The following is a 72,089-nucleotide window of genomic DNA, read 5'->3' as shown; positions in this document are numbered from 1 at the left end:
GCGTACTGAGATAGTCTGTGTAACTGTGATAAACACTGTGTCCCTGTGGCCTGGTGGTTAACGCAATTGTCTAGTACGCAGGAGATCCCAGGTTCGAAAGCACTTTCTCTTGGCGCCGCTGAGGCACGAAGTCCTGATGCAGCTGTCATCATGATTTCGTTACCTCTCTTTGCCTTTCTCGACCTTCCACCTTCAATTTACATAATATGTGACACGGATGCGGTTTCCTTGTGGTGTCTGTTTTTTCAGAGGAACAGGCACCACGCATTCATATAAAAGACCTGTCTCGTTCTGTAATATACGTAAACGATTTGACGGGTAGGATGAGCAGCAATGTGCGACTGTTCTCTGACGACACTTTAGTGTACGGAAAAGTGTTATCTTTGAGTGATTGCAGGAGGATATAAGATGAGATAGACGGAATAGCTATTTGGTGAGATCAATGGCAGCTTTCTGTAAATGGATAAAAATATGAGTTAATAAGGATGAGTAGGAAAAACGATCCTTTAATGTTCTAACAAAGCACTGGTGACACAGTCTCGTCGATTGAATATATTGCCAATGCGACAAGAAATGAGCAAGTAAGTTCGTTAATGGCGAAAGCGAGTGGTCGACTTCTGTTTACTGGGAGAATTCTTGGAAAATGCAGCTCATCTATAAAGGAGACCGCATATAGAACACTGGTGCGACCAATTCTTTAGTACTGTTCGAGTGTTTGTGTTCTCTGCCCGGTCGGATTAGAGGAAGACATCGAAGCAATTCAGAGGCGTGCGGTAGATTTGTTACCGGTAGGTTCGATCAGTACACGGGTATTAAGGAACAACTTCGTGAACTCAAATGGGAACCCCTGGAAGGAAGACGAAATCCTTTTCGCGAAATATTATTGACAAAATTTATGTAATGGGTATTTTTGTCTTGACTGCAATAGGATTCTACTGCTATCTACATAGAATCCGCCTAAGGACCACGCAGAAAGGATGAAAGCACTCGTATGGAGACATATAGATAGCCGGTTTTCGTTCACTCTATATGTAGATGTAGTCGTGGATACAGAAAAAGAACGACTCGGACAAGGTTGAGGACAACTGAAACCACCGGTCTGCAGCGAGCAGCAAGTTTCATTATGGAATAGGTTGACAGATTCTGGGTGAGATATACCGGCAGTCGCTCCAGCCAAATGCTAGGATGGCCCCTTCCCCGTACTTTCGTAATACGAGGATGGCTTCATCTCTAATGACCACGCTGATGACGAGATGTTTCATTTTTCTTATATATGTGAGTTGATGAACAAATTCATGTTCATAAATTTTTTGAGATTCAATTAAAACTTTTTTACGCATAAAATTACTTTATAGATTACAGTTTCACGTGTGATAAAACCACTCAAAAGTTTAAATGATCAAAATGCAATGAACGAAATAGAAATGAAAAAAATAGGCGAAGTACGATTTTATGACGTGGAGTTTCGTAATTCTGTTACATAACGTATTATAGCGTTGTTTGATGTTAAGAATGTTCCAATGCAACTTTCAGAAAATATAATTTCGAAATAACTTACATGTCACATACCATCCAACGTGTAAGGAAGCAGCATACTCACGCCTTATACAATTCACATCAGTCTTTCCATTGTGTGCCATCCTAGTCCACTGTAACTAGCTCTGACCTCATAAATATTGCGCAATACTTTAAAATGAAGTAAGTAACCTGAAACGTTTCTAGCATGTCAGGAGTAATACAAAATCAATATGTGTTGGATATCAGTTCAATAACTTTAACCATTTTCGAAATTTGGATGTTTTTCTGTAAAAATCATTGGCACAACAGGAAAGAGCTAGAAACTTAAAAATTTATATTTAAATTCCTTTTGCATAATAATTTAGTAGAAACAGTATTCTGGATCTCAAAAATTAAAATTGAAATTCATGATTTTCTGATTTTTGTCTTAGAAATTAAGGAAGCAAGATAGATTAAGTAGGCGAATAAATAAAGCTAGGATGTTTAAATTTAAGTAGAAGGGAGATCCGCTATAATAATAGAAATGTGAGAAGTTTCAACAGAATAACTATAAAACTATAGCTATAGTGTATCTCCAAAGAGCAAGTTCAGAGCTCGTCTATTGCGTGTAGTGTAATTAAATTAATTCTCTCGCCCAAAGTATTTGACTTAGCCACGTCACACTTTTATTATGATTACTCACTTGTGTGCTGATTGCAGAATTAAATTGAAAGCTTCATCGGCCATCAGCAAAGGAAGCAATGATTTATTCGATAACTTAAAGTGGTGCTTTACTAGCCCAACGGCTAGTCGGGAGAGCAGATTTGATCAGGCGTTCCCTTAGCCGTCCGCACCGCAGCTTTATTATGTAAGAACGCTGCGCGAGAAAAGGCCCCAGTTCTCTCCAGACGCTGATTAGCGCACCACCTGTGCCGGGAGTCGCGTCGCGTCGGTATCATTGCTATGAACAGCCTCGGATGCCGTAATAAGTTACTAGGGATACGCGTAACCATGAAATCGTTTTCGAGTGAAGTGTTACTTCTGGGATGACTTTAATGACCTATCTTCAGTTTGCGTATGTCGTACTTTCACGTGCCACCGCGGGACAGACATTCTACCATTATTTAGCGTGGCATTTGATGAACATTATCATCAAATTATGGCGAACATTCACTTAGACATTTAATTTGAACTGTTATAGTGGCATCAGCGCATTAGAGTCTGAACTGCTCTGGTAGTTGGATTGTGTGGATTCTTTTTGGTCTGTGACTTTCAGAATATAGTGAACATCTTAGAGAGAATGGGTTTTGATTGTGAATCCCAGACAATCTCCTAATTCCTCAGAGCTATAAGCTGTAGCTATAAATGTATTTCTCAGATGAAGTGGACACTAGGAATTCTAATTACAGGCTTCACGTTTTGCTAATCACTTTCTGGTTGCCAATATTGTAGTTAGAGAGCCAGTGCTGAGAACGGCAAACAGCATAAATACAAAACATTTATTCTATTATTCCACCTGCCGCCCCACATATGTTGCTAATCTGCCGGGAAGCTAAAACTGAGTAAAAGTGAAAGTGATTTTTAAATATTCAGATTCGGAAGTGAAATGCGAAATGCAACTGAGCAATGGAACAGTGATAGACAGTGTTACGTGTGCATGTGGACGACGCAATTGGATTAACAACGCATCTGGATTGACGGAGCTGGCGCTGAGTCTAGCTGCACTTCTGCATTCGCGAGAAGTCAGTCTCGCCACACCGCAGTCATCCGTCGGAGCGACGAGCCCACAACACAGCAGTTGTCGAGGTGCCGTCTGCAGTTCAACGCGCTGCGTCACATCAGTAATCCTGGTACGCCGCGCCGGCAACGCCATACGTCGTGCAGAAGGAACTAAGTTAAGTGAAAAGCTGTTAAAACTTTTACTAACCTGCACTAAAAGACTGTCGGCGTTGGAACCGCAAAAAGAAACAGAAGTTAAACCTAAATCAGGACCTATGTCTGTTGAAGGAACTGTAAATCCAGACAACAGTTCAAGTGTAAATATGCATGAAAATAGTAATGTTAAAGTGAAATCCGAACTAGTGTCTCCTGACCGTAGTGTGAAAAAGGGCAACGATTCAATTGTAGATACCCCTGTAGTAAAGCAGAAATCAGAAAGTGTTAAGTTATTGGATGATAGTTTCTCTGATGAATTAAAAATGAAACAGTCATCAGAGATGGTAGAGTTTAAAAAGGAGAAGTTAGATATGACTGATCAATCAGAAGTTTCGTTTAGTTTTGATGATGCTGGTGTTGGAGCTAGTTTTTCGTCACCTGAGTGTGATAAAAAGCCAGCTAGTGAGCAACCCAAATTGATTTGAATGTAATATTACAAGCAATAGCTGCCAGTAATGCAAAAATGTCAGCGAGTAATGCTAGAATGACAGCTGAGTTAACATATGATATAATTGCGGTAAATAACAGGATTGTGGCCAGCCAAACCAATTTTAATAAACGTTTTGAGGCAATGGATAATAAATTAGAATCCAATAAAGCTGAATTAAAAACTTCCTTCAAGACTGGCTGCAATATGTAGAAAGAGGATCTGGACAGTTTAAATTATAAAATTGATTACAACCATGAGGATATTAAGAAAAAGGTTGCTCATCAGTTATCTGAGATGTATAAAACAGTAAAATCCGAAGTTGCTGAGGTTCGCAAAGACTTCCAAATGGAAGATGCGAAGCTGGAGCACAAGTTAACAGAAAACATCGAGGCGGAATCTGAACTGTGCTCAAATAGGTTTAAAGATGTAAATATAAAAGTAAACATATGTCAAGCAGAAGTAGACGCAATCAAAACTGATGCTACTCATATTGTGCAAAGAGTAGATAATGTTGAAATGAGAGTAGAAAATATTAGTACTAACATTGCTAACATTGAGAGTAAAGTAGCTTCAGTAACTTCTGGTAATGGTAGTAAGCAACAAGTTGTAGCTGCAAACGCCGCTTTTATCGGGTGTCGGCAGTTCTTGCGGTTCGATCCAGATAAAAATATCCACCCGCTAGATTTCTGGAACGATTTTGAAGATGTGATTCCACCAACTTGGTCTGAACGAGAGAAAATCTCATTTGTTAGAAGCCATTTAGCGGGTGACGCCATGCGTTGGTCAGCTGATGATATGTTGAAGTGTAAAACATTAGCGGAATTTAAAACAGCTTTCATTAATAAGTATTTGTCTAGCAATAAGCAAAATGAAGTGTTGAGAGAATTTTGGAGTGGAAAACGCTTCAATGCAGGCAAGGAATCTATTAAAGAGTTTGCCAGGTCATGGATCTCACGTTTGTCACATTTGGCTGAAAAGCTAAAACCTGAAATGATAATACTAGGTCTTGAAGCCAAACTGCCATGGTATTGGCAAACTAGAATTATATCTGCCCCTAGATACAATCTGGATCGTTTCATTGAATATTTGGAACGTGTAGAGCGTGTGGCTGCCAATGAGGAGCAAACACGTAATAACAGAAATGCTAATAACTCTAGTAGTAATTTTAAGAACGAGCAGAATGGCAATGTAAACATCAGAACAGTAGGTGTTCGCCATCCTAAGAAAGGTAGGAATTGGAGAAATAATTACCAGAACCAACAATGGCATCCAAATGATAGTAATTTTGTTCCTCACAAAAATGTGCAAGTAAACAACAGTGTTGAAAGCAATGCTGTGCCAATTAACTATAATGCAAATAAAGGTAACAGTAGTAGGCAGAGGCTGGAAAAGTAGTTCCCGTCTATGAGGATACTGGCGCTCACCAGGCGGTTGCTTTTCCTAAGCCAGTAATTACAGTAATTAGTATGACATATCAGAATACTCAAACTGAGGATTCGGATGATGGGTCGGTAGCATCCAATGATACTGCAGAAATATTAAACCACTCACAGTATTTGATAGATACCGTGTTAGAGACGCTTTCTAAGTGGGAAGAGAAAGAGAAGGCGCAGCAGTGTAACGGTAGAGAAGAGCTACAAAATACTGAATTGTCAAGTGAAGAAGCAGAAGAAATTCATGCTTATATTAACGATGAGGATGATGTGCTCTTATCTAAAGTGCCTGTCCAGGATGTTGATACTGTACTAATAGATTTAGGACAGGAGGTAAGTGAGAATGTAGGGGATAGCCTGTTGTGGGTCGATAAACCCAGTAGCTGTGATCAGTTGTCACTTGAGAAGGAACCCGACGATAACAGTGAAAGTGGTTTAGCTGTAACTAGTGTTATGCCCGGTCTGGAGGCGCAGAATCGCTCAGACTACAGTAATTTGGGTCATGTTCAGTAAACTAAATGTAATGAAGTCGTGCGGTGTTTCGATTTGAAATTAATAGACCGACTGGAAAAGGCACCTGAAAATGTAGTTCAGGAAGCGCCTACACACTTTGACCTATATGTAAAGAAGACAGATGTCGATCACTTTAGTTGGTGACAAATCCAAAAGGAACTATTGGATGAGTTTGAGGAACCACCTGTACAACCTAGAATAAGCCACCCCATAATAATAGAGAATATGTTGGGTATCAATGTACGTTGTCTCTTAGACAGTGGAAGTGAGGTGAGTGCGATATCTCAGTCCTTCTTTAACGCATTACCTAGTAAAGACATGCTTACCGTAATGAGGGTATCAGGACTAAGAATAATTGGTGCTACTGGCAAGGTGTCAAAAACGGTAAAGCAAGAAGCTTTACTGCCCTTTGATATTAATGGTAATTTAATTGATCATCCATGCTTAATTGTAAACAATCTCAGTATTGAGGTTTTAATTGGCATAGATTTCTTGTCGAAATATCAGAGTGTTGTTGACTTTGAAAGAAGCCAGTTAAAATTGGTCTTGCCGATAACCGGAGTAATTACGGTACCTTTTATTGATAAACATGTAGCAACTAATGATGAAACTTGGGAGCTGCCTATACGAGTTCTGAAAAATAGGAGATATTGGGACGAAGGTGTTAATCTTAGTAAAAGTGAGCTAAACACAGAAGAAAAAGAAGCAATTATTTTGGACAAAATAGAAGCTAAATTGCAGGAAATCGATAAAATTTCAGCTAATCAGAAGGAAGAACTGAGACAGGTTTTAAAAAGGCATCATAATGTATTTTCAAATCGACCTGGCGTGGTCAATGGTTATGAATGTCAATTAAAGGTGAAACCTGGCCAAGTGTTTTTCAGGAAGCCATACCAAATACATGTAGCTAGGAAGGAGGCGGTTCGAAAGGAGATACAGAGAATGCTAGAGTGGGGTATGATTGAAAAAGCGGTCAGTGAGTACAATAATCCTCTGGTTGTTGTACGAAAAAGAGACGGGAGAGTCAGATTGGTCTTGGACGCTCGTTGGTTGAATGAAATAGTGGTTAGGGAAAGTGATAGACCGCAGAACATGGACGAGTTATTGCAAAAGTTCCGGGGAGTAAAATTCTTAGCCTCTATGGACATCACGTGTGGATATTGGAATTTGCCACTGGCGGAAAGTTCAAGGAAGTACACAGCTTTCTTGTACGATGGAGTTTGTTACCAATACCGTGTGGTACCTTTCGGGCTTAATATCTCTGTTTGTGCCTTCGTACGTGTGATGTGCCATGTTTTAGGACCAGCCTTAAGTAACAAAATAACAGTCTACGTAGATGATCTGTTAATAGCAACTCCTACCTGGGAAGAACACATAGATTTATTAGAGGAAGTGTTAGAGGCTATTGAGAGAGGTGGCATGAAACCAAAGATTGAAAAGACAGAGTGCGTTAAAGAGGAAATAGGTTTCTTGGGATATATGATAAGTGGAAAAGGTATTCTGTCTGACCTAGGCAAGCTAGCAGTCATTGAAAAATCTGAGGCTCCCAGAAACAAGAAGCAGTTGAGATCGATGTTCGGCCTTTTCGGCTTCTATAGGCGTTTTGTTAGTGATCAGGCTCTTAATGCACCCTGTCTTCACCTCCTACTGAAAAAGAATACCCCTTGGGTTTGGACAGCAGAATGCCAACAGGCGTTCGAGGTGCTTAAACAATCTTTAATTAATAGTCCTATTTTACATCATCCTGATTTTAAAAAACCATTCTGTATGTCTGTTGATGCTAGTAGCTATGGTATAGCTGTGGAGATATTCCAAGTAGAAATAGATAACGAACAAGAAGTGCACAAGACTATAGCTTTCGCAAGTCGATCTTTACAGGCAGCAGAGAGAAATTATGGCATCTCAGAACTAGAAGCATTGGCAATTGTATTTGGGGTACAGAAATTTGAGCAGTATCTATTAGGTCACAAGATAATTGTTTACAGCAACCATAAGGCGTTGACCTTTTTAAAGACCTGTAAGTTGAGGAATGCTCGTTTGGTAAGATGGTCATTGTATCTCCAGCAGTTTGAGCTTGAGGTTAGATATATTCAAGGAAAAGACAATCTGGTAGCTGATGGGTTATCTAGAAGTGCGGAGCTATGTGATGACGCGGGAATTATAGCAGCTGACCTAAGTCAAGTACGAATGTTTGCATTGCACGAAGTAAAGGAAGAAAGTGCATTAAAGAGGGTGATTAAGAACTTGAGACGTGAGCGGAATGCAGATGACAAGCTGAAATTAGTGAAGAGCTGTTTAGGAAATGCGAACTATCCTAAGGTTTCGCAATACTATTGTCTGCATAAAGGTATTCTGTTTAGAAGGAAAAATGTAGGAGTTTCAGAGTGGAAGCTATGCTTTCCCTCACAACATGTAGACTTACTAATCGACTATGTACACCTGAGGTATGGGCACTACGGTGCAAAGAAGTGCATTGCCAAATTAAAAGAGAAGGTTGTGTTTGACAACATGTACCACCGTGTTGCCAAGCGTCTAGCATCTTGTGTAGTGTGCCAGAAAGTCCGTGCTGCTAACACCAGAATAGAAGGGGATATGCATTCAGTAGAGCCAACTGAAACCCTAGAATTACTGGCTTGTGATTTGTTTGGCCCTCTTCCTGCTTCGAGAGGTGGGTGCACCCATGTTTTTGTTGTTGTGGATGGATTTAGTAAATATGTTAAGCTATACCCAATTAAAAGAGCAAATGCAAAAAAGTTGGTAGAAAAGCTAGAAAAAGATTTCGTCGTGAACGTTGGCGTTCCGAAGATTTTGCTGTCAGACAATCGGCCTCAATTTACTTCTGATAGACTTTAAGAATGTCTGGATAAGGCCGGAGTGAAACATCTGAAAATATCTGCATGTTTCCCCCAAGGAAATATGAGTGAACGTATTATGAGAGAATTGAATAGGCTTTGCAGGACTTATTGTGCTCGGAAACACTCAAGTTGGGCAGAGCACATGAAGTATTTTGAGAACGTAATTAACAACTTAAGGCATGATGCAACTGGTTTTGCGCCTTGCGAATTGATGTTTGGCCAAGAACCACACAATGTAATTGCAGATAAGGTAGAATTCCCTATTCTAATGCAAATATCCACAGACGAAAAGAAGTTAAGGGCTAGGGCAAATATTAGGAAAAGAACATTAGAAAGAAAGAAGCGTCATGACGCAAAAGCTGTACCCATCAGTTTTGAAATAGGTCAGTTAGTCCTTGTCAAAACCACGGAAGAATCAAAGAAAATAAATGCAGAAACAAAGAAATTCATGTTCGTATACCAAGGACCTTTCAGGATCATAGGAAAACCACATGGCAATGCATATAGGCTAGAGTACCCTAAAGCTGTCGGCACACGGACCGTGCATCCGAACGTTGAGCGTTGAGCGTGCAGAGTTTCTGACGTCATAGCGTGGAACAGCACGCTCGGGAGTCTTTCCGAACGTGCAGAGCAATATTTGGCATGTCAGATATTCTGAGCGTGCGTCTGAGCGTTGACCAATGAGATGGCACAACGCCACCCACGTCACAACCACGACGTCTGCCTTCAGTACAGAGTTGTGAGGCTCCATATTGGCGTTCATTTCAAGCCTGTATGTATATATTCCGTTTGTGAGCACCAGTAAATTGAGAATCACTGGAAAACCCGTTGTTAATTGTGTGATTCGTTCCAATAAAATAATGAGAAACATCATATTCGTGGCAAAAGAATTATTGTAACTTGCGTATTGTGAGAGTAGGCTATTTGAAGGCAGCGACACACTGAAGATCCACCCAAAATGCATGGTTCTTCGTACAATTTGTTATAATTAAATTTCAATTAATAACAATTATCTACGATTAACGTTTTTAGCAAGAGGTAAAACAATATTTTCAGAATACCATCAGCAATTGTTAGTTTAGCGTAATGAGTAGCGTCTCTGTCTGATAACAAGCCTTTGTAGGGGCAGTGGTTCGCGACCCAATTTTTTTTCCTAACATTCGCGTTTTTATTTCGTTCTGATACTTTATTATTAGTTTAATGTAAGTATATGCTATAATATTTGATGTTGTGTAAATATAAGTTCACCTTTTTTTGAGGAGTGACTTGGTTCGATTGGCTTAATTACAGGACAGCTTGCGCTATTTGTATAAAGATATTTTGCTCCTTTCTCTTTTACGCTTCGTAATTCACATATTGCAAAGATTCTGCTACTGGGTAGGAACGGTGATCAAGTAAGACTGATCGTGGGATTTTACTAAAATGTGGGAATGATGAAATAATGTTTATCTTATGCGGAGAAGTATTCCAAATTTGTACCGCACTGTTTGTAATGGAACTTTTATAGGTCTGTGTCCTTATTGATTGGACATGCTACTTTCCTTTTCGTGGACGATGGAGAAAATGTGCGTTTTAATAGAGCTAACGCGGGAATTTTAAGCGCGCCCGTTGAGTGAACAGTGTGATTACGAACTAGAAACATCCCTCAACTAGTGCGTTGCGATGGCGTATACCACGTTGGGGCCCACGTACCGTATGCACAAGTCGCATCGTTTCTGAGCGTTCAGCGGCACGTTGAACTCGGCACGCTCAACGTTAACGTTCGACAGCACGGTCCGTGTGCCGACGGCTTTAGAGTAAAAAGCTCTTCGGTCTCAGGAACGTGATCGACCTAAAGAAGTTCATAGGTAGTGAATGAATTCTGTAGGGAGGAGGTTGTTCTGTAACCTCTACACTGTGTGGCAGCTGTGCAGTCTCAGCTGTGTGAGATCTTCTTTTCTTTTCAGGTCTCATTCATTCTTCATCTTTCCTATCCACCAAAATTTCGGCTCTTACTCTCAAATACTAAAATCTTCCGGTATGACTATCAAGCCAGCATTAAGCTAATGAATTCTGTAGGGAGGTGGTTGTTCTGTAACCTCTGCTCAGTGTGGCAGCTGTGCAGTCCCAGCTGGGTGAGATCTTCTTTCCCATTTCAGGTCTCACTCTATCTTCATCTTTCCTCCTTCTTTGCAATACAAAAATTTTCCGTGATGGCTACCAAGCCATCAGTTCTGTAACCATTCTATCCACCGATTAGTGAAGAAAATACCTAATGTGACAAAGCTAACAGTGACATAAACAACAGAGAAGTATGATGTAATTAAGATACAAAGGTATTTGAGTAACAAGTATGTATAGAACCCTGGTAATATTATAAGTACAAAGTTGTTGTTTTATTGGAAATGGTCCACCAACAGTAATTTAAAAAGATATACAAATTCGTGTACAAGCATGATCTGAAGTGGCAGTGAAACCTATTGTATGCTGTAGAGCTAACTAATTAGTAGTAAAAGAGATTGCTTAGTGTTATGAAAAATATGCAGATAAGTTGTAAGAATGAACTCATCTTGTGTAGCAAGGAATGGCAGTGTAATAGAATTGAACAGTGTTTGTGGTTGAGACGTGAAGGACACGTCCTTGAAATATTTATAAGGTTAGAGCTGGCCGTTATATGGTGTAGTGTGTGACAGGACACACCTACACGTATTGAGGTTATGAGTTGGAGGCGTGAATGCGACCATAGGTACCCATATGTTAGATGAGACAGAGCAGCTCATGGTGTCCTATAGGTTTAAGGAATTTAGCATTTCGCTCGGCCATAATTAGTTAATGCACTTAAGTGGTAGGTCGAGAGAGACTACCTGTGGTTTAAGCATCCGATCGAGTGGAAATGGTTTGCCACGTGAGCAAACTGATCAGTTGCAATACACTATAGATATGAAATAAATGTGCTATTCTATGCTTTAAATTTTAATGGAGTGAGTATTAATTAAGTTCGTACACTAGCAAAGTAAGTAAGTACATAATTGCAGATGTGGAACTGACACAGCAGCAGAAGACCAATAAGTGGATTTAGTAGTCAACTAAAAGTAGTGTGTTTTGAACACTCAGAACTGTACTATTACCACGAGTTACTGACATGTACAAAAAAGCTGAGAAGACAACTACTAATCAGATATACTCATACTATCTCTAAGAATAAGGTAATCGAAGATGAGTCATCTAAGTAAATAAAATACAAATGTATCAAGAATGTACCGAGAATTGGTTCAGTGTTCTGGCCCAGAAATAATAAATTGAGATTAAATAGGATTCATGATTGTATGCCTTGAGCATAAATTTTCTCTAGTATGTGACTAACGGCGTTTTGAGCCATTTGTTCACCGATTTTATGACACTTAAGTAACCGCAAGAGTAAAATTGAAAAAGTTCTGTTAACTTTGTTCCAGTAACATATTGAAAGATAAAATGTATATATCCCCATTTCATTGTGACCCGCCCTTAGATATTAAGTGAACAGAGCCTGAGGCACTCTTTTTGTTTGTTCTACAGGACAAACCAGATAATGACAGCCTGGTAGCTGCGTGAAACCGTGGAGTGACTTGGACACAACTCACAGTGACCCCTCCCCTTTCCCCATGTAATTTAGAGTGAACATGAAGGACGCACACCATAGCAACTTCCCCTCCTCTACCCTTGTGAATGGAAGTGTAGAACGCCAGCCAAAGCGGCTACAACCACGTGTGTAAAAATGAAACTGTCATGATTTGTGAAATTTTCTTTCAGGTTTAGAAAAGACTGCTAAGATATAATTATCTGTTTATGTATCATGAATAACTGTGTTGTTCTCTTTGAATTTGTGTATGTAAAAATATTTACAGACAATTTAATGGATTTAAGATTTTCATAATTTTGCATATTTTTATGTGTTTGTCTAAGGCAATATGTATGCCAAAGTGTTTCATTGGTTTTGCTTAAATTTTGATTGATAATGTTGCTTAAGAGGCAGTGAACATGCCAGCAATTTAAATAATTGAAGTAGGTAATAAGTTTTCATTTAATATTTCTATATGTTTACATTTGAATTTTAATTTTCATAGGGAGTTAAGCTGTACTCTTGCTTCCCTTTTTATAATTAACTTTTTTTCATTTACACTCAAAAAATTAAGTAGAGGGTGATGTAGGGAAGCAGCATACTCACGCCTTATAAAATTCACATCAGTCTTTCCATTGTGTGCCATCCTAGTCCGCTGTAACTAGCTCTGGCGTCATAAATATTGCGCAATACTTTAAAATGAAGTAAATAACCTGAAACGTTTCTAGCATGTCAGGAGTAATACAAAATCAATATGTGTTGGATATCAGTTCAATAACTTTAACCATTTTCGAAATTTGGATGTTTTTCTGCAAAAATCATTGGCACAACAGAAAAGAGCTAGAAACTCAAAAATTTACATTTAAATTCCTTTTGTATAATAATTTAGTAGAAACAGTATTCTGGATCTCACAAATTAAAATTGAAATTCATGATTTTATGGTTTTTGTCTTAGATTAAGTAGGCGAATAAATAAAGCTAGGATGTTTAAATTTAAGTAGAAGGGAGATCCGCTATAATCATAGAAATGTGAGAAGTTTCAACAGAATAACTATAAAACTATAGCTATAGCGTATCTCCAAAGAGCAAGTTCAGAGCTCGTCTACTGCGTGTAGTGTAATTAAATTAATTCTCTCGCCCAAAGTATTTGACTTAGCCACGTCAGATTTTTATTATGATTACTCACTTGTGTGCTGATTGCAGAATTAAATTGAAAGCTTCATCGGCCATCAGCAAAGGATGCAATGATTTATTCGATAACTTAAAGTGGTGCTTTACTAGCTCAACGGCTAGTCGGGAGAGCAGATTTGATCAGGCGTTCCCTTAGCCGTTCGCACTGCGGCTTTATATGTAAGAACGCTGCGCGAGAAAAGGCCCCAGTTCTCTCCAGACGCTGATTAGCGCACCACCTGTACCGGGAGTCGCGTCGCGTCGGTATCATTGCTATAAACAGCCTCGGATGCCGTAATAAGTTACTTGGGATACGCGTAACCATGAAATCGTTTTCGAGTGAAGTGTTAATTCTGGGATGACTTTAATGATCTATCTTCAGTTTGCGTATGTCGTATTTTCTCGTGCCGCCGCGGGACAGACATTCTACCATTATTTACCGTGGCGTTTGATGAACATTATCATCCAACTATGGCGAGCATTCACTTAAACATTTAATTTGAACAGTTATAGTGGCATCAGCGCATTAGAGTCTGAACTGCTCTGGTTGTTGGATTGTGTGGATTCTTTTTGGTCTGTGACTTTCAGAATATAGTGAACATTTTAGAGAGAATGGTTTTTGATTGTGAATCCCAGACAATCTCCTAATTCCTCGAAGCTATAAGCTGTAGCTATAAATGTATTTCTCAGATGAAGTGGACACTAGGAATTCTAATTACAGGCTTCACGTTTTGCTAATCACTTTCTGGTTGCCAATATTGTAGTTAGAGAGCCAGTGTTGAGAACGGCAAACAGCATAAATACAAAACATTTTTCCTATTATTCCACCCACCGCCCCACAAACGTTCCCCTCTATGCCAAGTATTGTTCGCGTGATGCCTGGCACCAGCTGAATGAGGATTCGCTGACAACATACAATCACAAATTCGCATCAAACATCCCTGCACTAGCATCTTATACCCTCTCTCATCGATCCTGTCACCTAATAAAAATGTAAGCTGCCAAAAGCCCAACTGGAATCATGTCTGTAACTACCATGATGAAGATTGTCTGCAAAAGAAGCCGAAACATTGGTAGTATCCTATAATTATGACGCGGTCACTCACCCAGGAGGATTTTATTGCTATCGGAAAAACAGTATCAATCAAGCCCAGGAAACCTCAGAAATAACAAAGAAAATTTATTTTCTGCAAACTCATTTGGACCTTTTGTCATCCACCTTCTCTGGATTTTGCACGAAGAAAACTTCTACAATAAATATGAAATTCTTTTCTTTGCTTACCGTATGTTCCATCTAGGAAACTGGAGTCAGATAATGTTGCTTAATATAATACGTTTGAAATGTGTCATTTCTGCAGCGTAGTTTCATTTCGTACTTGCTAAAGTTGCAACAGGACGTCTGAATTCGGCCTATATTTTCTGAGGAAACAAGGACGCTGATAAATGGACAGTGAGAAATTTTATCGTTTCGGGAGAATACTGTCTTGTTCTTTTGATGCACACTTTGTTTGCAGATAGATGGGAATTGCTGGCGTGCTTAATGCTCATGAAGAGTTACAGCTCAGCTCGTTCAGATCTATTGGACGCTGGTTGCCATATTGCAAAACTTAATTCTTCCTCTAGGAAAGCTCGCTCCAGAAGCTAGAAGAGGGGTAGATAAAATACAGAACGCAGGAGGGGTAAGTTCACCACAGGGTACTTGCATAGTAGCCAGCTGCTGGCTTCCACAGACATGCATGCCTCAGTAACGTGCCGCGGCTTTCGCCAGTGAGAGGTTTTCCAAAACGTTAGTCGGAAAATTATGAAACGAGCTACGTGACTCCCTTTTGAAGAACAGGGAGGACGAAATTCCCACCAGACCACCTGTTTGTATGGATTTCGTGTTTTCTCCCAAAACCACAAAGACAAGTGCTGAGATGGTCCCTTTGGAAAATACATGGCCGATCTCCTCCCCCGTTCTTCTGCATTCGACCTTCATCTCCACGTCTAATAATGTCATCGCTGTGTTATATATCAATTTCACTTCCTCTTCGCTGAACTATGTACGATTATGAGTAGTTTAGTGTCGGAAAAACTGTGTGGAATTTTGTAAGCATTTCCTAAGTTTTGTAACTATTCGTTGAATATTATTTTGTTTTAATTCATTTCCGCATTTTTATGTGGTGTGTTGAGAAATAAAAGTTTGCCATCTTATATATAAGAATTCAGCCTCAGTATGTTTGTGGTCGGTAAACTCGAAGTATTGCGTCGATCGACTTGAAATTTTGACACAAAATTACATTCGAATACGTGCGTGTTTGTATGTACCTACTTTGTAAATTATACGTAGGTATGTAATACATAATGGAGAAACATTGTTACCAAATATCTCGAAATGCACTTTATCAACCCGCTTAAAATTCTTGCGCTCCAGTGTAATGAAGGTCCGAAGGTATACAGGCTACACAATTTTAATTTTCCAACGATACTGTAGTGAACATTTAGATATATACCGGGTGAGTAACTATTGCCACCTAGAGTAACTCCGAAAGTGTGGTAGTAGCTGAAATGTTTGTGGGCAAATGTAGCATGGGACAACGGGGGCCATAATATGATGTTGGTTTTTTGCTGCTAGGTGGGGTCACGTCAGAGATATGATGGTCAACTTTTTTTTTTAATGGGATGTTATAGTTTGATAATTATTTTCTGATAGCGGCTATGGAGACGAATTCCAATGATGTGTAACAGTAAGTTCTTTGAAGGTCAAAAAGGTGGCATGAATGTCCATTTACAGAAGGTGTTCGAAGTGATGACCATTGGCATCAATGCAGTACTGCATTCTTATCATGAATTGAGTGGTATTCCTTATCACCTCGACTCTTATCGAAGCACATGCTCTGACCATTCTCTCTCGTGTATCGTGCAAATAGTAAATATTCGCCGAATACGGCGCAGCCATCTAACGTACCATTGACATGCGAACACCATTCGACGGTTTCGCAGTACAACACTAATAGGAATGGTAAGAGTAGTATCGTCGAATCAAGCGAATGTGAATGATGCATTCCTTCGAAGAACAAGTCGATGTGCTTCTCATTTATGGAGAATGCCAACGAAATTCAGTGAGAGCTAGAGACTTATACGCTGAAAGATATCCTCAACGTACTCACTCAACACGCCGTACATGTAAATACGTGTACACTAAATTGAGAATAACTGGATCTTTAACGCATCGGAAACATATCCGGCAAAGGAAAGATACTTACGAGGAAACGGAAATTGATACTCTTGCCATTGTGGTTCGATATCCTTGTTGGTTCGCTTCAGATCGCAAGGGAACCCGGCATGAGCCGAAGTAGTGTTGTTCGTGTTCTACATCACCATAAATATCATCCTTACCATATCAGTTTCCACCAAGAATTAACTGGTACGAATTGTATGCGTCGCACTGAATTCTGACGATGGGCTCAACTTTAGATTCAGAGGGATGAAACATTTATTAATTTGATTTTATTTACTGACGAGGCTACATTCACGAACCACGCAAATGTTAATTTGCGTAACATGCATTATTGGGCAACTGAAAATTCATGCTGGCTGCGGCAAGTTGCACACCGAAAACCGTGGTCGGTAAACTTATGGTGTGGGATTCTGGAGGACAGAATTTTAAGCCCCTATTTCATCGAAGGAAATCTTAATGGTAGGCAGTACACCACTTCCTGCAAGAAGCATTAGATCTGTTATTGGAAGATATACGTTCAGGAACAAGGAACAGAATGTGGTATCAACACGACAGGTGTCCGGCACATTTTTCGTTGATGGCTAGAAATGAGTTGAAGCGACAATTCCCAAATAGTTGGATTGCACGTGGCGATGTGTCGTGGCCGCCCCTGGATTTTTTCTTGTGGGGATTCGTAAAAGACATTGTTTATAAAGACATTCCAACTACATCTGAAGATACGTGAGAGGGAATTGTCAGAGCATGTGCTTCAGTAAGTGCCGATGTGATCAGGAATACCACTCAATCTATGATAGGAAGACTGCAGCAATGACACCAATGGTCATCACTTGGAACACCTTCTGTAAATGGACGTTCTTGCCACCTTCGTGACCTTCGTTGGCCTTCAAAGACGGTACAGTTACACATCATTTGAATTCGTCTCGATAGCCGTTATCAGAAAATAAGTACCAAATTATAGCATCCCATTAAAATAAGTTGACTGTCTCTGAAGCGACTCCACTTAGCAACTGAAAACCAACGTCATATTATGGCCCATGTCATCCCATGCAACTTTTGTTCCACAAATTTTCCAGCTCCTATCATACTTTCGGAGTTATTCTTGGTGGTAATAGATAGTGACTCACCTTGTATAGAATATATATGTTTTTCAAACATCAGCGTACAGGTTTCTAGTAAAACGGCCTTTAAAAGAGAACTTATTCTACCGTAAAATATGCGGATTTGCTTTATTTTTCGCAGAAGATTTACACAGAAACGGGATAGTTTTATTTCTGGCTTAACGGATTGTGATCAGAATACTACCACTGAAAATTAATTAGTAGTAAGAATAAACATTGCTCAAAGTTAGAGAGAAGGGGGAAACGAGGAGGTGGAGATCTCTTCTGAACAGCAAGTTGCAAGGCATCCCAGATACGCTCAGTAATGTTCATGTCTTGGGAGTTTGGTGGCCAGCAGATGTGTTTAAAGTCAGAGGAGTGTTCCTGGACCCACTTTGTAGCAATTCTGGACGTGTGGGGTGTCGCACTGTCCTACTGGAATTGCCCAAGTCTGTCGGAATGCACAATGGACATGAATGGATGCAGGTGATCAGACATGATGCTTACGTACGTGTTACCTGTCAGAGTCGTATCTGGACGTATCAGGGGTCCAATATCACTCCAACTGCATACGCCCCACACCATTATAAAGCCGTAACTTGAACAGTCCCACGCCTACATGCAGGGTCCATGAATTCATGATACCCGTAAACGTCCATTCACTCGTTCCATATTTAAATGAGATTCGTCCGACGAGGCAACATGTTTCCAGTCACCAACAGTCCATTGTCGGTGTTGACAGGCCGAGACGAGGCTAAAGCTTTGTGTCGTGCAGTCATAAAGGGTACACAGTGGGCCTTCGGATTCGAAAGCCCATATCGATGATGTTTCGTTAAATGGTTCCCACGCTGACCCTTGTTTCTGGCCCAGCGTTGAAATCTGCAGCAGTCAGCAAAAGGGTTACACTTCTGTCACGTTGAACGATACTCTTCAGTCGTCGTTGGTCCCGTTCTTGCAGGATCTTTCGCCGGCCGCAGCGATGTGGGAGATTTGATATTTTAGCGGATTCCTGATACTCACGGTACACTCGTGAAGTGGTCGTACGGGAAAATCCCCACTTCATCGCTACCTCGGAGATGCTGTGTTCCATCGCTTGTGGTTGTTCAAACTCACTTAAATCTTGATAACTTGCCATTGTAGCAGCAGTATCCTATCTAACAACTGCGCCGGACACTATCTTATATAGGCGTTGCCGACCGAAGCGTCGTATTCCGCTTGTTTACATATCTCTGTATTTCATTACGCATACATATACCAGTTTCTTTGGCGCTTAAGCATATATCAATTAGAAACTTGTGCTCGCTCTCGCTCTCTCTTCTTTTCCATTTAACCAGACTGAGCCACAGCAATGTGTGGGCAGGTACAGCTAGTTTATGAATAATAACTAAGATTTTCTTTGTCGTTCACTTGGATGGTTTCTTGCTCGTGTCAGTTAGCAGTTTGATACAATGAAGTATTTTCACTGTGTAGCAACAGCCTATGTTTCCGGTGTGACAGGAAGTATGTACAGTCAAGTGGTGATTTGTTCGTAATTTCACATACAGTTTCTAATAGGGTGTATCTTTCCGCTTACTGTGGAACACTTTGGTGTTTTTTGTAACAACCATGATCTGCACGCACTTTAAGAAAGAACAGTGCAGATGTGATGGTGAAGTATGTAATTATAATAATGATAATTCCATATGGTTTGAAACCTGTAGGACACCTTTTGAGGTGACGCCACTTAGATTCTGTTTCCATGTCCTCGATTATTTATTCAAGCAAAGGATAATGTTCCAGTGTCTCCCAAAATAGATGTCACCAGGAGTACAGAGTACAGAACACTCTAAACTCGTATGAACAAAATTATTCAAAGAGTTATAGGTTGCTGGGTATTTACATATTATATCGTAGTTGTATTTCAGAATGTCAGTTTTCTGACAAATTAGTTTCAACATTCAGAAAATTTAGCTATTGCTTCAAGTATACTGATAATTTCTCCGGCAACAGACCTGTGGGTCAGTAGTAATTTGCAACTGTGACAAAAGTGTAACAAACTGTGTTCACAATGCAGACATGCTAGGCGTCAAAGCCTGTATTGTCTGTCTGTGGGTGACTGCTTTACTGACGAGAAACCCTCAAGATCAGACGTTTGCTATGCTTTCGTTTTACATGAAACAGAAATGAAAGAAGATATACTTTAAAACGTTTATTTATAAATTATGAGTAAAAAAAGTAAGTCTATACATCATGGTACAGCTCACTCCCATGATGTGCAAGGATAACAAAATAAATTAAGTTTGTAAAAATTCTTCAATACACAGTATGGTTTCAATGTTCAAAATCACTTTCTCTGCTTGAAAGCACGTCTATACATGTAATCACGAAACAGTGTCACAGGAAACCAGAACGGAATGTAGGTACTGGCAATGTACAAAGAACGCATAAATATATTAAATGTTGCAAACGAAATTATTTTCCGAGATAACGACAATGTGGCCAAAGAAGTCCTGTTTTGGTGAATGTAGGAAAATTGGAGGAAATTCAATTCCTTAAACTAGAGCGCAAACGGGTATGAGAAGGCAGCGCTCGTTGTTACTGCATAAAACAGTACACTGTGTCAGCTGAAGCAGCAGTTGTTAACAGTACCACATTGTCACAGAATTTACAATGAATCACTTGCTCGTCAGGATTAAGCCGTTCCATTTCGGTGTTTTCAGTTGTCGTCGATATACATGTTGTGCAGCTATCGAAACTTCACGAAATTTTGTTGTTCTCAGGATGGATTTTATTACTAATTACTGGAGATTCTTCCCATAATAATCAGGTTCTTAACCTGTTTCACACATGGATATCACACGACAGTAGTGTGTTTCAATTTTTTCCTTTAAGGATCGTTTTTGTGAATTTTGTGTGTACTAGACGTTTAAAGATAACAAAAGAAGAAAAATTTGTATTGAAATTATATTTTGAAGACAATGGTGTGTAATGGCATGTGAAAAGATACTGCTAAGAGCTAACAACTCTTAAGGTGTAATATCGCTGATATTCGCTGTCCTAATGTGAACATTAATGTGTGATGTACTTCGTCTGGATGCATCCAGTCGAATGTTGCACGTGGCGAGAGGTCTAGAAGGTGTAGTTTGGTGTATGCCGTGTGCGTGACGTTAAGGCCGAATGGTGTCGAGTATCCAGGTGAGGAAGGAGGAGACGCGGGTGTAGACGCCAGGGTAGCCCTTCATGCCGCACTCGCGGGGGCCGAACGAGACGACGCCGACGAGGATACCCCTAGGTGGCCGGCCTTGGAAGGCCATGAGCGGGCCGCCGCTGTCGCCGGTGCAGGAGTCCTTGCCTTCTTTGCCGCCGGCGCACATCTGCGACGCCACGATGCGCCGGTTCCAGCGCGAGTACCGCTGTTGGCACGTCTGCTCGTCCACCACCGGCACCCCGACGTACAGCTTCACTGGGCTGACGTCACCTGTACACACAAAACACGCTCTTGTTAACCAAAGCAGGGGCTTACAATAAATTCCTCTGCGACAAAAAACGTATTTTGACAAATCAGCCCGATTCTAGAAAGTAAGGCTCGTGCAAAGGAACCATTGATGAAGAGCAACCGCCAGATCCATATTTCTAGATGTCTGAGAACCGTTTGACGCAGTGCCACACTGCAGAGTAATGAAAAACGTCAGAGTATACAGAATATGTTATGAGATATGAGAGTGGCTCAAAGACGTCGTGGACAAAGCTGTTCGTTAAAGACAAGGTTACCGTCAGGAGTGCCCCAGGGAAATGCGACACGACCGACCTATGTGAGCAGCAAGCTGCAACTGTTCGCTGATGATGCTCTACAGTAAGGGAAAGTGTCGCCATCGAATGACAGTAGGATGATACAGGATAATTTAGACATTTATAATTGGTGTGATGAATGGGGACTTACTCGAAATGTTAAAAATGTGAAGTAACGCAGAAGAGTAGGAAGGAAAGTCCTGTTATTTTTGAATGAATGATGTGCTTTTTGATGCAATCATCTCACTTAAATACATAGGCGTAATGTCGCAATGGAATAAAAGACGGAGGAGGAGGAGGAGGAGGAGGAGGAGAAGATTAGCCTATAACGTCCCATCGATAACGAGGTCATTAGAGATGGAGCACAAGCTCGGATTAGGGAAGGATGGGGAAGGAAATCGGCCGTGCCGTTTCAAAGGAACCATCCTGGCATTTGCCTGAAGTGATTTAGGGAAACCACGGAAAACTTAAATCAGAATAGCTATGCGCGGGTTTGAGTCGTCGTCGTCGCGATTGAATATGAAACGGAATGAGCACATAAGGACTGTAGTAAGGAAAGATAATGGTCAGCAGTTTGCTGGAACAATTCTACGGAATAGTAATAAGAGAACTGCCATTTGTGGCAGACTTCCGTGCGATTCTACTGCCATAAACTTAATTTTCGTGTAACGACTGAACAGAAGTTAAGAGAAATCAGTGCTCATACACAGGTCTTTTTCATCGCTCCCTTTGCGAGTGTAGCACAAAAGGGAATGAATACGATTGGTACAAGATATCCTCCGCCATGCACCGTATGGTGGCTTGTGGAGTATGTTTGCAGATGTCGATGTATGTGTGATGTACCAAACTAAATCTGTGACAAGACTGAAGTTTTCTTGGTGGAGAGGACGCAGACATCTAGACATTTAGATATAACTTCAGACGTGCCAAGGTAAGTGAGCTGGGACTGTTATATTAAACTAATGATCTGGTGACAGTGTTAGTAGTAACCTAAGAGTTTTGGGTATCCAATGAAATATTTCTAGGTAAGATCACCACACACAAGGCTTTTCTAACGAAGTAGTTGCCTGAAAGGTTATCAGGCGTTGCATCAGATAGTGTTGTAGAAACTGCACAATATTTATACGAAGCGATACCTGACGAAGAGGAGCTGCTGCCTTGAAAAAAATCAGTCCGATGCAGTGCCCGACAACAATTCAAGCACCCTTGCATATTCCAGACAAGATTTCAGTGTAGTGCAAATATTAGCACCTTGCTTTAAATGTGCAGAAATACAAAATTGTGTAACAGAGGAAGTGCAAAATGTTGTTATCCTTTTGAAAGAACGTCAGTGGGTGAGTGGCGTACTTTGGTTCGTTGGCAGGGTGATGGGAAAGTAGTCAGTCAGTGTAGAAAAGGGATTAGGTATGAATATTTCATGCACCCATTCCTAGAACATTTGTTGAAGTATGTGAGACCAACAGCAAATGTTGAACGCACACAAAGGAGGTCAGCATGAAATGTGACAGATCTGCTTGGCCTACGAAAGTGTGTGTTGGAAATGCTGAAAATCTTCTACTGGCAGATGCGTGAAGATTAGAAACTATCCCCACAAAGTACACTAACATAGTTTCAAGAGCCAGTACTAAGTGAGGGATCCGGAAATCTGCTTCAGCCTCCTACCTATCAATCCTGTAGGCATGCCAAAGACACGCTTACATTAATTACAATGTGTATAAAAGGATGTAAGCAGTCATGCTTTCTGTGTCCCAAAAGTGAATAGAGAGGAAAGAAACATCAGTCGGTGATATATTAAAATGTAAAGTTTTTAGCATATTGATTTGTTTGGACTCCTGAACTAAACACACATTATCTTGTCCGTTTGGATGCATTAAGAACACCTCTCCTCATGAACTGTGATTGCATAAAACATTTGTGGAGGCATTTAGCAAAAGCCTTAAGCCACAAAGTAATGAGAATAATCAAAACATTGCACGTGTTACTTCACTTTTGTCAAATACAGCCTTGGATAGACAAGCTAGTTTCTGCAGTACAATCATGTCTTAGAGTGGAAGTTTTACAGTATTAAATAAATGCAACCAAACCACTGCATTTTTGTTTCTGACTAAGTATGCACAAAGCTTGACATGATAGGTTTTACCATCCCCCAGATATTTCAGTGGCATTGCCCGACTTATATGAAGAAATTCCAGGAAATAATATGTACATGCAACTATTCTTATATACCCAGAATCTACGAGTCACATGAAAAGTAGTTACCTAACTGTAAACACGACAAGAGAGTAAATGCAAGCAACTAGGTTTAAAGAGAAATACAGGAAACCTTTGGGCGAAAATAGGCTATTCATAGCGAAGCATGTAAGTTACCAGATAGCTTCACATTCTTTATGAAACTGCTTTGTTATGACAAACGTTCTCCCAGGCTTTTGTTTTACTATCCAAGTCATTTTGTATGCAGTGCAAACATCTAATCGCACTGTCGGCCAGACATTATAAAATGAAAATGATGGATTAATGTAAGCTGAAATAAATGAATTAAATAATTCATTTATTTCAGCTTAATGAATGAATTAAATAATTCATTTATTTCAGCTTACATTAATCCATCATTTTCATTTTATAATGTCTAGCCGATAGTGCAATTAGATGTTTGCACTGCATACAAAATTTGCGAAGGCTATACATGAGTCAGCAGAGTAGAGGTTTGATTCCCACTACGGCCAAGGATTTTCCTGATAATAGGATTAGAACAGAGTTTTTTTTTTGTTTTTTTTTGTTTTAGAGCGCAAAACTGCTATGGTCATTAGCGCCCGGTCTGTGACTTAGGAAACAGTAAAAAACGAAAATGGAAACTAGCAGCAATGGGAACGAAACTCAAAAAATTGGAGAAACTAAAAGCAGAAGGAAAGCTTAAAAATACACTACAGAAAGGGGTTGGTTGTCCCCAAAAAAAGCTTCAAATGACTGACGTCATCTCACTGGCACTAATAAACTCGAGAACGCGATCGGCCGAGCGCGTGTCATCTGCTAAAATGGACGATATATCAGGCGACAGCTGTAGACGGGCGCGTAACAGAGTAAAATAGGGGCACTGAATTAAAAGGTGTCTTACCGTCTACAGCAGTGGGGACAGAGTGGGGGAGGATCGCCGCTTAAAAGATGTCGATGGCTAAAAAGACCGTGCCCTATCCGGAGTCTAGTTAAAAGTACCTCCTCCCGACGACGCGTTCGGGAGGAAGAGGTCCAAGCACAGGGAAGAGGTTTCACGTCCCGCTATTTATTATTGGGAAGCATCGACCAATGCGCGTGCCATAAATGAACAACACGATGACATAAAACGTTCCGTAGATCGGCGAAGGGGATCGATCGAATAGCTGGCCGAAGAAGAGAGACTGCAGCCTTGGCCGCTATATCGGCCGCCTCATTTCCACAGATACCAACGTGTCCTGGGAGCCAGAGGAACGCCACCGAGACGCCCCCCAGGTGGAGCAAGCGCAGACAGTCCTGAATCCGGTGGACCAGAGGGTGGACGGGGTAGAGAGCTTGGAGACTGAGGAGAGAGCTGAGAGAATCTGAACAGATAACATACTGTACCCGCTGATGGCGACGGATTTATTGGACAGCCTGGAGAACAGCGTAAAGCTCCGCAGTATAAACCGAACACTGGTCGGGAAGCCGAAATCGATTTGGGGTGTCGCCAACAATATAGACACTCCCTACACCTAACGATGTTTTCGAGCCATCGGTGTAAATAAATGTGGCTTCCTTCATTTGTGCACATAGAGCAGCAAATGCCCGACGATAAACAAGTGAAGGGGTACCTTCCTTGGGAAATTGACAAAAGTCACGGAGCAGGCAGATCCGGGGACGGAGCCAAGGCGGTGCTGTACCCCAAGTTGTCAAGAAGGTTTTAGGCAAGCGGAAGGAAAGAGAATGGAGCAGTTGACGGAAGCAGACTTCCGGTGGTAGTAGGGAGGAAGGGCGGCCTGCATACCCTACATCCAAGGAGGCGTCGAAAAAAATGTCATGGGCTGGATTAGCAGGCATGGAAGACAAATGGCTAGCATAACGACTCAGGACTGCTCGCCGATTGGACAGCGGAGGTTCAGCAGTCTCAGCATAAAGGCTTTCCACAGGGCTGGTGTAAAAAAGCTCCAGACACTAAACGTAATCCACGGTGATGGACAGAGTCGAGACGCCGAAGAATAGACGGCCGAGCAGAGGAGTAAACTATGCTTCCATAGTCCAATTTCGAGCGCACTAAGGCGCGATAGAGGCGGAGAAGGACCGCTCGGTCCGCTCCCCAGGAGGTACCATTAAGGACACGGAGGGTGTAGAGGGATCGCAGACAGCGAGCCGAAAGATAGGAAACGTGGGAGGACCAGCACAGTTTTCTGTCAAACATAAGACCCAAAAATTTAGCGACGTCCGAAAACGGAAGGTTGACAGGTCCTAGATGTAAGGAGGGTGGAAGAAACTCCTTACGTCGCCAAAAATTAACACAAACGGTCTTACTGGGAGAAAAACGGAAGCCGGTTTCGATGCTCCAAGAGTGGAGGCGATCGAGACATCCTTGAACACGTCGTTCCTGAAGGCTGGTCCGTTGAGAGCTGTAGTAGATCGCAAAATCGTCCACAAAGAGGGAGCCCGAGACATCAGGAAGGAGACAATCCATAATTGGATTTATGGCAATGGCAAACAGTACAACACTTAGCATGGAGCCCTGGGGTACCCCGTTTTCTTGGGAGAAAGTGCGGGAGAGATTAGTGTTCACCCGCACTCTAAATGTTCGCTCTGCCATAAATTCGCGAAGAAAAAGGGGCAGCCGGCCTCGAAAGCCCCAAGAGAACAGTGTGCGGAGGATGCCTGTCCTCCAACAGGTATCGTATGCTCTCTCCAGATCAAAAAATATTGCTACTGTTTGGCGTTTCCGGAGAAAATTGTTCATGATATAAGTGGAGAGAGCAACAAGATGGTCAACTGCAGAACGATGCTTTCGGAAACCGCATTGGGCAGGTGTTAAAAGACTGCGGGACTCCAGCCACCAAGCTAAACGGCAATTCACCATACGCTCCAAAACCTTGCATACACTACTCGTGAGAGAAATGGGGCGATAGCTAGAGGGGAGATGTTTGTCCTTACCAGGTTTCGGAACAGGAACGACGATAGCTTCCCGCCATCGTCTGGGAAAAGTACTGTCGGTCCAAATTCGACTATAAAGGCGAAGGAGGTAACGCAGACTATGGTATGATAAATGCAGCAACATTTGGATGTGGATACCATCCGGTTCTGGGGCGGAGGAGCGAGAAGAAGAGAGTGCTTGTTGGAATTCCCGCATGGAGAAAACAGTGGTATAGCTTTCGCGATTCTGAGAGAAGAAAGCAAGAGGTTGCACTTCCACTGCACGCTTCTTCGGGAGAAACGCTGGCGGGTAATTTGAAGAGCTAGAAATCCCAGCAAAGTGTTGACCCAATGAGGTAGAAATTGCGACGGGGTCCACTAACGTATCACGCGCGATAGTGAGCCCATAGACCGGGGAGAAACTAGGCGCGCCTGATAACCGCCGAATCCGACTCCAAACTTCCGAGGAGGAAGTGAAGGTGTTAAATGAGCTAATAAAGAATTTCTAGCTTGCCTTCTTGCTATCGCGGATGACGCGACGGCATCGCGCACGGAGCTGCTTATAGCGGATACAGTTGGCCAAAGTAGGATGGTGGCGGAAAACGCGAAGAGCACGTCGCCGCTCACGTATTGCGTCACGGCATGCCTCGTTCCACCAAGGAACTGGGGGGCGCCGGGGCAATTCGGAGGCGCGTGGTATTGAACGTTCCGCAGCTTTAAGAATAACGTCTGTAATACGTGTGACCTCATCGTCGACGCTAGGAAAGTGACGGTCATCGAATGTCGCTAGAGACGAAAAAAGTGTCCAATCTGCTTGGGCAAACATCCAACGTCGCTGGCGCATATATGGCAGTTGAGGCTGCAGTCTAACGACACATGGAAAGTGGTCACTCGGGTGTGTATCATCAAGAGCGAACCATTCGAAGCGCCGAGCTAGCGGAACAGTACCGACCGAAAGGTCCAAATGAGAGAAATTTGTCGTGGAAGCAGACAAAAATGTAGGGACCCTAGTGTTGAGGCAAACTAGATCCGCTTGGTGGAAGACGTCTAGCAATAGTGAGCCACGTGGACAAGGATGTGGAGATCCCCAAAGCAGGTGGTGGGAATTGAAGTCCCCAACCAGCAAATAGGGGGGGTGGAAGCTGACCAAGAAGATGAAGGAGATCAGCTCGTGCCATTGGTGTGGACGATGGAATGTATACAGTACAAAGAGAAAAGGTATATCCAGAAAGGGAAAGACAGACAGCAACAGCTTGGAAGGAAGTGTTTAAGGGGATTGGGTGATAGTGGAGAGTATCATGGAGAAGAATCATGAGTCCTCCATGGGCCGGAGTGCCTTCGACAGAGGGGAGTTCAAATCGGACGGACTGAAAATGGGGACGCAGCGGTCATGGGGACGCAGCTTTGTTTCCTGAAGACAGAAGATGACCGGCGAGTAGGATCGTAAGAGGATCGACAATTCATCCCGATTGGCTCGAATGCCGCGGATACTCCCGTGGATAATTGACATAGGGTGAACAGAAAATGGAGGAATGTGACCAAGGTTGCCGTCAACTCAACGACTGCTCAGAGCTTGCGACCGACAGCATGGAATGGCATTCGGCCGAAGGCAGAAGATCCTGATCCTTAGGTTGTTCAGGAGCAGCTCCTGCCACCAACGATCGGCCGGTTGATCGGCCGCCAGCAGTGCGCCTCGGCAACACAGAAGACGGCCGAGGGCAATTTCCGCCAGGTGGTGCTGTAGATGAGACACGCCTTGGCGGAGAAGGAGATGAACTGGGTTTCTTATTAGCCTTCTTGGAAACATGATGTTTAGACGAAGGAGGAACCAATGGTTGTGAAGTTGGGGTACGTAAAAAATCTTCACGAGTTTTTTTTTTTTTTTTTTTTGTGATTTTAGGGCGCACAACTTCAATGGTCATTAGCGCCCTGACTACTCTAAGAATGCACCGCGAGGCACAAGTTGACCACAACAACTAAAAGGGAAAACACGATAAAAGACAGACTGACAGGCATAGGATTAAAAAACAGCATCATCAAATGTACTTAGCGAGGTTTGTCAAATTGATAAAACGAAGAACACGAGCAGCTGCTCGTGGGTCATCCGCTAAAATGGCATCGAAAGTATTTGGCAGGTTAAGATCGAGGCGCAGTGTGTTAAGATCTGGACAGGACATTAAAATGTGTCTAACCGTCAGCAAGTGCCCACATGGGCAGAACGGCGCCGGCGCAGCCGTCAGCAGATGGCGATGGCTGAACCGGCAGTGTCCAATTCTTAACCGGGCTAAAACGACCTCCTCCCGCCGAGAAAAGCGTGAGGAGGACGTCCAAGCCACGGGAAGAGGTTTTAAGGCCCGAAGCTTGTTGTCGGTAAGTGCAGCCCAATCGGCAGAGATAAGATGCGCCGACAAATCACCCTGCTAAAATCGGACGAAGGGACACAACAAGAAGCTGTCCGAGGCTGGAGGACCGCAGCCTTGGCCGCGGCATCTGCAGCTTCGTTCCCAGGGATACCGACATGGCCAGGAACCCACATAAAGCTAACTGGAGAACCGATGTCCACCAGCTGCTGAAGAGAGCGTTGGATCCGGTGTACGAAAGGGTGAACCGGGTACGGATCACTGAGGCTCTGGATGGCGCTCAGGGAATCTGAGCAGATGACATAAGCAGAATGTCGGTGGCGGCAGATGTAAAGAACAGCCTGGTAGAGGGCAAAGAGCTCAGCTGTGAAGACCGAACAATGGCCATGGAGCCGGTATTTGAAACTTTGTGCCTCGACAATAAAGGAACACCCGACCCCGTCATTGGTCTTAGAGCCATCTGTATAAATGAAAGTCATGTCGATGAACTTCGAACGAAGTTCCAAAAAACGGGAGTGGTAGACCGAACCGGGAGTGACCTCTTTTGGGAGCGAGCTGAGGTCAAGGTGAACGCGGACCTGAGCCTGGAGCCAAGGTGGCGTGCGGCTCTCGCCCACTCGAAAGGTTGCAGGGAGGGAAGAAGTAAGGTGTTGAAGGAGGCGACGAAAGCGAACGCCAGGGGGTAGCAGGGCAGAGACATACAACCCGTATTGACGGTCAAGAGAGTCGTCAAAAAAGGAACGATAAGACGGATGGTCGGGCATTGACAGTAGCCGACAGGCATACCGACAAAGCAGTATATCGCGCCGGTAGGTGAGTGGCAATTCGCCAGCGTCAGCATGAAGACTCTCTACGGGACTGGTATAAAATGCTCCGATCGCAAGTCGTAAACCCCGATGTTGTATGGAGTTGAGGCGGCGTAAGATGGATGGCCGTGCAGAGGAGTATACGAAGCTCCCATAATCCAGCTTGGAGCGGACGATCGACCGATATAGACGAAGTAGGACGGTTCGATCCGCTCCCCACGACAGACCACTGAGAACACGGAGGACATTTAAAGAACGGGTACAACGGGCGGCCAAATATGACACATGTGGAGACCAGCTAAGTTTCCTGTCAAATGTAAGGCCTAAAAATTTGGTTGTCTCCACGATTGGGAGAGCAACGGGACCGAGTCTTAAGGACGGTGGGAGAAACTCTTTGTATCGCCAGAAGTTAATACAGACCGTCTTCTCGGCAGAAAAACGGAAGCCATTGGCGACACTCCAGGAGTAAAGACGGTCAAGAGAACGCTGAAGACAGCGCTCCAGGACACGTGTACACTGCGCGCTGCAATAGATGGTAAAATCGTCCACGAAAAGGGAGCCTGATACATCAGCTGGGAGGCAATCCATTATTGGATTGATCGCGATGGCGAAGAGAGCGACGCTCAAAACTGAGCCCTGTGGCACCCCATTCTCCTGGCGAAAGGTGTCGGACAGGACAGAACCCACACGTACCCTGAACTGTAGATCCATTAAAAAGGAACGAATAAAAAGAGGGAGGCGACCGCGAAGGCCCCATGTATGCATGGTGCGGAGGATGCCCGCCTTCCAACAGGTGTCGTAAGCCTTCTCCAAATCAAAGAACACAGCCGCGGTCGGGCGCTTCCGCAAGAAGTTATTCATAATGAAGGTCGACAAGGTAACCAGATGGTCAACAGCAGAGCGGCGCCTACGAAATCCACATTGTACATTGGTAAGTAGGCGTCGAGACTCGAGCAGCCAAACCAATCGAGAGTTAACCATTCGCTCCATCACTTTACAGACACAGCTGGTAAGCGAGATAGGTCGATAACTGGAAGGCAAGTGCTTGTCCTTCCCCGGCTTAGGAATCGGGACAACAATAGACTCGCGCCAGCATGCGGGAACATGTCCCTCAATCCAGATGCGATTGTATGTACGAAGAAGAAAACCTTTACCCGCAGGAGAAAGGTTCTTCAGCATCTGAATATGAATAGAATCTGGCCCTGGAGCAGAGGACCGTGATCGGCCAAGTGCGTTTTCGAGTTCCCGCATGGTGAATGGGGCATTATAACTTTCACAATTCGAGGAGCGGAAGTTAAGTGGCCTAGCCTCCTCTGCCTGTTTGCGGGGGAGGAAGGCAGGGTGGTAATGAGCGGAGCTCGAAACCTCTGCGAAAAAGCGGCCGAAGGCATTGGAGACAGCCTCAGGGGCCACAAGGACGTCATTCGCGACCTTCAAGCCAGAAACTGGTGAGTGGACCTTAGTGCCAGATAGCCGGCGCAGGCTACCCCAGACAACAGAAGAAGGAGTAAAACTGTTGAAGGTGCTTGTGAAAGCAGCCCAGCTGGCTTTCTTGCTTTCTTTGATAATACGACGACACTGAGCACGTAATCGTTTATAATTGATACAATTCGCCACTGTAGGGTGGCGTTTAAAAGTGCGTAAAGCACGTCGACGAGCACGTAAAGCGTCTCTACATGCTGCGGTCCACCAGGGGACCGGTACGCGACGTAGAGAAGAAGGAGGGTGAGGGATGGAATATTCAGCAGCAGCGAGAATGACTTCCGTGAGGTGTGCGACCTGACGATCGCAGCTTGTAAAGGTTTGATCCTGAAAGGTCGCCCTGGAAGAGAAGAGCCCCCAGTCTGCCTTGGAGATGGTCCAATTAGAGAAGCACGGAGAGGGGGTATGCTGCAGGAGATGGATAACACACGGGAAGTGGTCGCTCGAATATGTATCAGAAAGTGCATACCACTCAAACCGGCGTGCAAGTTGGGGAGTACATATAGAGAGGTCTAAATGGGAATAGGTGTGAGATGTGTCCGAAAGAAAAGTAGGGGCGCCAGTATTGAGGCAGACAAGATCGAGCTGGTTGAAAAGGTCTGCTAACAAGGAGCCCCTCGGGCAGGATGCTGGAGAGCCCCAAAGGGGATGGTGGGCATTGAAGTCTCCAGTTAACAAAAATGGTGCAGGTAGCTGAGCAATAAGTTGCATCACGTCTGCCCTGGTAACGGCAGATGACGATGGAGTGTAAACGGTACAAAAGGAAAACGTAAAAGTGGGGAGAGTAATGCGGATGGCAACTGCCTGCAGGCCGGTGTGCAACGTGATGGGATCGTAGTAAATATCATCCCGGACCAGCAACATAACCCCTCCATGAGCTGGGATACCTACCACAGGGGGTAGGTCAAAACGCATAGAGGTGTAGTGTGCCAAGGCAATTTGATCGCATGGGCGTAGCTTCGTTTCCTGGAGGGCTACGACAAGCGGACGGTGCATGCGGAGCAGCAACTTCAAGTCCTCTCGGTTGGAGCGAATGCTGCGAATATTCCAGTGAATAAGTGCCATCGTAAGAAAAGAAAGATGAGAGAAGTGGTCACCTCGAAGGCCGCTTAGGGCCTGGCTTCGAGCGAGCACTGCCGCCGCTATCAGTAGGCGGACAGTCATCGTCCATTGGGTCTATAGGGTCATCGGCCATCTCGGGAGGATGGCTGGGAGGGGGAGCTTCCTCCGCCAGTGAACGGCCAGATGTACGGCGACCAGCGGTGCGGCCAGGCGAAACGGATGACGGCCTGAGGCGGCAGCCGCTGGGTGGCGCAAGAGAAGAAATGCGCCGTGGCGGGGAAGGAGAACTGTGCTTCCTATGCGCCTTTTTGGAAGGACGTGTAGTGGAAGTACCGGTCGAAGGCTGTGAGGTCGAGGTACGGAGGAAGTCTGCACGGTATAGACCACACCACGAGACGAATTCAAAGTTCGGTGGGCCTCCACCCGGACAGGGAACGTGTACAGGAAGGTGGCCCGAAGCAGTTTTTGTGCCTGAAAGGCATTCTCAGTTTCTAGTAATAAGGTGCCGTTACGCAACCTGGTACAGGATTTGACAGATCCGGCTATGGCATCTACGCCCTTCTGAATAACGAAAGGGTTGACAGAGGAAAAATCCTTTCCGTCCTCAGTTCGAGAAACTACGAGGAACTGTGGGGCAGGCGGTAGTACTTTTGTCACTGTTGGCTGGTCACGTTTCCGTTTTTGGGTCGAAGTCGAAAGAGATGGAGTAGAATCCATTGCGGAGGAATCCCCCATGATTGCCAGCGTCTCCGATGGCGCGCTCCTTCCTTGTGGGGACCCTCTCAGAGGGCACTCCCGCCTTAGGTGAATGTTTACACCTCAGGTCACACCTCCCGAGAAACAGACGGAGGGACCAATCGGCATGGTCAGAAGGTATCAGCTCAGGCAATCACCCCTCCCCGGGCCTGGCCTTTACCAGGGGGTACGCGCGTGCCTTACATGTCTACCCAGGGCGGGGACTTACGCGTTACCCCGTCACCGGCTACGCGTGCGAACGCGTGGGTCGGCCTTCAGGCACGCACAGGGAGGAAGGAAGAAGAGGAAAAAGAAGAGAGAGAGGGAGAAAGAGGACAGACTGTCTCAAACGCCGAGGCGGAGACCAGAGAAGGCAAGGAGAAGAAGGCAATGAGAAAGCAAGGGGAAGAAGGCAATAAGAAGGCAAGGAGAAGGCAAGGGAAAGAGTAAGGAAGACAGTGAGGTGGAGAAGAGCAAAGAAAGGAACCAACAAAAGGAAGGAAGAAACGAGAAGTGAAAAAACCAAAAGGACCACGATGATAGGTCGTGGAACCGTCCGTCTCCGGACGCAGGCGCGAACTGCCCCCGTGAGGGGGATGGACTCCTTTTAGTCGCCTCTTACGACAGGCAGGAATACCGCGGGCCTATTCTAATCCCCAGACCTGCAGGGGGGATCTTCACGAGTATGCTCTTTTTTCGAAGTCTTGGTGTCTGACTTTTGGGCTAGAGATTTAGCAGAGCCCGATGAAGGGTGAGTCAGAGTGGGCAGGCGAAAGTGGTGAGGTTGAACGGGCGATCTTTGCACTGGCCGATCTAACGACCGCGGCACTAAAGGTGAGGTCGCAAGTCTGTGTGGCCGCCTCCTTTGTTGGCTGAGGAGAAGCAAGGACAGTGCTGTATTTTGCTGTTTGAGGCACGGTGGGCTGTCGACTGGAGAATAATTTTCGAGCAGCAAAGGTCGACACCTTTTCCTTCACTCTGATTTAATGAATGAGCTTTTCGTCTTTAAAAATGGGGCAATCCCAAGAGGAAGCAGCGTGGTCACCCATACAGTTGATGCAACGAGGGGATGGAGGTGGACAAGCACCCTCATGGGAATCCTTGCCACACGTGACACATTTGGCCGGATTGGAACAGGACTGGCTGGTGTGATTGAACCGCTGACACCGATAGCAACGCGTATGGTTTGGGACATAAGGGCGAACGGAAATTATGTCATAGCCTGCTTTGATTTTTGATGGGAGTTGAACTTTGTCAAATGTCAAGAAGACAGTGCGGGTTGGAATGATATTCGTGTCAACCCTTTTCACAACTCTATGAACAGCCGTTAAGCCCTGGTCAGACAGGTAGTGCTGAATTTCTTCGTCAGACAATCCATCGAGGGAGCGTGTATAAACGACTCCATGTGAGGAATTTAAAGTGCAGTGCGCTTCAACCCAGACAGGGAAGGTGTGGAGCAGAGAAGTACACAGCAATTTTTGTGCCTGGAGGGCACTGACTATGTTTCTAACAACAAGGTGCCATTTCGTAATCTGGAACAAGACTTCACAGGACCTGCAATTGCGTCGACACCTTTCTGAATAATGAAAGGGTTGACCATGGAGAAGTCGTGACCTTCGTCAACCCAAGAAATAACAAGGAACTGTGGTAACGATGGAAGGACTGTCTGTGGCTGAGACTCATTGAACTTACGCTTGTGAGCAGACATAGTAAAAGATGAGGAAACCATTGCGGAAGAATCCCCCATGATTACTGGCGTCTCTGATGGCGCGCTACTCCCTTGTGGGGGCCCTCTCAGAGGGCACTCCCGCCTTATGTGATTGTTCACACCTCAGGTCACACCTCCCGACAAACGGACAGAGGGACCAATCGGCACTTTCGGAAGGTATCAGCTCGGGTAATCACCCCTCCCTGGGCCTGGCCGTTACCAGGGGGTACGTACGTGTCCTACCTGTCTACCCGGGGCGGGGAATTACGCGTATTCCCATCACCGGCTACGCACGAAAATGCGTGGGTTGGCCTTCAGACACACACATGGAGGAAGAAAGAGAAAGGGAAAAACAAAGAAAGGGAAAGGAAAGAAGAGAGGTCTCAAACGCCGCAGCAGAGAAAAAGGTAAAGAGAAGAGGTAAGGAAAAGAGAAAGACAGAGGAAGGATGAAGACATACAAGCAGAGAAGGAGAAGAATGCATTACATTTACGAGCGTCCGTCTCCGGACGTAGGCACAAACCATACTCCCAGAGGGGGAGAAAGGGAAGGAAAGAGCCTGTGGTGAGGGGAGGGGGGGCGAAGATGGGGGATAGGGAAGGATGCGGAAAAGGAAGGTATGCAGCCAGGAAAGGAAGGAGGGCCACATTAGCTCGGGGTCCCGTGCTCGCTACGCACGTATCCACAAAAGAGTTGTGGACACCCTGGTGGGGAGTGTCTATAGCCTTTGAAAGACAGCTGAGGAGCTACCTTAATAAAATGTAATGGTCCTTGTTCAGAAAAAACACCATGAGAAAGACATGTTGCTCACAAGAATTTCCTCAATAACGTCCAAGTAACGCCGTAGATACAGGGAAAATACAGTATTCTGTCAGCATCACGTAAGTACGTTTTAAATTTCTTCATTTTCACAGTCAGTCGACCTGCATGTGAAGTTATAAAATTCTTATACTGCAATGTCCAAAATATCTTCAAAATTTAGTTTCGAAGTTTCTAATTGGCTTCATAGAGTTTGAGGACTTTCTTTATAACAGTGCAGGTGAGAACTATTCGTATCGAAATAATAGCATCTAAACAGCACTAAAACAGAGATCATATGTATAGAACGCGAACAAACCGAATCTCTCACTTCAAGGAGTTCCTTCAATGTTCTGGAAGCGAGAAAAATGTAACAGCAGCTGACGAAATTATATTTACTGGTTTCTACGTAATATAGTTTTGGTTCAGAATACATCCGATTCTGAACCCCTGAAAACATCTGAAAACACAAATATTTCTGAAGATATTTCAAATCATCTCGGTAACTGATGTGCAGCATATAAATGCTTGAATAGATTTGTGGGGAAAAAAATGGTTCAAATGGCTCTGAGCACTATGGGACTCAACTTCGGATGTCATTAGTCCCCTAGAACTTAGAACTAGTTAAACCTAACTAACCTAAAGACATCACACACATCCATGCCCGAGGCAGGATTCGAACCTGCGACCGTAGCAGTCTCGCGATTCCATACTGCAGCGCCTAGAACCGCACGGCCACTTTGGCCGGCTGTGGGGAAAAGTTATCCTTTCTATAAAGAGCTAGAATGTAATCATAAACTGCTTTCAAAGAATTTATGAAACTTTTGAACGAATGACACCTTCCAGATTATAATGTTTATTCTTAACATCTATGAAGCACTTAGCTAACAAGAATGATTGCATAGTAGCTGCGCCTAACTCGCAATCCAGAAGTGTATTATCGTCGTAAACATATTATCATCATTATACAAGAAATCTCTTCAAGGTGACTGGCACTTGGATTTTTCAAACCAGGGTCAATAAAATCAATCAGGAACTACAATGAACGGTGTGAATAACCGGTGGCTTTATAAATACTACCATCACCGCAGTTAAATGTCTCATCACGAATTTCGACGATAAAGTTTTAATTCTCTGAAAAAATAAAAAGTAAAAGATAACCTGCTGTCTAACTAATTTCTACAACGATAATTTAGCGATGAATTACGAAGCCCATTTTACTCTTAATGGTGGTATCAATGGAACACTGGAAAAAAAAGAAAGAAATAAGATGTTCTGTGACGCTGACAATCGCTTTAAAATTTGCCAGTCTCAAAATCGACGACATACAGTACATGCTCTGCCTTTATTGTTTCAGTGAAGGAATGACACATGAGAGTGATGACTATCTTAGCCACCCCAAAATAAGATCAAATGGTTCAAATGGCTCTGAGCACTATGGGACTCAACAGCTATGGTCATCAGTCCCCTAGAACTTAGAACTAATTAAACCTAACTAACCTAAGGACATCACACAACACCCAGTCATCACAAGGCAGAGAAAATTCCTGACCCCGCCGGGAATCGAACCCGGGAACCCGGGCGCCAAAATAAGAGTGTCAAGGTTCACAATGATATGGTTTCATTATTGAGGATATATTTCCAAAGTTGTTGAGACATGGAGAGGCTTACCATATTCCGTTGTACCCCAGCCAGCCACAACAAGATTCTTCCCGACGAAATTTGTCTGCCTGATCTCAGGAGCAATTGGCAAGCAGACTGGTCTGATGAAAGCTAGAATTTAAAGAAAGGTATCTCTTGTAAGACATAAGATAACAAAATTGGTGATAAATTGTTATCAAACAAGTATACGTAAACACACACTAAAAAAAACCTGTCTATATCTTCACAAAAGTTAAACAGAGAGCTGCTGAGGTGTAGTGAATTATGAGTGTCCAAATTATTCCATACTATAAATAAACAAAATTAAAAGCATAGGCAGCCTTGCACACAGGGGAACACAGAAAAACCGCTCCCAATTAACAAGTTTTGGGTCATCCTTCAGGCTAGTTACCTTTAACGGAAATATAGTTTGAATTGCCTGCTGTTATTTTTATTGTTTTAAATGAAAATAAAAGCTCTTCACAGTCCTTCACCCTCAGTGGTTGATTTGGATTGGCGGTAAACAGTCGCAAAGAGTTTTATGGTGATATGGCGTCCCAGTTCATTTGATGGAAACACAAATAGACCTACTGTAAAAATTGCACCAAAGTATCTGTTCCGCTGATATAATCGACACTTTAGTTACATTATGCAACGACGTGATAAACATGAAATTTTTTTCATATGAACACCATCTTCGTTTCCAGGCCGAGCGTGTTTCGTTTAACTGAACCAGCACTGTTATCTTACAACAAAAATAAGTGTTTGGTTCCCACTGTAAAAAATGTGTCGTTAGAGACAGATTTACTGTCGCAGTCGATGGAGAGGCCTCAGGTGAAGCTTGTGTGTGATTCACTTTTTCCAGAAAATACTGGAAAGGGGTGGAGGGCCACTTATCTTTGTCAAACTGTACCAGTCAGATAACGACACATTATAACCTAACTTCTGGTTGCCAGTGCGGCTACCAAGTCGTCGTGAGAAAGAGCAGCCGGCAGCGCGACACTCACAGTTATCGGACGCGTCGCGGTCGAGTCTGAGCAGCGCGATGTCGTTGTCGGCGTTGCTGGTGGACTGCGGGTTGTAGTCCGGGTGGGGGATGGCCTCCTCGATGCCGTAGTCCTCGGCCGGCGGAGCGCAGAAGTCGACGGAACAGTCTACGTCTGTGCGCTGGTCCCACTCGCCCAGCCGCACGGCCACCCTGCACGGGAAGAAAAAAAAAAGCATACGTTAGACACTGCCACCATTTAAAGTGAAGTATCTGTGTTAGATATCAAAACCGCTCGCTCTTACTGCTGGTGACCGTATCTTTACTTTTTCTGAAAGCAAACTTATTGTTATGCAATACTTTTCATTGTTTTCTTTCCCTATGTAAACTATTGTAACAATTAAAAATTTATTAGACATGAGAATCTGAACTGCTCACATGACAATCTTTATGAAACCTATTTCTTTAGCAACATATAAGTCCGATTTGTGTGGTAATAGATGGTAGATTGTTATCTACATTGGCCGGCCGCTGTGACCGATCGGTTCTAGGCGCTTCAGTTCGGAACCGCGCTGCTGCTACGGTCGCAAGTTCGAACCCGGCTTCGGGCATGCATGTGTGTGATGTCCCTAGGTTAGTTAGGTTTAATTAGTTCTAAGTTCTAGGCGACTGATGACCTCAGAAGTTAAGTCCCACAGTGCTTAGAGCCATTTGAATCATTTTGTTATCTACATTAACATTCCGTGGGCTACCTCAGAGCGTGCGATGGAGTGTACTTCTGTTACCACTAACTGATCCCCCCCGTCCCTGTTCCATTCGCGAATGGCACTTGGGAAGAATAACAGCCGGCAAATCTCTTAATTAGATCTAACCGATCGAATTTTCCCGTCGTGGTCATTTCGGCAGGTATATGGGGAGAAAGTAGTACGTTATCTGACACTCTTCGGAAGACCATCTCTCAGTATTTCAGTATCTCTGTGATGCACAACGCCTTTGTTTTGTGTCTACCACTGGGGTCTGTCGAGCATCCCCATTATGCTCTCGCCCTGACCAAACGATCCCATGACGAAATACGCCGCTCTTTGTTGGATCCTCTCTCTCTCTCTCTCTCTCTCTCTCTCTCTCTCTCTCTCTCTCTCTCTCTCTCCCCCCCCCCTCCCGCCCCCATACCCCCCTCTATTGGTCGTACCTGATAAGGGTCCCAGAATGATGAATATTGAGAATCTGTCGAACTGTCGAAAAGGCGTCTTGTAAGCCCCTTCTTTCGTGGATGAGTTACATTTTCTTTAGATTCGCTTCCTCTCGAGTGTTGGTTTTTTCTCGTAAGTGAAGGACATTAGCTTGACGCGAGTGAGTATTTCGTGATGAACTTCGAATAAGAGTGCAGCATAACTGAGTAAATTTCGGCCCACTGTTTCGTCAGGTCTTGGGTTTGATTTTATAACTCTTTCAGCTGCCAAGTAGTTCGCATTTTATGCAACTTCTCTGTACCCGCTGCAATTTTTATTTTTCAACTTCAGGCAGAACAGACACTTTTGTAATAATCTTTTGTAATCTATTGTCGTATTTGATTAAGTTTTGCTGACAAAACTGTATTCCATTTTAGATCGAATGCGTCATTGTGTTGACTACATTACTCCATCATCCCATTAATTTCTTCAGTTTTATAAAACGTGATTTATAAATTATTTATTTATTTGCATTATTGCCTGACTTCATTTATATGTGGTGGGTGCTTGACTGTAAAACATAGAGCCTATTAAACAGCGGGTGCTGCTACTAAGATAAAAAGCGTAGTGGCTTTCTCCCAAGCCACAGACAGAGCCAAAACGAGTCAAGAAGGGGAGCTTCTATTCGCAAGCTAGATTTTTATTTCTTTTAAATCTGTGCTGTTTTCTTTTTCTATACAAAGTAGTTTTCTAAAATGGCTATAAAAACCATGGTTGGTCTTTCCCATCACTTAAGACCTTGCTCCGAACATACTTGTCTATGGCATATTGAAGGCTGGTTTGGAATTTCTGTCCATTTGTGCTCCACATTTTCGTTCTCATACTGAGTGTTTAATGTAGACTGCTCAGATAATCAGCGATCTGTATCTTCCCTCTTGCTCCTCAAAAATACTTTCCAGCGTTTCTTAATATTCTTTTTAATACCTGCAGTCATAGATGCTATCGTTGCCTTGTGATCACTCCAGGTTAGGTGATTCGATAAGTTCAGGTCTGTTTGTTGCTAGGTGGTCTAAAACGTCACCTTCACGACTTGGTTCTGTAACTATCTGCTCCAAGAAATTTTTATGGACAAGACATTCAGAATAGTGTGACATGAATTCCTGGTCTGGCACCAGTTTGATGCCGGCCGGAGTGGCCGTGCGGTTCTAGGCGCTACAGTCTGGAGCCGAGAGACAGCTATGGTTGCAGGTTCGAATCCTGCCTTGGGCATGGATGTGTGTGATGTCCTTAGGTTAGTTAGGTTTAATTAGTTCTAAGTTCTAGGCGACTGATGACCTCAGAAGTTAAGTCGCATAGTGCTCAGAGCCATTTGAGTCAAACAGCTTGATAGAATGATTCTCCCAATCTATAACTAGCAAGTTGAAGTCACCTCCTATTACAAAAGCATGATCAGAAAACGTGTTCACAAAAATATAGTAGTGTCCATTCCCTACGATATTTTTAAACAAAATACTGAATGAGAAATGCACAGTGCAACGCTTTTGTTTTCTATGTTGACTGGTAGACGACAACACAGCTCTTCACAAACGGAATGATCTACATGGTAATAAAACGCTTTTAAACATTTGTAACACGACAACTGCAGAATTCCTTAAAACAGTTCTCACATTACAAGAAATTTCCTAAATTTCGGTCCCATCTACACGTCGATACATTAGTGACATCGCTGAACAAGATCTTTGAGTATTGTCAGTTACTTGTATAATCTATATACTCTATAATAATATATGTATAAAATACGTCGAAGTTACGTATCCTCTCGAACTTTTTCCCAAGAGCATTGATAGCTTCCCGTGACAACGGCAGTGCACTAGTTGCTCTCTGTACTGATTTACTTAGTGTCTCGGTCGTATATACTCTCAAATGTCTTGATTTATCTATCAGCAAATTTTATGTAAATCAAACTAGATGCTACTAATGAATCAGTTAAATAAAACATGAAAAGCAACTATAAAAACGTTTGAAACAGAATGAAATATCAGTGAAGTCTTTCCGCATGTAGCTTTTTCTAGTCCCGTGTTTTAGATCGTATAACGCTCAAATTTGGCTTACACGACCCAAGATTGTGAAATGGCAACACAAAATGGTTTGTAGTCCGTTACTAGGGAGCCACCTAGAGCCACCACAAGACTGACATCTGACTGTCGACTAAAACAGCTCAAGGCATTGTATTGGCAGAATTACATACAGACTGACAAGGCTTGTCCAGACAGTCTGTGAAGTGCGCTTCTAGAGCAACCACCAGCACATGAAAATGGCGCTGAGGTTCCAAGAAGAACCTTTCACAGATGATAAGCAAATTTTCACGGATGTTTTGCGTTATGGGTACTTAGTAAGCCTGATGCACAACTTTATTAAAAATTGCAAGTCCAGTCATCTTACAGGATATACACCCAGGATACCTAGAGTGTATCTTACCATCAACTGGCATTTAAAATATTTCCAGTTGGCCAGCCATTTCTGAAATCCGGTTCTCAGAGTCTTTAATACCACAGGCGTGTATAGGCGTTCAGTACGACAGAACATTGAAAGAATCCAAAATAGGTTGCTACCATTAATAGATTTTTGGATCCATACATTTATTCTTACCAGCACCATGTAGGAGGTTATGGAGCTTTGATATTTAGGTGAAATTGGTTTCATCGCACTTGTTATGAAGTATGGCGGATACCTGCACCTAAGTAATCTGTAGGTGGGCATGAGTCTTATTGGTTGGTGAGTATTGCTGCATTCGTATTTGTCGTACATGGAATAGCGTAGTGATAAACTGCCAACCATTTCACCTGGAATTCTCTATTCTGATGTTCAGACCCTCCTCCCCCACTAGATGACTACTCAGCACGTAGTCGGAGCGTCCTATGGCACTCAGTCGGCGCGTCGCCTCAAAGTAAATATTCCACATAACAGCCAGTCAATCAATGATCGCGTGAGGCGAACGATTCGACGCCTATGTCATCACAGCTAACGGTGCAGCCCCCAGAAGACGTCAAAAGTTGCTGTCGTTGCCGAACTTACGCGCTTCCGATGACGACACGCTGCTGGGAGCCAGTATGGAGAGGTGTACTCACAGTCTGTAGGAGCCGAGCTTCCTGCCGTTGACGCAGTGCGAGGCGGTCAGTACGTAGCGGCTGCTTATGAGCGAGCCGCCGCACAGGAACTCCCGCGGACTCCCGCCTGCAAACGTTGAGCACCTCAATACTAAATCAACAAAACATCTACAAATGATTTCGTTCTAATGCTTAAATCATGACATTAGATGGTGGTTACCCGTTAAAACTACTGCTGTTATCGAGGTCTGCAATGGACTTAATCGTCGAATTTACGTACATGCATGTATAATCAGTGCTAGGAGTTTTATCTGTTACCTATCCCTCCTTTAACCTCTGGTAATGTTTCTTAAAGTGAAAAATGTCTATCTGCAGCGTTATGAGTCCATGTTAAACTGTAGGTTCCTTACAACTAGTCGGTTAAGTTTGTTCGAAGCTCTGAGGAACGAAAGGACATTGAAGTGTTCAAACTAACCTACACGTTAACGACAGCTTTACTTCTTTTTAATTTGATCATCTTTCGTTTCTTGCACGATTATGGCTGGTATTTTCAGGATTACACATCCACTTGTTGGAATTACGTACCACATCTTACATTTCATATATTCTCTTTAAGAAATGGTAACATTGTTCTGCATGACACTGAACAATATTTGTTGGTATACTACTTGTCGTTTTCAGCTACACAGCGATTAGTAAGTTGTAAATGAAGTCCATGAGTTCAAGTCGAAGTCATTCGACCGCAGTCATGAACATCTAAGACGAATAGCCGTAGGAGGAGGAGGAGGATTAGTGCTTAACGTCCTGTCGACCACGAGGTCATTAGGGACGGAGCAAAAGCTCGGATTAGGGGAGGATGGAGAAGGAAAGCGCCCGTGCCGTTTCAAAGGAACCATCCTGACATTTGCCTAAAGCGATTTAGAGAAATCACGGAAAACCTAAATCAGGATGGCTGGACGCGGCTTGAACAGTCTTCGTGCCGAATGAGAGTCCAGTGTGTTAACCTCGCTCGGTAACAGCCGTGCGTAATATCATTAAAACATCTATTATCATCAAGAGCAATGAAAGGGAACCAGTGGCCTTTGAATGACCTCTTTCGTTCTAAGGATATGCACCACTGTGTTTTATTACAAAGCGCAATCAATACTGACGTAGCTGATTAATTTAATGGAAGGAAAAGCGGAGGAGACACCAGGGTGTGAGGTTTTTTTTTGTGGTTTTAGGGCGCACAACTACAACCGTCATTAGCGCCCAGGACAGGGTGTGAGTGACAACAGTCACAGAGACCTCAATAACGTGGTTGTACACAACGAGGAGAAGTGTTGTCGACCTCCCTAATGAAGAGAGAGATTCTGCCGCCGCGGCTGTCTTATTATTCCTGTCAAACTCTGAAATGGTAATCTGAGTTGAGAGAACGAACCATTACAACGAGAATTTCTGCTGCATTCTGATTTAGTTCTACCAAATCTCATCTGAAAATAATAATCGATGACAGTCACTGAGCTGAAAGTTATGAACTTAGATTAGTTTTCACAGGAAATAGGAAAAAATACCTGAAATAGTAATCAGACATTAATCTCTTACGGTTAGGCAATATAAATCTGTACTTAATAGTGTGAATTACACGGCCGTTGCGATTTGAAGCTGAAATTCGTCCTCATCAACTCAAGCTGAATTTCTTGTTTGTAGTAAGATTGATAATATTTTGGCTTACGTTATCGAACAACTATCATAGTTAAAACTTTTTTTTTAAATGTACTAAACATACAACTTGCCGTAGTTGTATACGAGGGAGGTCTAATTTACAGTGTAATCTATATTTTAAGTAAAGTGTCACAGCAAATAACTGCCTATAGCTGATCTATTCTGTGTACAATCCTCAAGTTTTAAGAGAGAGAGAGAGAGAGAGAGAGAGAGAGAGAGAGAGAGAGAGAGAGAGAGAGAGAGTTGGAAGACTCACTGTATCTTGACACGCTAAGCCTGTGTGATAACTAAAGCTTCTGGCCACTTTCCCCATCGTCATTGCGAAGCTGGCTTTTTCAAGTGATTGTGGTACTGAGTGTGTAACAGTTGGCGGATACTTCATGATGACCTCAAGCAGAATATTTTCTTCTTAATTGGATTTCAGTTCCCTCCCAGAGGGGAGGGGAGGGCGGGGGGGGGGGGGGGGTGGCAGCAGCGTAATATGCTGCTCTACAGCTTACAGAAAAGTTAAATATAATGAGAATAGAAACAAACAAGAAAAACAGGCTATAAAACTGTAAAATGGCGGTAAGTTGTGGAATTTAAAATATAAAAACACTGTGGTGACGATGCGGATGAAGACACGAAAGAAATAGACAAGCACAATTAAAAAGCACGGAGACAGTCTGGTTTCTGTTCGGACGAGATAAAAACAACTAGCGACAGTACGACAGCTGTTCGCAACACTTACAGGTGACGCACAACACTAAACACCCACTTATAACAGCACGATACAGGTGACACGGTAGCAGATGGGGGGGGGGGGAGGACCCGGACCTTTGAGAGGGAAAAGGGGGAGGAGAGGAAAAGAAAAAAGGGAGGGCCGATGGAGGGAGGGAACATAGAAAAGGGGGGGCTGGGCGTGGAGGATTGGGAAAGGCAGTGGAGGAGAGAGCAGAAAGGAGTCAGGGGAGAGAAGGGAGGCAGAGAGAGGGTAGGCGGGGAAGAAACAGGATGGAAGAGGGGGAAGAGGGAGCCCGGGGAAAGGACAGAGGAAAGTAGGGGGGAGGTGAGAATCAGAGTTGATAGGAGGAATAAATGGAGGGAGAGAGGCCATCATTTGGGAGGGGGAGTTGACGGAAGCCACCTTGGGAAAGGGGATGAAGGGTGTAGAGATGGAGGGTAGGGGGGACAAACCAGTGAAGGCGCAGCAGAGGGCAGCGGTTGGAGAGGAGAGGAGCAACCAGGGGGTGAGGGGGATCAAGGCAGCGGGAGGTGTAGATATGTTCAAGGAATAGGAGCAGTTGGGGGAAAGGAATCAGGTCGTAGAGGATCCGCGTGGGGGACAGGAGGTGTATACAGAAGGTGAGGCGGAGGGCATGGTGCTCAAGGATCTGGAGGGACTTATAGAAACTGGGGGGGGGCGGATATCCAAGTGGGACTGGCATAACAGAGGGTGGGACGGATTAAGGATTTGTAGGTGTGGAGGATGGTAGAGGGGTTCAACCCCCATTTCCAGCCAGAGAGGAGTTTGAGGAGTCGGAGGTGGTTCTGGGCTTTGGATTGGATAGAGCAGAGATGAGGGATCCAGATGAAGTGACGATAAATTGCCAAGGTAGGTGGGGGTGGGGGAGAGGCGGACAGGACGGACGCTGATTGTAAGGGAGAAGTCAAGGAGCCGGAAGGAGCGTGTGGTACGACCTACGATTATTGCCTGCGTCTTGGAAGGAGCCACTGGTTACACCATGCGGCAGAAAGGTCAAGGTGATTCTGGAGAAGGCGTTGGGGCTCAAGCAGAAGGTAATAAACGTACATATCTACCAGTGTTAGTCAGCTCCTGATGACAACGGAGGAAGGCGCCAGAGGCTTTGGTTAAAATTACAGAGAATTTTATCCAGATGTGTCTTCGAAATAAACTACTTCTCCAGAACATTTTGTCAACGCTAAGTAGAATGTAATGGCAACTGTCAGCAACAAAGAAGACGAGGGGAATAAGAGTGTGGCGTGCAACTTACGTGACGAGTAGCCGAGCAGCGCCATCCAGGGATACTGGTTGATGGCGGTCACGTTGCCGCCGAAGACACGCTCAGAGTCGTCGTGTCCGCACGTATTCCTGCAACAAATGAGCACACTGCGTAAGGAATAGAAATGTGTCTTCCTATCACAGGCAAGTAACGAAGCTTGTAGTGGCAACACACATCCTCCATTTTTGAGACAATGATCGATGACAGTGAATCTAAGGAGTCGGATTATTGGTGGTTTGTCAGCGCTGGTGTGTGCTCTGGCATTGTCATGCTGAAGACTGTGTTCCATGTGCCGCCGAACCCTTCGAATTAGTGCTTTCAGTTTTCTGGGGGTCTCGAAACACCTTTACGCATGAATTCCAAATGCTCACTTACCTGAAAATTATGTCTGCGTTATGCGACGTCTTTCACTGGTGAGATGATTAACCTGATTCAGATTAGTCTCGTTGGTTGCTGTACGTGGTCGTTCTGTCCGAACACAGTCACACATATTGACGTTAGACACCGTTTCTTTCATTACGAGCACGAACAACCAAACGTCGCACATTACTAGTGTCGATACAATCATCACTGTACAAAGCTTTCTTCTTTCTTCTACATGTTTACGTTACACACCGCCACTGTTACACGCTACAATTCGGAGCCCTCTAGGACAGAGGGTTGCAATGTGCGTCAGCAAAGCAGGAAAGTCGACCTTGCAATATGTATGACATGTACTACCTCAGCAGGTATGGAGAACAGAATAAAAAATTCGGAGGTATTACTTTCAGTGTGCCCTCTTACAAATGGCATTAGACGTTTTCTAAAAATCTTTCAGAGCTTTTACAATTAAAGAATAACTAGAGTAAAAAAATTTTTGTTTTTGTCGAATGAATCGCCTCCATTACTAAATAGGTAACCTGCTACATGGTTTATGGTGCACGATACTAGCTGCAGGTAGCTTATCTGAAAGCTTCTAGGGGCAACAATTATTTCATTTTCAATACTTCATACAAAAACCGAGTGTATCTAGAAATTTAAAATGCTGCTATAATCTACCCATTAAGAGGTAGAACCTTATGTCAAAAGGTTGAACATAGTAAGGCTAGTATTACAGTTAGTTCTCTGTATGTGTCTTGTGGCAGCGTAACTCCCGGAGTGCCGATACAGAAGTATCTGAGAATGAGAGCACCAAGTGATTTGCACAAACTCTACACATAATTTCGATGGGAGTAATATTGTTGTCTGCTAAAGTGCACTGGTTATGCATCACAGAAGTGGGGATACATAGTAACTTACTAGGGTCAAAATCGTGATGAGAAAGAGGTTTACACCACGCGGAGTGGCCGCGCGGTTTGAGCCGTCATGTCGCGGACTGCGCGGCCCCTCCCGCAGAAGGTTCGAGTCCTCCCTCGCGCATGTGTGTGTGTGTGTGTGTGTGTGTGTGTGGTGTTCTTAGTATAAGTTAGTTTAAGTAGTGTGTAAGTCTAGGGACCGATGACCTAAGCAGTTTGGTCCCTTAGGAATTCAAACACATTTGAATATTTGAAAGAGGTTTATGATGGGAAAAAAAAAAAACGCTGTGGAAGTAATGTTGGTGGCGATAATGCACTGAGTTCTGTACAGGGTACGACGAACTCGACTGACAAAATTTCGGACACTGTTTAGGGATATTTTCTAAGTTGATAGAAGAGATCCGTAGTTTCTGGTGAATCATTCCAGAGTAAGTGCATTTTCTTACATCCCCTACCGCCCCCATTCCCCTCCCTCGTCCCAAACACACACATTCATGTCTGAACATGTGTTCCTCAAAAAATAACTGCACAAGAGTGCAGATGTGTAAAATATGTGCTATGTATCATTTGCAAACAAACTTTTCCTTTCACTCATTGTGATTGTTGCTGACAACAGTAATAATAAAATTAGTCTGCCCTACAACTTGTATTCAGTAACGCCTCTGATTTGTTTCTCTGACCATGTCAGTTTTACATTAACAGTGACGCAGACCATTATCGGTACTTAAATGATGAGTTGGCGTATACGCACGTAGTGTATTGCATTCAGTGAACCAATTTAAGGGCGCTATGCTGAGCTGCTCCAGCAACTATGGGAACTGGCAATTCTGCACTCGTCAACAAAATTCTTGGAGCAGGAAAGGGCAATAGGACAATCAGACTCTTCTTCTGTGTCACTTCACGAAGATGGTGTAGGCGATTGTTCAGTTGTCATGGAATTCTGTCCTATTCCTGTTCCGTCAAGTAATTTGTCACTCCTAAGAAATGCGGGAAAAAAGGTATGCACCGGCATAGCACTCGCTTTAGCATTTTACAGAGTTGTGTGCACTGTTCTGCAGGTTTCATTTTCAGCAGAACCAAAAACACGAGTAATAAATCCTAAGAATTCAAATCCAAGTTTATGGGTTTCCTTATGGCACACCACTCCTGATACGTACAGGAATTCCTTGCAGTAACTGTGGACTTCTCTCTGTAATACGTTATTTATTCCTAAGCTCTCAATTTTTTTGTGTTTTATTAATTCTTTAATTGGTAAATTTTCTTATCAGCATTCTGGAAATTGTGTACTGACTCGTTCTATGACCAAGTAGGTCTGGCTCGCATGATCCAACAGTCTGATAAATAAATAATAATCATAGTACTTCCGTATCTGAAGCATATTTACTACTTTGTATTTAATAGTTGATGGTTAGTTGATTGGAGGAGGGTACCAAACAATGAGGTCATTGGACCCATGATCTAAGGTGGCAGAAACAAAGAGCAACAACACAAATAGCACAGTTCAGTCAAGAGCAAGAGAAAACAGGCGAACAAATAGGTAAAAGGAACATTGGTGCACCAGAAGAGCAAAGAACAGGAGGGGGATCGGGAGGGCGGGGCGGAGAGTGGGTATGGCGAAAGCAAGTTCACCACACAAACACTGTGTGCTGCGGCACCAGTAACACCGGCATTTCCCGATCCCCACACCACACCACGATCAAGACACATCGGGGACAACACCGAGTGAAGAAGGCACAAGAAAGAAAGTAGGGCAAATGTGGGGGAGAAACTGGCAGGTATGGAAGCGAGGTCAAGGCCTCATGGCTAACACTAATGCTAATCAAGGGACTAATTCCAGAGGCTAATTCAAGAACTTAAACTTGGGAGGACAAACCACTTTTGCGAAGAAACCTCAGACCAGACAATCATCTGAGGATCATCCACTAATTCCTGGGACAAGGAAGGTGGAAGGGTGAAATTAGTATAAAGTGCCAAAAGGCAGGGCAGTCCAGGAAAATATGGATAACGTTGAGGGGTGGGCCCTGCAGAAAATTGAAAATGGCAGAAGATGGTAGCTTCCTACTGGGAGAGGGGAAGGAAAGAATGCCATGTGGTTCAAATGGCTCTGAGCACTATGGGACTTAACAGCTGAGGTCATCAGTCCCCTAGAACTTAGAACTACTTAAACCTAACTAACCTAAGGACATCACACACATCCATGCCCGAGGCACGGTTCGAACCTGGGACCGTAACGGTAGCGCGGTTCCAGACTATAGCGCCTCGAACCGCTCGGCCACTCCGGCTGGCATGCCATGTGGTGGGAGTCTCCTTGATTGTACAAAGTTCATTGGAGAGTGGAGGTAGCCCCATAAGAGTTGGCCCACGATTGAGCCAAAAGTGATTTAACATAAAGCAGCAAATATACCCCTGGAGGCATAGAGGGAATGGAGGTAAGTGGCCACCTATCAGCTAGACGATCAGTAAGATCATTTCCCAGGATACCCATGTGGTGGAGGATCCAAAGGAAATCTTCGAAACTAGTAGCAGCACTAACATAAGTGAGAAGGTTGTTGATAGAGACCAAGGTGTGCTGGATAAATACCGAGGAATGTACTGGAGGCCACTCATTGAGTCCAGTCGAGTGAGGGAGGACTGTTTAATAAAGAAGAGTGCCCAATACATGGCCATGAATGTGCGTGAATAAAACAGCAAAGTGTCCCCCTAAGAACTAAAAGTTCGGCAAGGTCCTGAGTGCCACCAAAGGACCTTAGTTGAGCACATTACGAAACTACCCGTCGACACACATTCTGGTTTGCCGCTGTTGTAGCTCCTGAAGGGAGGCAAACACTGCCGGAGGGGTGTCGAAGGGGTTTGGTGTGTAGCGGTTCTAACCTCCGTCGCAAAGGTGTCAAAAGAAGGTATGAAATAGGGGTGTGATAACACTTCCATGGTTTGACACGGTGGTGCTGGGCAGAAATGTGGTGAAGTTTGGTGCCAATGTGACACCATTAATCCACCTTACATGCCACGTGACCTTCTGAGCTTTGAGCTTTTTTGTCGCACGTGTCGACACCTCCCTGCCAGAAGCGTCGTCCAGCCTGAGGGTGACGACACAGCGCCCACGCTTTTGCACCATTAGAGAGGAAGTTGCACGCCACTATGAGCCAAATTGGAAACTTACGCATCTCAATGGGTGTGAATTACGAGGTTTCAAAGAGTGGTCCCCTAATTCTGTTGCACAAAATACGTTACGTTTCTGCAATGAGCCGTCCGAGATTACGGGCCCCTTGAACGAAAACACAAAGAAAATATGACTGAACAATCTCCGAACTTTTGACTATGGAGTCGGAATATACCTTGTATATAGTAATAAGCGGTCATTATTAAGGAAAACAAGAGCAGACACTGGAAAGAGACGACGCCACTCACACGGGCAGCAGCCGCAGGTTTGGGTGCTGCAGCGGGTCCTGTGGCCAGACGGGCCCATCTGGCTTCGGCTTCGGCTCTGGCTTCGGCTTGGGCTGCGGCTGCGGCTGCGGCTGCGGCTGCGGCTCTGGTTTGGGTTTGGGCTGCCCCGGTGGCGGGCCGCAGCAGACGAGCACGAAGCGGCCGTCCCTGCCGCAGACGAGGCCCCGCAGCAGCTCGGCGACGCCCGGCGGCCGCGGCTCGCGACGCAGCAGCGCCGCCAGCCAGCCGCACTCAGACACCCGCACGCACGGCGAGTCGCACCGCTCTGAGGACACAGCACCACCACCACCACTCCTGTACCGTACACATTCCATCAATTACAGATTCGTTTTATCGGTGCCTCGTACACGAAATGTGGACACTGTCTTCAAATGACATAACGGCCACTAACCTTGGAAATACCAAATGTGGGGGAGGGTTTTTGTGCCCACCTTCTGAAAGTATTGTAGTCTAATCAGGTACTACTTTATACTTTAAAAAATATTTATTGTTTTTAATGTAGTCGCATACTAGATTTCATGAGTGCTTAAAATTGTTCTGTTAAACTTAACACACAAATTTAATTCTCAGTAGCGGATGTAACTTTACAGAGGATCCTACTCCCACATCAGTACTTCTGTAAAAACCATATTAATATCAGTCAGCAACAATTAATAAATTTTATGTCTTTTTAAGATGACATGAGGTACCTTCCCCTTTCTTTAGTGATACACGTTGTTGAAAATGTGTGGGTATTGTGAAGATTAAATAATTCTCAAACAAAGCAACCAAGCTCCAATTAAAAATTATTTAAACGACCGTCGTTTCTACCTGCACCATGTGAGTATATCTACTAATTTATCACGCACATGAAGAAACATCAGTAATGATTAGAGACAGCAGCGTCAGTTAGTAAGAAACAAGAGGTGGACTAAACTTATATTTACCAAGAGCCTTCATTTATTCCGTTTCCTGACCTTCGTCCCATATATTCACGAGGTCAACATTTTAACTTTTGGACCTACTTGTACATGACTTCTCTGCAACAAACAATTAAGTGCCTGACAGAGGGTTCCCCTCTCAATCAGTGTGCAGGAAAAACAAATGCTTAAATCTTTCCAAGTCAGCTGTGAATTTATCGTGATGGTCTATTACCCCTATGTGCGTGATTGCCAACAAAATATCAAAATATGTTCACATTCGGAAGAGAAAGCTGGCGATTGATCTCCCCACAATGAGAAACGCCTTTGTTGTAATGATTGTCACGCCAACTCGCTTGTAATATCTGTGACACTATCGCTTATTTTCCTATAATACAACACGAGCTGCCCTTTTCTGAGGATGGACAATCATAATATAGGCAGTCTGTTTACTGACTTATCGCACCTTCGAAGTGTTTTTCTAATAAAACGCAGTCTCTGGTTTGCTTTTCCCCCCATAACATTATCCACGTGATCATTCCCATTTAATTTGTGTGTCCTGTCTGTCCTTTAGGATGGGCCAAACTAGCACATACCGTTCTTCATGGCACAGAAGTAGATATACACTATGAAATGTAATAAATTTTGACACTGGACACAACTGGGCGTCGAAATGAATTCATGATGTCAAGTGAAAACTTCTGCTGGAGCGGGATTCAAACACGGATTTCCCGCTCTATGCGAGCACTCGCCTTAAATTCGGCTATCTGAGCACGATTTCCGTCCAACCCTAATTCCCAACTTACGCAGCATCCCCTCCCGTCATACTCATTGCTCACCTCAGTATGTCCATTCTTCTAATAGTTAAAGAGCTATTTAAAACCATTTGACTGCTTATCTCAGTCATCAACAGAACCCGAGATATGACTCCCCTTTTTTCGTGCACAGACCGATACACAACACATTGTTGTTTTGTTTTCTTCCTCACAGACAATTTCCACAGAAAACACGAAAGTTGTAGTTAGTTGGTTGGCTGGTTGGTTGGTTTGTTTCTTTGGACTGAAAGGGACTAAACTGCAAGGTCAGCAGTCTCTTCATCTGTTTAGAATAAACCAGGAGTGGTTGTCAGGGGAACGAGGTAAAAGGCAAATCCTGGAAAACCTAAGTGTAATTAACACAATAAAAACAGAATAAAACCCATGAAAAAGACCACACAGAAAAGTCAAAGCATTGAAATTGAGAAATGAAAAATGAAAAATGAAAAATGAAAAATGAAAAATGAAAAATGAAAAATGAAAAATGAAAAATGAAAAATGAAAAACGAAAAATGAAAAATGAAAAAGATTAAAAAGGCTGGAAGGATACGGGCCAGGCTAGGTCACCAGGCAAGAGCCACCAAACGGCAAGGGAGTCCCAGGGTGGGCGGGGGAGGAAGGGAGGGGGTATGAGGGCAGGAGAGGGGTGCCCATCCAATACTTCAAGTGATCAGTGAGGCCAAAAGACCTACCTTACAGGGATAAGTAGAAACCACCTTCGTGGGCAAAATGTAACACCAGTTCAGCCACTTTGGCGTCATCTGCTAGCACCAGATGTGGCATTTCAGGAAGATTAAAATGTTGTCTCAAAGCAGCTAAATTAGAGCAGCCTATGAGAAAGTGGGCCACCATCAGGCAGGCTCCACATTGGTAGTGAGGGTGATCCTCATGTCGAACAATATAGCCATGCCTTAGCCAAGTGTGGCCAATGTGGAGTAGACAGAGGACGGTGAATTCCCTGTGAGAAGCATGCAGGAAAGACTGCTATGTGACCATAGTCTCCTTAGTGTATGGGAGAACAGGGCAGACCATTCTGAGTTCCAGACTTCCAGCGATTGACTGCGTATAAAAGACCAAAGTGACCCCAATTTCCAGAATCGGCATACTGATGGCCAGCTTGTCAACTGGAAATCCCAAACGAGAACTACTGGCCATCGAGCTTAGTACAGGTCAGGGACAAGATCCTAGATTACTGCAACCAGTGGGTGAGGAGAGTAGCACTGGTCTATAGCCTGAAGGCTGCTAAGAGAGTCACCATTCATTAGGATACTGTTCCAAGTGCAAGATCGAACATGAATAAGGGGGGCAGAACCAATGTCTCCCTGACCAGAGGCGACAGTGGAGGAAGTAACAGTTCTGAACAAACACACTGGAGGTATGCAGCAATTGTAAACCCAGTTCTGGGTCACTGTTGTGGGAGGTGGAGCTTCCTTTAAAGAAGAAGGACGCAGTAGTTAGGATGTTCAGGGAAGTTACAAATGCATGTAGTGTAATTGAGCAACTGTTGCTGGTGCCTTATAGGTAACAGAGTGACTCCAGCCTCGACTTTTAGGCTGTTCAGAGGGCTAGTGCAGAAGGCTCCTGTCGGAAGTCAGACCCCACAATGATGAATGTGGTCCAATATCTGCAATGCTGAGGGTGATACTGAATCAAACGCAAGACTCCCATAGTCAAGACGGGACAGAATAAGGGCTTTCTATGGCCATAAATGGGTAGAGAGATCTGTGACTGACTGAGATGTGTGACTGGCAGTGAAGTGTATTGAGGTGCTGTCAGCACTTAACTTGGCGAAGGTGTGAAAGCCAAGTTAGCTGGGAATCTAAGACCAGTCGCAAAAAGCAACACATCACAACTAAAAGAACCAATTGATCGTCCAGGTAAAGCTCTGGGTGTGGGTGACAAGTACGATGGTGATAGAAGTGGATGACATGAGTCTAGGCAGCTGAAAACCCAAAGTCATGGGTGAGAGCCCGCGTCTGCGCGTTTTGTGTGGTAAAGTGTACAGGATGATCAGCAAATACCCATACTAGAGGAGCAATAATAAAATCAAAAATCGTCAGCATATAAGGAGGGCGAAGTGAAGACCCCACATCCACCGCTAGGCCATTGATGACCACCAGAAAGAGGGGAATGTTTAGTACAGAGCTCTTCGGGACATTGTATGGGTATGGGGGATACTGAGTGAAGCACCCACTTGAATACAGCACATGCAGTGGAAGGAAGTTTTTGACAAAAATCGGGAGTGGACCCTAGAGAACCCACACATAACATAGTAAGGATGTGATGACACCATCTCACGTCATAAGCCTTTTGTAGGCTGAGGTGCTGATGGCTGGCAGAGGCCATCAGATGGTGGACCCCAGGTGAACCAAATTATCGGCAGTGGAGCGGTGTTTGTGAAAACCACCCTGAGATGCAGCCAAAGGGCCCCAAGATTCAAGGAGCCAAAACAGCTGTTTGCCCACCACGCATCTGAGCAACTTACTGAGAATGTTGGTAAGGTTCATTGGGCGATAACTGTCTACCTCTAGGTGGTTCTTACCTGGTTTCAGTACCGGAACTTCCGCACTTTCTCGCCATTAAGATGGAAGGTCTAGATCTGATTATAGAGGGCAAGGACGTGATGCTGACAATCCAGAGAGATATTTCAGCATGTGCTTGTGGACGCAATCTGGCCTTGAGGCTGCATCAGACCAATGAACTAGGGCACTGCAGAGTTCCCATTTATTGAGTGGAACCATTATTTGGTTCCAGGTGCCAGGTAGCAAAAGATGTGCATTCACTCCACCTGCTGTTTAATGAGCCAAAAGGTGGGGTGGTAGTTCTCAGATGAACATGACTGAGCGCAATGTTCAGCAGAATGTTTCATAACATTATCTGCAGCATAAATCTTACCACTTAAGGAAATACTTGGTACACCTGCAAGGGAGTGCAAGCTGTAAAGGTGTCTGATCTTTGCCCATACCTGTGATGGAGAGGTACGTGACCTGGTGGTAGAAAAGCACCACTCCCAGGATTCTTGCTTTTTCGTTTTATGAGATAGCAGACACAGAATGGAGCCATTTAAAGGTAATTAAGTGCTCCAGTGAAGGGTGGTGCTTATGGCATTGGAGAGCCCACATACGATCTCTATTGGCTGCAGAGATCTCTGAGGTCCACCAGGATATTTTCTTTTACTGGGGATAGATCTCAAGGAAGGGGGGATGGCTTGGTTGGCTACCAAGAAAATGGCTGCCGTTTTATGCTGAACAGCTGCATTGCCCATATGGCTGGGTGTCCAGAGGAACAATGCTGAGGGAGGGACAGGAAGATAGAGAAGTGGTCACTACTGTACAGTCCATCATGGACAATCCAGTTGATAGATGGTAGAAGACCTTTACATCAATGGCTGAGTAAGTTCAGTGTGGCACACTGAAGTGTATGGGGGCACCAGAGTTCAAAAGGCAAAGATCAAGTCCTACCAATAAAGTTTAGATGTCTTGACCATGGCCAGATATCATTGTACTGCTCAACAAAGGGTCATGGGTGTTGAAGTCGCCCAAGTCTAGGAAAGTTTGGGGGAGCTAAGAGAGTAATGCAGACAGTGCATCCTGGAACACACCATCAGGAGGGAGATAAGCATTACAGATTGTAAAATCCTGATGTGCCCCCACCCAAACAACAACAGCTTCCAAAGGTGTATCAGGAGGCACAAGATCACTGTATACAGGGTCAAGCACATACATAAGAACTCCACCTGATATCCTCTCATAGTTTGTGCACTTCTTTAAATAACCTTGGGAACCATGAAGGCCAGGAGTGCAAGTTGCTGGAAACCACGTTTCACGGATGTCAATACAGGATGCAGGGTAAGTGCTTAAAAGCTGCTTTAGCTCAGCCAGGTAGTGGAAAAATCCATTACATTTCTACTGGAGAATCAGACTGAATAGAGGTATGAAGCGACTGGGTGGAGGTGGGACAGGGCAGCTTACGACACAGGATCACGTACCACCACTGGTTGAGATGGCAGGGGTGGCACAGGGGAACCACTGACATAGGTTCTGTGGAATATTGCCTGGAGAAATCTGTTGTCTCAGGCACCAAGAGTATCTCCACCTTGGGCACAGATGGAGTACATGCAGAGTCCAATAGTGTGGAGGCTACCACAGTTTCCTTTGTCAGTTTTGTCCTTCTCCACTGTAGACAATGACTGGGAAGGTGTCCCTGAATTGACTTTGGGAACAGAGGAAGAATGAGAAGTCCAATGGCAGCAGCCTTTGGTTCCTTCAGCCACTGGCTGGCTTCTGGCTGTGGACCAGCGTGATGCATCGAAGGAAGAGTCCTGCGGGACCTCTTCCCAGCTACAGAAACCAGAGGTGGATGCTGTGCCTGAGGCTGGGTGTCCCTAGCAGGTGGGGAGCAAATGCACCCAAAGTGGGTGTGGTGGAAGCATGAAAGGACCCCTGACCGCCTGGGGGACTGATATCAATGGATGGCCCTGAGGGCACGCCATAAGAGGCTCAACAGAGGAAGGCATCATCGACAGAGAAGGTGACTATGTTGAAGCTGTAGTGTAAGATTTTGTCATTTGTATGAGATTAAGACACTCATACTTTTTCTGGCGTCTTGTTATGTGAGCTCGTCCATGGTCTTATATTCCTGGATTTTGTCCTCACGTTTAAAAATGGAGCAATATGCTTAGGAGGAAGAGCTCGCCATAGTTTGCACAGATGTTGTGAGGCTTTCAAAGAATGGTCACGTGCAGCAGATGTCCACAATCCCTGTTGACAGAGGTACCAGTGCAATGGAAAGATTTATGTCCAAGTTTCATACACCTGAAGCATCTCAAAGGATGAGGAACCTAGGGTTTCATGTCACACCAGCAGACCACCAGCTTGACCTTCTCAAGCAATGTACCACCCTCGAAAGCGAAGATGAACGCCCCAGTAGCAGCTCTGTTTTCCCTTGGTCCCCTAAGTACATGGCAGGTGAAGTGCACACCTCTTTGCTCTTAGTTTCCCCGCAGCTCATTGTCAGATTGCGAAAGCATATCATTGTGAAAGATGATGCACTGGACCATACTGAGACACTTGTGGGAGTGAGTCACGGGAATGTCACCCAACTTTTCACGAGAGAGCAGCGCCTGTGAGCGAGCATGTGATGTTTTTGGCAGGAGGGCACTGCTTTTCATCTTAGAGATAGCTGCAACTTTCCCACATTTGTCTCCAATGTGTTAAAAAAAAAAAAAAAAAAAAAAAGCTTTGTGGTCAAAAAGATGTTCTCATCGGTCCTGGTACAGATCATGTTTTGGGGGAAAGGATTTTGCTCCTAGTCATCAAGTCCTCTATTTCTCCCTTGGCATAGCCAAGGAAGGGAACACATTTGGGTCGCACTTCATTGCAGCATAAGAGACCTTTCTATGTGAAGAGGCTGCTGGAGTCATATGACCACCAGTTGAACAAAGTTTAAGTCGCTTCAAGCGTGAATTATCCACTATAGTGCTACCCACTCCGAATGGGGCTGTTCCCATAGGCACCAAGCAGCCAGAGCAATGATTCTCTGGCCACAAATCCATTACCGGGAGTCCCTGTGCTCTAGTCATGATGGAGACATATTCCATGGCATACATGGGGGCTGTGCAGCGAGGACACTAACAGTGTGTTCCCTGTGTGGTCAGGGTAGGTACTTGACTAACCCCCCCCCCCCCTCCAAGCTACTGTGCTTGGTGTTGGGCATTGGGCATACTACAACAGGAAGGAAGAGTGCCAGCGCGGGAGGGCACCGAGTCACAGCATATGCCACAGTGGGCGACCTTCCCTGCATGACAAACACTTCTGTAAAATTTGGAAAAGATGACAGGTCAAACCCAGTAGTAGGGACCATATAATCGTTAACGGAGCTGAGGTAGAGCTGGGAAGGAACCAATTCCAGGCAGGGTCTGTACCTAAAGGACTATCTGACGGAAAGTCAGCGGAGATAAGAGATAGTCAAAGTCCAGATATGCAGCAAAGGAAGAGGAAGCAGTGCTGCAAAGGGTGGGGTCCCATGGTAGCCAAGCACGTACTCACCAAAGATTGGTGAGTCTTTTACGGGTAAGTTGTATTTCTGGGATATTGGATTATGATTATAACACTGCTATATAATCTGAATTTGTAACAACAATAAATAAGCCCAAAGGTTAGAGAAATTTGGGTAGGGGGACGGGGGGGGGGGAGGGGGAGAAGGGATGAACAGATGGGTGGGAGGAAATGGACATAAGAATGGGGTAGGAGTAGAGAGGAAGAGGGGGAGAAGGAGACTGACAAAGAAGAACAGGAGGAGATGGGTAGAGGCAGCTGAGAGAAGGATATTAGAACATACATTCAATTCCCATGTGTATTAGAAACGTGTGCTTTCTCTTTCTTTGTTTGCCGTTTTACCAGACTGGATCATAACAAGGCGTAGCCGGATACAACTACTACAATAAAAAATTACAAATTCGGTTAACTAAAATAGACAGTTATAGTTTAAGGAAGTACCAGTTAAGTCTTAGTTTCAATACATGCGACGACTGTTAAGCCATGTTAATTTCTTGGAAAGAAATTACAAAGAATTACTGCCGACCAGTTGAGGTCAGTAGAAAGTAAACCATTGAAAACTTTGTTATAGTAATGGACAACTACAAAATTAAGTTGTGTGAGACTAATGATCTTTTAGATACCTGACATGATTAAAACATTATGTTACTGATGAATTTGGGAATGGTGAATGACTCCTTTGGTGATTACACTCAAACGCCCATGTAAACCTCGAAATACGCGGAAGTGGGTGTGAATGCTCCAATGAAGGCAAAGAGTATTTTTCTGCTCGTATGGCGATGACCACTGCATTTTGTAATTTTAATCTTTATGTACGACTCTGTGGATAAATGGGCTCACTTCAGATTAAAAATGTCAGACGTTTGGAGTTCAATATTTAGTGAGCCCTGTAAATGTTTCTGCCAATTACGGCTTCTTTAACATTTCGCTATGATGTATCCGCAGGAAAAAATTCTAAGGTACAGCGTGGTTCGCAGACCACGCTAAACTGTGGTACCACCTGTAACTGATGGTTCAAATGGCTCTGAGCACTACGGGACTTAACTGCTGTGGTCATCAGTCCCCTAGAACTTAGAACTACTTAAACCTAACTAACCTAAGGACATCACACACACCCATGCCCGAGGCAGGATTCGAACCTGCGACCGTAGCGGTCACGCGGTTCCAGACTGTAGCGCCTAGAACCGCACGGCCACTCCGGCCGGCCCTGTAACTGACTGGATAAATTAGTTCAAATGAAGGGGGGAAGGCAAGGGCATACTTGCAATAAGATAATGCATACTAAAGCGCTGTGGCATTAAAACATCTTTTGCGTTGAAGACAGCTTTATGATCTCTTAACTTGACTACACTTTTTCTATTCGTTTGCAACTGGAGATAATCTAAGAACGATCAAGATTGGAACACAAAAGCGTGCGCCTTCAGTAGAACAATGCTCAAGTTCACAGCTCTTACAGTGGCGAGTACCATCAGTAGGGTTCCAAACTGGTTTGCTGGCCCCTCATTCACATTTAATACCAAGTCATAGTATTCCCTCACTTGACAATTTGTCTTGTTGGCAAGAAATTTTCATCAAAAGATGAAGTGATCGCCTCCATAAATTCCTGCTTTGCAGAGCGTGAAAAAATATACTATTAAATGGTCTAAAAATAAGTAAATCGCTGAACTAAATGTATATCCGTAATAGGACAGCATGTTGAGACTAAACTAACTGCACTATTTTTAGTTGCACTCTTTTAGTTACTTGATCTTGCATTACACTCATCAAAATGCCGTCGTCTGAGATCAAGTCGCTACCTAATCTCTGCTCCGTTACGTGTTGAAAATCATCCGAAAATTGTACAAAACCATGACAAAATATCTGTGAGCTCAGTGTGTGTGTCGCCAGACCATCGCTTGTTGCCTGCTGGGCTAATTTTTTTTTTTTTTTAATTTTCGTCATGACGCGGTAGGTGCGGGCTCTGAGTACAGCGACGTGGTCTTCCGTCTTCCGACACACCTGCGGGAGAGACGCATCCGCGAACAGGAATGCTTGGCTGATTCAAGCAGCCCGTACTGCGTTGTTTTTCCTAGCGTGGCCGGCGGCAAAAACCGGCTCCACGCAAAACGCGCACCTAAGGTCCATGACCTTTCTTCAGCTATATTTTCTTATCGATTTCGCTCTCAGGCCAGACAACACACACTTCTATGCCATTCGAACGAACACAAAATCGCCTTCAACATCGAACACCCAATGGTAGCACAAGTTTTATCATAGTTTCTAGACACTGCAAAAATTAATTACGGTTTCCCACTTTTTAGACAAAAAAAATATGTGGTTGAGTAGTCAATACAGATGCCACCCGCAATTGTCCATTTCCTATTCTGCTAGTAACTACTCACGTACTGCACCTATCAACCCAGACTTCTTAGTGGCTCTCCAATCAATGAATTCCATCTAGTTGAAAGACACCATTAATAAATCATTTGTCTGTTGACCCTTGGTTGTTCTACATTTTCATAAGGAATATTTGTATTTCCTCAGCAGTGTTATTGATGAGCATGGGAACGACTTCTCTGCAGTTGTAAGTTCTCACGTGATTTCAATACGGATTTTAACAAAGTTGAGGAGTGGGCAATGATATAATCCGATGGAATTATTTACATGTTGCTTCTGACGTGATATTTGCAGAATGGGATACCAGCTGTCGTACGCTAAGAGCATCGTTTGTTTGTTCACTTGCACCAGTTGCGTGTAGAGAGAGAGAGAGAGAGAGAGAGAGAGAGAGAGCGATCTCTAGACGCTTCAGCTGCCTATCTACGTCATTGTTTCTCGTCACCACAGCTACGTGCAGTGACGGCAGTTATCCAGTACGCAGGCACTGTGTATCTGTCTGCTTGGTTAATGTTGTGCTCTCTCTTCTCCGTCTCGGTAAATCATCGCACATTAAATTGCGTTTCTGTGTGTGGAGAGCGAGCATGAACGCATCCATCAATGACTTGAGAGGCATACTGATGGGTGGATTAAATCAACCATCATTGTGTTGTTCATGAAAAAATTGTTTTTGGTTGATTTAGCCACAATCTGTGATACTACATACGCCACACCGAAAACCAGCTTATTGAAGCAAGTATTAATTGTCGCCTCATGGCAGCAATTTGCTTATTTATCAATTCCTTTATAGTTCGTCTGCACTTAAAAACTTAGACTTGCCACATCGCAGGTACACATATCTGCAGATTAGAGTATCACTGTTTGATGACAAAAGTTTGGAGTTATTTATTGAAATATCCTGTAAAACTGGAACAAAAAAGAAATACCAAAGCCGTCTTGGGACGACCTTTTAGTTTCAGTGATGAGTCAAGTTCCTCTTCTTAATCAATACTATAATTTGTTTCATAGAGCAAGAAAAATGTGACACTGGACGGTATAATTTCAACTTAACTGCATGAGCCCTGTAGGAGCAAACGCCAAGGAGAGAATTGCAAAACTAGTACAGTTTTTGGATTTAGATGCCTGTGTCCAATACAGCTGAATGCTTGTAACTTCAGAAATCACCACATCAGTTACTTATAGCTTGAGCAAAGAAACAACTACCATTGTACGTGTAATGTAGTTATGAGCAGAAAACCCTTAAAATGAGAGTCCCACCAGTTCTTCCAGTACAACCTTGCAAATTGTCGGGAAATACTTCCAAATTAATACAACATTACTGCTACTTGAGAGGCATAATAATTTAACTCCTTGTCAACCGTTACTTTGCTATTACAAAGCGGGGTATATATTTCCACGTTTATCGGCAGTATATTCATGTGTCTTGCTTTTAGAGTCCACACTCGTGCACCAATTCAGACGTTCTCTAGTTGAGCTTGTTCTGTGTATTACATCGTTTCAGTGCCACTAAGCAAGCTGTAGAAGTAATTTAGCTTCACTGTGACGGAGAGACTACGAATGATTCTAATGCGCATATTTGTCAGTATATACATAGCATGAGAATGGGGAACGGGTGATTTTCCTATGACTCAGAAAACGTTCCGTGCCATAGTCATTGCTTGTCTGGATCCACCAAGCGAGAAATTATACAATACATGGGATGACTATATTAACAGACAGTGATTAGGCCGTCAAAACTACGTGTAGGTAGTACAGTTTTAAATGTAGTTAGCCCGATCATCATCTTAGGCGGTATCTGCTGCTATCCTTTCATTGCACCCGTTGCTTCGCACAGTTATTGCCTGCGCACAGTAGCAAGTCAGTTAACTTCCGTGAGAGATTCACATCCCGGACGTAAGTGTGAGGCAAGAAAAGACACGCGATGAACACGATCAGTAAACAAGTCACAGCTCTGAACAGACACCGAGAAGCAAAATACCGCAGGCAAGGACGCGGGCAGTCTGCTGAAGTGCCTCTGTCACTGTTGAGAAACACCGATGTACCGCTACTATACGTGGGGAGTTGAGCGACAAATTTATGTTTCTAAACGATGTCCGCAGAATAATTAATTTATACCCCTTAAATTCGAATCATGGTTTAAAATACTGTACGCCTGCACATTGAGTGTCAGAGTTTGTTTAAGGGGTAACGTTCAAAGCGCTAAACTTTTAACTTTAAGAAGTCCTGAAAATTATGCCATGTAAGATAGTTTGTTGTTGTGTTGTTTTCGTTTAGTTTAGAATCTTGGTATTCTCTTTGTTTCTATTTCCTCTCTGCGCTGTGAAGTCATTCATTCCTAAGATGCTAATTGTTAGAAAAGGATGTCTGCTGCACGTTTGACTATATTTCCGCTAACTTCGCTGTGTCGCACCAGATGAAACAATTTCCTACTGTTTTATATGTTACATCTGTAAACTAGCCTCAAGTGAAAAACAATCGATACTAATCATCATGTGTCCAGAGAACTAAAAAGTTGATCTTGTTCTCGGTATTTGACATACCGGTATCTGACACAAATGTAAACTCATGTAGTTTCTGGATATATCCTACACAGTGCAAACGTAAGATGGACAAAGTGACTCATTTGCCCCAGTAACAGAAAACTATGGCTACCAGCGCAACAGCAACCTTAAAACCCTGTTGAGACGGGTACTTTAAGCTGTGGGCACAAACATAATATAAAATCTTTTGAAGAATTTATTAATACTGCCGAACATAGGCCCACTGGCACACAATTTATACTCTTATAAAAAGTAGCATTATTTTTAATTTGGTTGCGATACTGTGCGTATAATTCGTTATTGGGTAAACAATCTAAGCTACTCTACATTCTCGTACGAACTGAACCAGATGCTTTTAAGATGGTGTCCAGTCACTAAGTTTATACGAAAACATGCAGCACGTTAGGAGAGGAATGTATCACTCGTTGGTATCTTAACATGGTAGGTAAGAAGCTAAAGCAGGAAAAGAAACGCTTGTCAACTACAAGAGAAATTTACGCTCCCATAAACCAACATTTTCGTCTGTATCAGGGAAGCTGCTATACCCGGGTGGTAAAGCTGCAGCGAGTCGCTAAAAATCACGGTGTAACTTATCAGTGGTGTTATGACGACGTGAAGGAACATACTAAGATTGTGTACCACTGCAGTCTACGAGCACTAGGTAGTTTAAACGTGACACTAGCGGTTTTTTTTTTTTCATGTCCAATTTATCAGCTTTAATCTGTCATCCTGATACGTAAATAAAATGAAACTGCTTTTACCCATTGTTTACTTGATAGTGATAAGGGCAGGAGTAACGATCCAGTCATGAAAAAAATACGAAATTATCACAAGGAATGTCTCCTTGTCTGTGTGTTGCCATTATAGTTAAATACAGTAGTGATATCTGGAGACAACGTTCTCATCGATTTATCAAAATATTCATACAGATTGGATGGACACTGAGCATTCACAGGTTTGCACGCAGAACTATGAGAATTGTACATGGTTTGAGCCACATTGTTTCGTAACAGTTTACTGGAAACCATTTTTCCAAATGGAAGTTTTCATGTCTGCCCGCAGCGAAAACTGTTACTCTTGCACTAACGTGTTACCGTTAGCTCTTTAATATGCGCTGCTGTTCCAGCTGTGCCGAGAAGTCTTCTGTCCTGACAGATTGCACTACGCTTTAGTAGTACTTGCTCTTTTAATTATTCTCGCTGACGCACTAACGCAATGAAATTATATCTGTTTCTAAAAAGTGGTTACTTTCATTTCATTGGAAAGCGCAAGTGTGCCGAGACAGACATACTTAGCAGAAAATGGGGTTGCGGCATTTGCGAATCCGCTGTTCACAGAATAAGCACGTTAGATTGAAACAGAAAGTAAATATTACTAACCAATCTTTCTTACATGTAGTCTATTAGGTTCGCATGTAGTTCTGAAAAGCGAATGAGAAACAACATGGAAGTATTTTGAAGCTCGCGTGAGGTCTCTAACCTTGCAGCGCTAATTGTCTATAGTCATTTAATGTAGTTAGTCTTCTTCGTATAACTTAAAACGTCTCTAGTGTTTTTTATCTCTGATGAGCTATCACGTGGAATCCTAGATGATAGCAAAAGGAATTAATATGTTACTCTAAAAACTCATCAAGCATTCGTCTGGATGTTTCACGATACGCTTATTGCCGATACATCCACGGCAGCACCGTTTATATAAAGAGTTCCGACGATAACACTGACATTGTTCCGACATTATTCTGCATTATTCGTAATCAGTAGAAAATAATTTTAGACATTACACAACATTTAGTGATATGCTGCAAAAGTTAACAAAGGCTTCACGCTGGGCGCGAACTAATTTTAAAATTACGAATTGGTAGTTTTCCCACAGGAGGTTTCTTTTGTTTCGCCACTATTTAGGAAAAAGTTTTGAAATTCTTTGTCCACGTTGGTTGATTTGCCAAATTCATGATCTCTCAGCTTACATTGAACGGCCTGTATCGACTTTTCTTTCAATTTTGATTTAGTAGCAGCCTTCTAAAGGGTGAAAGGTAAAGTGTTCCTACGATCGTTGACCTGGCAGTCAGTCATGACTCAAGCCGACAGGAGAGAAGAACTGCAACTGTTTCTGCGAATAGCGTGCAGAACAAATCTTTGTTGCTCTCTAGCTGCGCATATTTCCAATCCGCTACAAAAATTCATCTAGTAACACTGATCGACGTGGAGGAAAGCATTTACGGGCTAAGGACGTCAGTAACTCAGACGATGATTGTTAATTAAGCTTTCTCTCATACAAGAAATTTGTTTACTGGAAATTTTCCTGTTGTTCCTGCCGTTTCGTGACTAGTTGCACGATACAAAATGAATGCATAAAATGATTTTTTGCACATTGTTTTACATATACATAATGCAATAATCAAACAATACACAATCATCCAGAGCGTGAATAGGGAGAAGAGCATACTATTCAGAGACAGAAGAGTCTAAGGAGATGCAGCAAATCTGTCGGTCATGTACTCTGACGAGTATAAGAAATGGTACAAGTTGCAGTAAATAGGATCTGGCTCAAATCGCTGTATGTTTACCAATTAGTGTTCATTATAGAGGAGACAGTGTAAAACATTATGAGTTAAGGTTAAATGCTTGCTCGCCTAGCAAATTTGGGAAATAATTCGAGAAGATCCTTCATAAAAGTTCTGCGTAACTATGCTCAATTTTCTCCCGCAAGCAGGCCACCTTAAGCCTGAAAAACTTCAGTCAAGGTTACTGAAACATAAATTTTATTGTGTGTGAACTATCCTCTGCACCAACAAATAATTCTGGCGTCCGTCAGACCCAATTACGTTTTGTTTCTGCAAGTACAGTTTTCGAGAACAGTGACGAGTAATAATTAAGGATCCTTTGCACATGTACACAGGTGATGACATGAGACTGAAAAAATGTTAAACATGATAATTCACTTTTTTGTTGGGTATAAATTTCAAACCTCGTGTACGTCTTATCGTAGGTACAAACAGTCGCATTGGCGAACATTCCTACGGCATAGACACCGCTAAGTTAAGCTCTGCTGAAATCATGTCACAGCTTCACAAGACCGTTTACAAATAATATATTGAACACATTTGTAAAGCAGTCGAAAGCGGGGCAGAACCGAGCTGAATGTGGGGACCACGCCACCGGGAACGAGACGACGGTATGTACTCACGGGCACTTGCTGTGGCTGCGAAGGCTGCCAAGACGGTTATTGCGCACGCGCAGTAGGCGAGTGATGCTTGGTGCCTGGCCATGGCTGCACTGCGGGCTCCGGAGAGGTACTGGCGGCCCACGGCGGAGCGTTCCGTTAAATGAGGGCCGCGCGCTGCACGCTGGCGCGCACCGCGTGCCGCCGCCGCCAAACCAGTAGCTGCGGGGGCTCCCCGCGACATCAGCCTCAGGGTTAGTATCACGCGACGCTGCATGCGCACTGCGGACCCGCCAGCAAGCAGACCGCCCACAACATTAATCACGCACTGGGGACAGCACACTAACATCGGCTATAACCTTAATAATGACCTCAGTCCGGCGAGGAAGACAGCCCACAGATTTCTTCATTTATGCCATATCCAGCTCAAGCCATTAATTGTTTATTGGATTCCTTAGAGCTACCGGTACCACATTGCGGGAACATGGATTGTTACTTCTCACTTACTCTTTAAAATAGTTCCAGGCAGTTACTATGGGATTCAGATCGGGAGATTTGGCGGGCCGGTCTAGGTGTCATAGGGGGCCTGATTGTTCGTCAAACCAGGAACGTATGTGTGCAATCCTCTGAACAGTGTTGTTGTTGTTTTGGGAGACGGAGTGTTCACAACATTCTCATCATGAAGATGTTAAAACACAGACAACACTTGCTCGCTGAGAATGTGGAAATAAACATCTTGGTTCATGCTCATGGTAACTCGAATGAGTGGGGGCAAGTACGATAAAGACTCCCAAAGCGTCAAAGAACCACCTCTGGCCTGAACTACACCATCCACACACTGCACGGCAAACGGTTCGTTCTGCCATCGACGCCCTGAATCCTTGACAAGAGGCAAAATGTAGAATTGTAGACCTTGCTATACGCCGCCAGCAGCTTCTGTCCAATTTATGTGCTGTTTGCGCCTTGTGCAGCTTTATGTGCCCCTGTGAGCAATGTCCTTCGCGGAGTACCCGACTCCAAATGTCCACTGCATGCAACTCCCAGTAGTACGACAGGAAGAGTTTCTGTGCAGTCTGCATTATTGCCTGATTTCCAATGATCTCACAACGCAACGTTATCAAATGATTCTCCTCCACCCACACCATCTGACGTAGCCCAAGTATCCTGCGTGTAAAATGGCGGGTAATTCAAAATTTGTCAGGAAATTCAAAGCAGACTAAAATTTCGGTTGTTATCAAAAGGCGTTCTCCGAGTATTTTAGTGTAAGTGACCCGAGGCCTACTTTGGCTCGTTACAGAGTAATTGTTATTTGATTTATTCAGTTTGTTTATGTGAAAATGTATTAATAATGGTAAAACAACTTACACATAATATGCAATCACCGAAACATACAACACAAAACATTGAGTAATTTACGTATATATACGTGTGTAGGGGGGGGGGAGAGGGGAGAAGGGGGAGGAGCGTGGGGGGGGGGGGGTAAGAAATCAAACGAACCCAAATACCACAGCATCCTACTGCCGAAGACGAGGTACGAAAGTGTCGAAAACAATGGTTTGGTAATATGTGTTGACCATCATACACACATTAACAAACCATTGTTTTGAGCACTTTGCACCTCGTCTTCGGCAGTGTGATGCTGTGGTATTTGGGTTCGTTTGATTATTTGTTACCCCCCCACACGTATATATATTACTCAGTGTTTTGTGTTGTATGTTTCGGTGACTGAATTTTATATGTAGGTTGTTTTACCATTATTAATACATTTTCACATAAACAAACTGAATAAATCAAATAACAATTACTCTGTAACGAGCGAAGTAGGCCTCAGATAACTTACACTAAAATAATCGGAGAACACCTTGAGTGTGTGTGTGTGTGGGGGGGGGGGGAATGTTAAGAAATCAAACGAAATACAATCACGCTGTAGAGAACCATCTGGTGCCACGATTCCCTTACACTAACGTAAGCCACTCAGAAATGTCCACGAATAGCCTCCGAAATTTCATCGGTAGAGTTGGGATTCAGCCTGCACTACAGGCTTGTCGCACGAGAATCTCCCTTTCCTTTCTAATCCTGGTGACCTTGACCATCGTACACACATTACCAAATCATTGTTTTCGGTACTTTCGTACCTCGTCTTCGGCAATGGGATGCTGTTGCATTTGGCTTCGTTTAAGATGTGACTGTACTTACTATTTCCAACATCTTTCCCAGGAAGAGGAAAGTTTCAATCTGCAAAACAAGTTTTCGCTGGCCGACGAAGCCTCCGTGTTTTCCAGGCTAGGATAGAGCGTAGAATGTTCATTACTTAGATTTTACTAACACATTCGTTATCCTCCTGACGCATCAAAGTTTAACGAGACGTATGTGGTCGTTACTCAATCTTACAATAGACGCCTACTGAGACCATTTTTGCACAAAGTATCATAAACATTTGATTCCGTATGTTGTTCAATTAGAACACTGTTTTTTGTTTTAAATGTTGAAGTTACTCATCTCTTACGCAATAAGAACAGCTTATAACAGTGGTTTGTTAGCCCTTCCTGCCTAACGTGCGAATTGGCGAATAAGCAGACAGCCGTGACAAGACAACGTAGCGTCACGTAGAGCGAATTCCAAAAGGCACAGACGTGCATTTTAAGCACTTAAACTGTATCAGAATCGTAAAATCATAATTTTTTTGAATAAATTGCAGTTAATATCGACGCAAATGACTAACAGAGAAAAGAAAATCATGGTGGTGTGTGATGTTACATTACAGACTAATTCCGTCAATCGGGACTAATTTGATGAGATGAATTATTTCATAATAACTCCTGTAGCGCAGCTGTCATGTTAGTTTTTGAGTCATGTGTATTTTACTAACGATGAAACAGTTCCCTGTTTATTCTCTGTAGACATCACAAAATTGAGAAGTGTCCGTTGGATGACGAAAACAAACATTTTCCTTTCACCATGCACACCATATAAAATATAAATCAATGCATTCAGACGCTTCACAGTATTTAGTGGTTTTGTTTAGACTGAATTAGGATGGAGTAGGAAATGGTCGTGGCCATTGTTCCGTATATTGTGTTGCGTAGCAGGCTTAATTCATTAAGTTCATAAAACGTGGTAATCCAAACTGATAATCCACGGTTGACTGAAGTTTAACAATACTGTTCCTCTGATAAACTTGAAATGACAAAGAGACATCGGAAATTATTTTGTCCAACAATTTTATAAGAAATGCTTTACACTGTCGAAAAATTTCTTTATCGAGAGGCTGAGTGGCACTATTAAATCCAGGCGGAATCTAAATTATTGCCTCGAGGGATTAGCCGAGTGGTCTAGGGCGCTGCAGTCATGGAATGTGCGGCTGGTCCCGGCGGAGGTTCGAGTCCTCCCTCGGGCATGGGTGTGTGTGTTTGTCCTTAGGATAATTTAGGTTAAGTAGTGTGTAAACTTAGGGACTGATGACCTTAGCAGTTAAGTCCCATAAGATTTCACACACAGTTGAACATTTTTTTCTAAATTATTATTGTCTTTTCGTCGTCCGCCTAAAGGCAAAGATGTCATTATGTCCAGGCCAAGAGTGGAACAAAAGCGATGAATCGTTTTCTGGAAATGGTAAGATTACATTTCTGATGTAATACTGAAAATTATTCTCTCCATTTTTCCAGATTTTGCTAAATGTATTGCAAGATATTTGGAACTAAATAGTCGTTTTTTTAAAATGTATGGTCCTAATTTGCCTTGAGGTTCCTGTAAATGTCGTGTGACTAGGGCCTCTCTTCGGGTAGACCGTTCGTCGGGTGCAAGGTTTTGTATCTGACGCCACTTCAGCGACTTGTGCGTCGAAGGGGATGAAATGTTGATGATTAGGACAACACAACACCCGGTCTCTGACCGGAGAAAATCTCCGACCCAGCCGGGAATCGAACCCGGGCCCTTAAGATTGACATTCTGTCGCGCTGACCACTCAGCAACCGGGGACGGACCTTGAGGATCCTAAAGATAGATACAAAGCTACTGAAATAGTAGTTTATTGATACAGATCACTGTATCCGTTGTTTACGGATGTGTAATCGCATTCATCGACTGCACAAACGTCAATGTATTTTTTTTTCTTTTTTTTTTCGCTCGAAATGATGAAGCACAGTTTGCATACAGTTTTCTTACACGAAAGCTGTCAGTTTGACTTTACACACAGTAGTTCAAGGGGTAACAGGCAGCTTCGTATTCACGTCAGCTACGAATTGCTCTATAGTATTACCTATTAATGACGTCTCCTTCGTACGTTCAAACTTCGTAATTTCGCCACTTCCGTTTAATTTCGTGAATTTGTTTAACCAGGTGGAAGAAACCTGTAAATCAGTAACATTCATCTCACTTGCAGTTGAGTCGGTCCTGTCTCATAGATCTCCGTTCGTAATGGTGCACTGACTCTCATGAACAGTTCTAAATCTTTCGAATAGTTTTTCTTTCACACTTTTGCTAGCTTCATGTTGGCATATATTTCGTACTTCATGTAACTACTTCTCCTATTTATACAACTGACGTTCAGATTTTACAAAACAAAACTGGTTCTGTACACTGCTTAACTGCAAGTGTTTTCTCCATCCTTCATTTAACCGACAAATTCACAGCATTTTGTCACGGAAAGCTATTACTGTAAATGTTTTCCTTGGCATAGGAAGGTACTGTATTTTTGTTCTGAACTTAATGCAGCATCAATCGAATCACAATTCATGGACTTGTCAGAGCTATTTTCTGTTTATTCTCATGTTTTCACAATTTTTAAAGAAATCTCATAATTCGAATGAACATCCAAGAAATTAACTAAAGAGTAACACATATATAAGTCATCAGGAACAGTAGGTGATTTAGATTGCATATCGCATCCTCCTATTTGATCTTTGCAGGATTTACAGCATTAGTTGGGTTCCAAGTTATTGTGATACTCTGGAACCTACAAAAAAACCAAGGTATTAGCAAGAATACACGACGAAGATTAACACTTCACTGTATGAATTTTAATTTTCTCTCCAAAAAATACATGTGGCACAACAGGTCCACCAATAAAACAGAAAAACTTTTAAAAAAATATGTCACTCATTTAACTGTGTGAAATTAATTATTTATTTCCTGTTGCTGCTTGGCAACGTCATGCATTAAGACATAACTCACTCCTCAACAAACAACGCTTTTAAAAGATGAATTCAAATAAGAAAATCTTTGAACAAATACATTTTATGAATGAAATATTTTGTGAGACATTTAGTTTTTAATTTGACTTTGGTATTAGTGATAAGCTAGATAATGGTTTGAAATAGTGACATAAACCTGAAGATATAAAGTTACT

At 43.5% G+C, this 72,089-nt stretch overlaps 1 protein-coding gene across 1 annotated transcript; it reads right to left on the bottom strand.

Moving 5' to 3' along the window:
• Nucleotides 1–19,902: 19,902 nt before the first annotated feature.
• Nucleotides 19,903–67,091, bottom strand: LOC126481053 (CLIP domain-containing serine protease HP8-like). The gene is made up of 7 exons (XM_050104574.1): nt 66,767–67,091; nt 50,859–51,162; nt 46,168–46,265; nt 42,491–42,596; nt 38,216–38,406; nt 37,239–37,340; nt 19,903–21,184 (listed from the first exon to the last, which is right to left on the bottom strand). Exons 1-7 carry the CDS (start codon nt 67,089–67,091, stop codon nt 20,874–20,876), a joined length of 1,437 nt encoding a protein of 478 aa, XP_049960531.1. The 3' UTR covers nt 19,903–20,873.
• Between the last annotated feature and the right edge of the window lie 4,998 nt (nt 67,092–72,089).

This window comes from Schistocerca serialis, chromosome 1 (assembly GCF_023864345.2).
Source record: "Schistocerca serialis cubense isolate TAMUIC-IGC-003099 chromosome 1, iqSchSeri2.2, whole genome shotgun sequence".
NCBI lineage: Eukaryota > Metazoa > Arthropoda > Insecta > Orthoptera > Acrididae > Schistocerca > Schistocerca serialis.
The sequence above is the reverse complement of the archived record's forward strand: the minus strand, read 5'-3'. Positions and strand labels throughout refer to the sequence as shown.

Bases quoted from the DNA above. Each gene is read 5' to 3' on its own strand.
- LOC126481053 (XM_050104574.1), bottom strand. From the start codon at position 67,091: ATGTTAGTGTGCTGTCCCCAGTGCGTGATTAATGTTGTGGGCGGTCTG. The intron at 46,266-50,858 runs GTGAGTGGCGTC...CATTTGTTGCAG, and splicing joins AACCTGCGGCTGCTGCCCGT to GAATACGTGCGGACACGACG. The intron at 37,341-38,215 runs GTGAGTGTCGCG...TTTAAATTCTAG, and splicing joins CCGCGACGCGTCCGATAACT to CTTTCATCAGACCAGTCTGC.